Genomic DNA, 72,089 nt, shown 5'->3' with positions numbered 1-72,089 from the left:
TCTCAGGGTTCATCTCTGCACGGCTTCTCTTTTGGTAGATTCTACAGCTTTCTATTCCAATGCTTCCACTAGGTCTCCTCGATGGCTCAATGGCGTCTGTGAACACTACAAAGTCAAAGGGCATCGGAGCAGATTTGTATCGTTCCCCTCCAAAGTTGGGATTGATTAAGCCAAAGTGGTGTCCACCCCCTACGGGTTTCTTTAAAATGAATGTGGATGGGGCTGTTAATTTTGACTGGAGGTGCAGTGGTATTGGTGTGTTCTCAGGGATGCTGACAATAAGAGGTTGAGTTCATTCTCAAGATCGACCGGTCCAGGCCCTCCAATATTTGCAGAGATTTTAGCGATCCAAGCTGGATTAAATTTGTTTTTTAACTTGGTGTGGAAGGATAAGGGGAGTCTCATTTTAGAGAGTGATTCCTCTCTTGCTGTGAAGTGGATAAACAATCCGGAGACCTGCCCGGTTCGATATGTTCATTTGGTTAGAGTTATTCAGAAGATTATGTTGCAATTCAATGTTATAACTAGACTTGTTAACAGATGTACTAACGATGAAGCTGATTGTTTAGCTAAATCGGGTTTAGGATAGTATGAGGATTGGTGTTTTTGTTCTGTTATTTGGCGATTTGTTTTTGGTTTTGTATTGGGGCCTACGTACTATATCTGTTTGCTTTTGGATGTAATCCTTATTACTGGTAATAAAATCTGGGCACTCTTTTCCTTCTTCCTATGACTATTGAGTTTTTCGGAACTTGATGGTTATGAAGTGGTTTTTTAATGAGGCCATATTCTTATAAAAAAAAAAAGTTTTATCGCCTCACTGGTTTCCCTCCTGACATTAAGTTTACAAAACGAAAGGATCGCTCATCAGCTTTAATCGTTGATTCTTCCTCTTGCCAATGAGCCTGATTTGCCTTCAAACGATTTTGTCGCTACTACTACTTTCACCGAGGCTCAGTATCAGCAGATTTTGTAACTTTTACACAAACTTTCTCCTCAGGATGTTGCTGCTAATATGACGGGTATTATTTCTTGTTGTTTACCTATCAAATCTGCCTCTACTTGGATCTTGGACTCTGGTGCACTTGATCACATTTGTAGCTTGAACTATCATTTTGTGTATCTTCCTAGTGGTAAACGAGCACGAATCACCCACACTAGCTCTTTTTCCTTAAGCCCTGGTTATGTCATTAAAAATGTCTTGTATGTTCCTAAGTTTACACACAGTCTTCTCTCCATTTCACGATTACTAAAGAATTGCCTTGTATTGTATCATTTTATCTTGATTTTTTTCTTCTTCAGGATCCCTCCAATGGGAGGATGATAGGCATTGGTAAAGCTGTTGGAGGCCTTTACGTGTTTGTGTCACTTGTTTCTTGTTCGGCTTTAACCTCACATTTTTTTCTGCTGATAGTTTTGTTTCACATGCTAGTGTTTCCCGTAATTTTTTCGTTCCTCATTATATGTCTACTAAGCATGATGATATTGATATCTGGCATGCTCGTTTGGAACGTGTTGCCTTCACAAAAATGAATAAAATTTCCTTTTTGCATGGAGTGAAACATACAAACCAACATTGCTCAATTTGTCCCTTAGCAAAACAACCTAGATTACCTTTTCTTCAGTGTTTCCCAAGCCTCCACACCCTTTGAACTTATTCACATCAATTTATGGGGTTCTTATCGCATTTCTACTCATTCTTCCCATCGTATGTTTCTTATGATAGCTGAATGACTTGGGTATACCTGTTGCGATTAAAAACATATCTTGTTCTTAATCTTACCAACTTTTTTTCACTTAGTTAAAACTCAATTTTCTGCTCAAGTCAAAACCATAAGAAACGATAATGGAACTGAAATTTTCAATCCTTATTGCTCTCATTTTTCTCTCCCTTGGGCATCATTCATCAATGTAGTTGTGTCTCCTCACCTCAGCAAAATGGGATTGTTGAAAAAAAGCATAGGCACCTCTTAGATGTTGCTAGGGCTCTCCGTTTTCAGTCTAATTTACCTGTCAAATTTTGGGTAGAATGCATCTCCACTGCCTGCTACCTCATCAATCGTTTGTCATCATCTGTTTTGAACCGGAAAACTCCATTTGAATTACTTTTCAAAAAACAGTCGAATCTTTCTCACCTTCGAGTCTTCGGCTGCTTGTGCTATGCCACTACTTCTAAATATCGTGATAAATTCACACCTAAGGCAAATCCATCCATCTTTATGGGCTACTCTAGTACTCAAAAAAGCTACATTTTTTTTTCACCAGGGATGTGGTTTTCCATGAGTGTATTTTCCTTTTTAAATTTCCTCAACAATCAGTTTCTACTCTTTTCCCACCAACTTCGTATGTTTCTGATGAAGATTATTTTGGTTATACCTTCTACACCCGCGTCTTCACCCCACCTATACAGTCACCACCCTCCTATTAACCTAACAGGTACCTGAAGTCAACCTTGTTTTGATGTCAGAAATTCTACTCGTGTCACGAGGCCTCCTACTCGGTTAGGAGATTATGTTTTTCATTGCCAATCCTCTCATCCAGGTCTATTTCCAATATCTCATTCTATTTCGTGTACCTATTTACCTCCTCCTTCCCATCCTTTTATTTATTCCATATCTGACATTTCTGAACCAAAATCATACACTGAAGCCATAAAAAATCCACTTTGGGTTCAAGCTATGAGGGAAGTTCTAGCTTCGAAAAAAAAAAATAAAACTTGGTCCTTGGTACCATTGCCTTCTGGTAAGCACCCCATTGGCTGCAAATGGGTATTTCGCATCAAATTTCATGCTTCTGGAAAAATTGAATGCTTTAAAGCAAGGTTGGTTGCCAAATGGTATAACTAAGAAGAAGGGGTTGATTACTTTGACACCTTCTCCCCGGTCGCAAAGCTTGTCACTATTCAATATGTACTTGCTTTTGCTGCGATTCACAATTGGTCATTGTTTCAAATAGATGTCCACAACGTTTTTCTGCGAGGGGATCTTACTGATGAAGTCTATATGCAACTGCCTCAGAGTTTTTACAGCCAAGGGAGATCACTGTCTGTCGACTGCAAAAATCACTTTATGGCCTGAAACAGGCCTCTTAACACTGGAATTTGAAGTTAACAGAAGCCTTGTTGAGTGTTGGGTTCTGTCAAAGTAAACACGACTATTCGATGTTTACTAAGAAGGAAGGTGAAAAGCTGGTGGTTATCTTCGTATATGTAGATGAAATGCTAATTACTGGAAATAATGAGAAGTTGATTGGTGAGCTGAAGGATATGTTGAATCAAAATTTTAAAATGAAGGATTGGGGCACATTGAGATACTTCTTTGGCTTTGAAGTCACGATAACAAAGGGAGGCATCTTGGTAAATCAAAAGAAGTATGCCAAGGAACTTATTAAAGATCCAGGGTTAGGGGCTTATTAAAGATCCAGGGTTAGGGGGAGCAAAGGCTGCCATAACACCTTTGGAGCAGAATATTAACTTCATCCGTTTTTTTTAATCAAATGAAGGACCAAGGTGTTGATGATCCTTTGTTGGAGGATGTCACTGGTTATCAAAGGTTAATTGTAAGGCTAATTTACCTAAAACATACCAGGCCTGACATTGCTTATGCAGTGCAACACCTAAGCCAATTTATGCAGCAACCGAAGAAGTCACACCTTGAAGCAGCTTTACGAGTTGTTCGTTATATAAAAAAGGAACCAGTACTCGGGTTATTCTTCAAAGCTTCTAGTGAGTTCCAACTACAAGCTTATTGTAATTTGGATTGGGCCTCTTGTCCAATGTCAAGAAAATTAGTGACAGATTTTGTGTGAAGATTGGAGACTCACTTACCTCTTGGAAATAAAAAAAACAACAATGACTAGATGACAAACGTGGAATTTCCTAAATAAAAATAATTCTTAATTCTTAAATAAATAAATAAAGTAGTATAGAGAAGTAGGGTCGATCCACAAGGACTAAGGAAGTTTGATAATGTTGTTTTTCGGATTGAATCAACTGCAATAAAATAAAATAAAAAGGAATTTGAAATTAATGAAAATAAATAAATAAATACTGAATAAAAATATAATAAAGAGAAAACAAATAAAGTAGGTAAAGTAGAAGAATTTAATAAAGATGATATAGCCTCAGGTTTTGCTTAGCCTCAATTTCGATCGATCATCGAAATAAAATTTTCTCTTCGTGATGTATGTCGGTTTCAGTCAACAAGGCCTAACCCCTGCAGCTAACTCTTCTCTCTAGTTAATCGAAATTTCCATGTCGAAATTCGATCTTTGTTGGTCTAGCCACGTCTATCGCCGTTAAATCTATAATAACTTTAAATTCTAGAAAAGTCTGACTCGAATTATAGCTTCTCACCGAGAATCGAACTCGATCTTGATTCCTCCCAAAGTTTGTCCTCAAGCATACATCAATTCCAATTTCCATCATTCACCAAAGATTCACTCGAAAGTTTATGTTAAATCTCAAGTACATGTATGGATTGAAGAATTTAGACAAGATAATCTAACAAAAGTTACAAGATAATCCAATAAAAAACAATTAACCAAATGAATAAAAGGTAGATATGCAGAGCTTTTGTTATTTGTTTGTGAGACGAAATTAAACCAAGTTTAGTTTCCTCATGATAAGCGATTGGCAGAGTGAGTTTTATTTTCCTCCCCTTTTGTGTCACTCACTCTTTTTTTTCAAGTTCTTATTTTTGCTCTCTTTTTTTTTTCCATTTTTTTTGGAAATTCCTTCTCTTTTGCTCTTCTCTCTATTTTTTAACTTTGTAGTCTACACTCTTCATCAAATCTTTAAACTGGAAAAGAGATGAAAACCCAAGAACCTCGCCCCAGTTCTCCAATTTGATCACATTCAAATGATCTACCATTCACAGTTTCCTCACAAAGTTACACACCTGAAGATAACATCAATCACTAGAAAAACAAGCACAAACTCATATTTAAGCAACGCTAACAATTATACCACATGGTTAAAACTTTTATTAAACTATTTCATCAACTCAAATCAATTATTCATACATAACAAGATCAACTCAAGCTTGAAAACAAGGTATCACGACAAAACTAACAAGTCAATTAAGGCAATAAATAGTCGTAAGAATCGAGATATCCCATCAAACCAACTTGAATAAATAAGATGAAATTCTCACTCGACCCTCCACTTAAAGAGTATTGTCCCAATAAGAAATAAATAAAGTAAAGGAGAAGGGATAGAAATACTCCCCATGTCTAGCATCAGTGGGTTGTCCGGTAGTATAAGAACATTGACCTTTATTGAAATCAACATCGTGTCCATACTCGATCAGAAAAATACCTGGTGTACCTAAAAAATATAAAAAATAAATACCAAAAACGTAAAAGAATAAAAAAAATAAAAGGGGTTGTCTCCCATTAAAGCACTTGTGTTTAACGTCGTTAGCTCAATGACATGATTCAGACTACAAGTTCTATGAAATATACTCCCTCCACTTCATACGCTTTCTTCAACTAAGAAATTCGTTATGAGAAATTCTATGATCATAGAATTATTTTTCCTCTTGTTATTCTCATAGGCTTTTAGATCGTTTTCAGCTTCAGAAATTTATCCAAAATAGATAAATTATCTCTTTCATCTAAAAATGTTCTTCAAATGTTCCAAAAGTGATTTTAATTACAACTTTAATGCCTACAAAATAGATGGAAAAAATGTAGATTGAGTAGGAATCAAATTTAAATGTTTTCTCCTTGTCAGATGATCGCGAGTCCACGTTAAAAATGACATCCACTTTTGTTTCCTTTTGAGTTTCAATCTTCGAATTCCTGTACAACTCATCAAAAAATGTTCAAAAGGTTTGATTATATAGACAAAGCTAACATTAGTCACAGAGTTAGGATGCTTCATCGCCTTAGAAACATCAAATTTCACCACTTCACCGTCAAACTCCATGGTTAAAGTTTCGATTCTAAGATCAATTTTAGTGTTAGTCGTGCTTAAGAATGGTCTTTCAAGAAGAATTTTGAAAGAGTTATTGGAAAGATAATCTTCCATGTCAATTACATAAAAATCCGCCGGAAAAAATAAATTATTTAGCTTTACCAAAACATTTTTAAAAACTCCTTCAAGATACACCACGGATCTATCAGCGAGCTGGATTGTTACACATATTTCCTTTAAAGGCTCAACACTAAGTAAGTTATATATCAAAAGAGGAATAACATTTATTGAAGCACCCAAATCATAGAGAGCTCGTTTTGTACCTACCTTATCAATTTTACAAATAATAGCAAACATACATCGATCCTTGTACTTAGGTGGAATTTTATGTTGAAAGACATCAGAAATATTTTCGCCTAAGTTTACCTTTCCATTCCCAGTAAGGTTCATTTTATTTGTGCAAAGATCCTTAAAAAATCTAGTATACCGTGGAACATTTTTAATAACATCAAAGAGGGGTATATTTATATTGATCTTTTGAAATACATCAAGTATTTCATTTTCCTCAACTTCTTTATCATGCTTAACTATTCTCGATGGAAAATGAGGTGGAACAACATAGGAAGATGGCATAGAAAATGGTGTAGTAGCTTTTGACTCTTTCTTCTTCTCCTGGGTCTTTGCGTCAACTACTTTTTGTGGCTTAGTTTCAACGAAGGTGCTACTTCGAAGGTTAATGGCACTAATGTTTTGCCTTGGATTTGGCTTAGTTTGATAAGGTAAATTTCCTTGGGATTCCAATCGACTCACAGCTTGAGCTAGTTTACTCATCTACTTTTCGAGCTACTGAAAATAAGCTTCAGTCCTAAATTGAAATTTCTTCTAGATATCACCAAACATTCAATAATTGACTCTAAGGATGATTTTTGTAATTGATATTTTTGAGGTGGAGGTGGTCTCGACTGATATGCTTGATTCAATCTGGGATTCTAGCAATAGTTAAAATTCAGATGATATCGCTACACTGGATTGTAGGTATTGGTGTGAGGATTATAGGATCTTTGAGGAGGTCCCAGAAAATTTCCCACTATATCCACATAAGTCGAATTATCTTCTTAAAGCATTTGACAACAGTCTATGGGGTAATCTGACAACGTGCAGATTCCATATAGCCTTGCTGGTCTTGTTTCACCTGTAATGAGAGATTGAACATATTAGTTAACTTATCAATTTTATCCTCTAGAGAATGAGTACTTATCTCGTGAACCCATCAGAGGGTTCACTAGAAAAGCGAAACTGTTGAGAGTTGGCGGCCATAGTAAAAATTAGGTTTCTGGTCGCGAAGGGAGTTATGTTGACAAGAGCTCCTCCACTTGTTGTGTCAATCATTTTCATCACCATATGTTGGAATTTTCATAAGCTCGAATTGACAATCAGAACGATTTGCAAAGAGGGGTCGGAACGATTTTTGTGTTTAGGGAGTAAGAAGATTAAAAGATAAAGAATTGCACAGCGATTTATAGTGGTTCGACTTATAAACCAAGTCTAAATCCACTACTTTAGCTCCTCACCAAGGATTTTCCAACAAATTCACTAGTTTGTTCTGTCTTTTCAGGACTAAGAGATAACTTTACAACTCCCTAGTTTTTCCGGGCTAAACTAGAACCTTTCCCTAGCTTTTACATGGGATAAGCTAGAACCTTTCCCCTTTACAAAAGGATAAGAAATGGAAACAAGAAAACCTCTCTAAGGTAGATGTTTACAAGAATTAAGCACACAAGAACAAAATATTTACAAGAGAAAGATGAAATAAGATTGAAGAACTTTTCTCTTGTGTTTGATTGCTTGGATAGTTGTTCTCTCTTGCTTCTTCAAGTGTCCTTAGCTTGTATTTGTAGCTTGGGATGTGTTTGAAGTCGTATATAGCCGTTGGGGATGCTTCGGAGCCATTTGGAGATGATTTTTCTACAAAATAAGACTGCCCATAATGGGGGGTATCGGTACCCCTACATAGGGTATCGGTACTCCTTCGTTAAATTCAAATTAAACTAGCCGTTGCAGCCAGGGGGTATGGATACCCCTGGGGGGTATTGGTACCCTCTTTGCATTCTAGAATTTTTTCCAACTAGGGGGTAGGGATACCCCTGGGGGGTATCGGTACCCTCTTTGCATTCTGGAATTTTTGCCTTCAAGGGGGTATGGATACCCCTGGGGGTATCGGCACCTCTTAACATTTTTGCTCAAATCCTAATTTAATGGACTTTGAATTATTTTTGAAACCTTTTGAAAAACTTTGAATAAATTCAATTCAATTCCAAAAACATTTTGCCTTTAAATTTGTTATATCAAAACATATTTCAACAATCTCTCCCTTTTTGATATAACAAAACATTTGAAAAATTGTTTTTGCCAAAACTTCCCCTTAATAAAATGTTTAATGAAAAAGATACCAATTGTTAACAAAAGGATACTAATTGTTAAAAATATACCTATTGTTACCAATTGTTGGAAAATATATGAAAATGTTAAACTCTCCCTTTTTCATTAAGAAATTGAATTTTTCAAACCAAACTTCTCCCCCTTTTTGTTATATCAAAAACAATTCAATCTTTAAAGTTCTAAAATAACATTGGAGAGTAATTAGTAAATTTGACATTTAAAAATCATTTGAAAAATCAAAGCTCCCCCTTAATAATAGCTTTCCAAACAAAATTTAGCTTTAAAGATCATAGACACTTAAATAAAATTGAATTTCAACAAAGAATAACAAACATGTTAGTAGCACATGAAATTCAATGTATCCAAGTCTAAAATACTTTATGCAATACCAATTGTTGAATTTAAGATCATATGCATAAAGTTTTCCAAAAATGTTATGCATTTGAAAATTTTTGATATCAATTGTTAGAGAGATATCATTTTCATTTAAACCACATGCATAAACATTCAAATTTAGGTCAAAAATTTAAAATTTGTAAAATTAAAGTATTTGAAAAATTGATATCAATTGTTAGAGAGATATCATTTGCATTAAAACCAATTTTGACCAAAATTTTATTATGATGAACTAAAAATTCTTTAAAATTAATATAACTTTAAAATGTTCATCATAATCATCTTTTCAACATACATAAGATTAAAACAATGATGCATAATCATTTAAAACCAAAACTCATGCATGCTTAAAATTAAATGAGCAACCAAATAACAAAAATTAAAATAATTAAGCTTAGAGGTTACCCATTCCTTTTTCAAATGTGGCTAGAGAATCTTGAATATCATCATTTTTATCACCATTGCTCCCACACACCTACAAGAGACATTTAAGTAGATTTTGGTATCCAAATTGCTTTGGATCCTTGAACGTTAGTTTCAATACCCCTTGTTCCTTTCGGAACCCATACTTGCCTAATTTTAAAACGTTTTCCTTTCTTTAAAGGACAAGTATGTTTCAAATGACCATGAAAATGACAATGTGAGCATTTTTTCATTTCTAAACATAATAGGTTGTTTTTGGAAATTAATTCCTTTTCTTTTATTAAGCTTTTAAGCTTAACTCCTAACTCAAAATTTTTCTTTTCTAAATCATTTATTTTGATTTTTAAAAGCTCTAAATCATTTTTAAAAGTTTCATTTTGATTTTCAAAATCAACTCTAGCTTTCAAAATTGATTTATTTTCAATTTTGAGTTTTGAAATTAATTTTGTATATTTGGAATTCATGGTCTCAAATCCCAAATACAACATATTATAAGCATCATATAACTCATCAAAATTAAATGAATTAAATTCATTTGAGTTAGAAAATACCTCGAATTCTTCTTGAGTGCCCATGAGGCATAGGTTGACTACTTCATCTTTATCATTGGAATCATCTTCATTACTCCAAGATGCAACAAATGCCTTCTTCCCCTTTTTCTTTAGAAGAGGACATTCGTACTTGGCATACCCCTTTCTTTGACAATTGAAGCACACCGTGGGACTCTTCTTCTTGGTTGATTCATGCTTTACTTCCTTAGAAGTCATAAATCTCTTTAACTCTTTTAAGATCTTGACCATCTCATCTTCTTGTTCATCATCGTCTTCATCCACCTCATCACTTGAAACTTGATAGCTTTCATTGATGGATTTGAAATCAATGTCTACCTCCTTCTCCTCCTCCTTCTTCTTTTTCTTGTTTTTCTTCTCTTCCTTTTCTTCATATTCCTTCACCATCATCTCATGAGTGAGAAGAAAACCAATTAGCTCATCGACAGTGAGAGACTTTAGGTTTCTTGCTTCGATAATGGTCGTCTTCTTCGATTGTCACTCCTTTGGAAGAAGTAGATAATCTTCCTCACAAGCTTCTCATTAGGGATTACTTCTCTATATCCCTTGAGACTGTTGACAATCACAGAAAATTTATCTGTCATAGCTTTGATGTCTTCATCGAGTTTCATCTTGAAGTTCTCATAGCTATGGATGAGAAGACTTTTCTTTGATTCCCTCACTTCGTCGGTTCCTTCATGAGTGACTTGGAGCTTATCCCAAATCTCTTTGGCAGTAGAACAAGATGAGATTCTTCCATATTCATTTAGGCCTAAAGCACATAATAGAATATGTATAGCCTTAGAATTAAGCTAGAAATGTTTCTACTCGTCTCTACTCCAATCGTTGTACTTTCCAGGTGGAGAGAAATAACCGTCCATAATTGAGTTCCAAGCTCCTAGATTGTAGGATTGAATAAAGTACATCATCTTATTCTTCCAATATGCATAATTTTCTCCATTGAATAAGGGTGGCTTGTTGACCGGTTGTGAATCCATAATAGGATAATCTTTAAGGTAATAAGCACCGGAGGAAAAAGTCATTTCTTTTTCGATTGCGTCGGGAATTGGTAGAGCTTCTTCGAGGATCCTCTCAAGGATGTTAAGCATTCTAACAAGTTAGGCTCTGATGCCAATTGTTTGGATTTTCAGAAGCTCGGATCGACAATCGGAATGATTTGCAAAGAATGGTCGGAATAGTTTTTGTGTTTAGGGAGTAAGAAGATTAAAAGATAAAAAATTGCACAGCGATTTATAGTGTTTCGACTTATAAACCAAGTCTACATCCACTACCTTAGCTCCTCACAAGGGATTTTCCAACAAATTCACTAATTTGTTCTTTCTTTTGCGGATAAAGAGATAACCTTACAACTCCCTAGTTTTTCCGGACTAAACTAGAACCTTTCCCTAGCTTTTACACGAGATAAGCTAGAACCTTTCCACTTTACAAAAGAATAAGAAATGTAAACAAGAAAACCTCTCTAAGGTAGATGTTTACAAGAATTAAGCTCACAAGAACAAAATATTTACAAGAGAAAGATGAAATAAGATTGAAGAACTTTTCTCTTGTGTTTGATTGCTTGGATAATTGTTCTCTCTTGCTTCTTCATGTGTCCTTAGCTTGTATTTATAGCTTGGAATGTGTTTGAAGTCGTATATAGCCGTTAGGGATGTTTTGGAGCAGTTTGGAGATGATTTTTCTATAAAATAAGGCTGCCCATAATGGGAGGTATCGATACCCCTACATAGGGTATCAATACTCCATTAAATTCAAATTAAACTAGTCGTTGCAGCCAGGGGTATGGATACGCCTGGGGGTTATCAGTACCCTCTTTACATTCTGGAATTTTTGCCTTCAAAGGGGTATGGATACCCCTGGGGGGTATCGGTACCTCTTAACATTTTTGCTCAAATCTAAATTTAATAGACTTTGAATTATTTTTGAAACCTTTTGAAAAACTTTGAATAAATTCAATTCAAGTCCAAAAACATTTTTCCTTTAAATTTGTTATATCGAAACATATTTCAACACCATAGGAAATAAGCCTTTATAGAAGTACTAGAGAAGAGTTTGCTCAGTTAATCTGTGTTACGATCAACTAGTGCAGAACTTCTTGAATCGTTCCCAATAGTCATAGAGTAACTCGTTGTCTTTTTGGTGAACTCCTGAGATGCTTATCCTTAATTCACTTGTTTTCACAGCAAGAAAGAACCTGTCAAGAAAAAGTCGAGTCATATCAGTCCACATAGTGACAAAATTTGATGGTAAATAAAATAACCAATCCTTAGCCAAATCAGCTAAGAAAAATGGGAAAACGCGAAGTTTAATCTAATCCTAAGATACTCCCTATGGTTTCATGCTGGAGCAAACCATGTGAAATTCAGTGAGATGCTTATGCAGATTTCACTTGGTAATCCGTGGAAGGTGGGATGAAGATGAATTAACCCTGTCTTGAGCTCAAACAATTTTTGTCCATGAGGGAATGCGATGCATAATAGTGTTGGTTCGAAAAGTGTTGCAACTAATTATCGGATTATATGTTGATCCATTGGAATGAGTTCTTCGAAGTCTTCTTCCACATTAGAGAAGGTTTTTACAGGTATCTCCAGATTAAGTTCGGATTGTTGTGATTGTTGATTTTTTCCTTCTTTACTCGTAGTGGTCGTGCATGTATTCTTCGGGCTAGTGCTTTGATCTTAGGTACCCAATTTGCTAGTTTGCCTGGATTTTTATTGGTCAAAAATCAAAATAAGAAACAATACTAGTAAATTTGTTGAAGTTCCCAACAACGATGTCAATTTGAAAAGCTTTAAATTTTCTAAATAAAAATAATTCATAATTCTCAAATAAATAAATAAAGTAGTATAGAGAAGTAGAGTCAATCCACATAAGGAAGTTTGATAATGTTATTTCTCATATTGAATCAACTGCAATAAAATAAAAAAATGGATTTAAAATTAATGAAAATAAATGAATAAAAAAATAAATACCGAATAAAATTATAATAATGAGAAAATAAATAAAGTAGATAAAGTAGAAGAATTTAATAAAGATGATATAGCCTCAGGTTTTGCTTAGCCTCAATTTCGATTGATCATCGAAATAAAATTTTCCCTTTGTGACGTATCTCAATTACAGTCAATAGGGCCCAACCCCTGCAGCTAACTCTTCTCTCCAGTTAATCAAAATTTCCAAGTCTATCTCTGAAATCCGATCTTTGTTGGTCTAGCCATGTTTATCGCCATTAGATCTAAAATAACTTTAAATTATGGAAAAGCCCAACTCTAGTTATAGCATCTCACTGAGAATCGTACTCAATCTTGATTCTCCTTAACGGACCGTCGTTAAGTTTGTTCATAGGAAGTCGAACTACGACCAACCAATCTGACATCCAAACTTCAAGCAAAATAGTCTTCAAATCAATGTGCACCTTTTGAGTTGAAGATGTAATAACTTTTAAGAGAATGACCAATTGTCACTCCCAGTTTCTAGAGAATCAAGAATACGATATAAAGGTATGCCGATCAAGATTCATTTCTTACGAATGGAATTGAGTTTCACAAAAACCTTTGGCTAAGTAGAAGATTAGGCAAGCATGGATTGGAACATGCTTAGCATTGTGAAAAGCAAATAATGAAAAAAAAATAAAGAAAGAAAGATGAAGATAAAAGAAAAGTAGAACTTCAATAAATAACAAAGGAAAATCAATTCCAATATGAGTTTCAATTGTTGAACCTAAGGGATATTTATAACCCGAGATTTCTAAGCAAATAAAATAACTAATTCCTAAAATAATCAAACTAAAAATCCTAATAAGAGTTTTAATAAAATAACTAATTCTTAAATAAAATAATAATAGAATATTCAAACTAAAAATCCTAAATTAAAAAGGTTTGTCACAAAAGATAAATATTTATGCCTTCTAGTTGAATTCTTCTTCATCTTCTTGATAACCTTGTCTTAGGTAAATTCCAAATGAAATATTCAAGGAAGTTCTACATGTCTTCTATAAGATGTTGAATGGACCGTCGAAATCTACTAGTTTTTAGGCTAATTAATCCAATGAAGCTCATTTCCAAAATAAATTCAAATTAAAGGTAAATCAGTAATATCCAAGTGATAAATGAGAGGTAAATATTAATAAAACTATGTAATATTAAACTCTCATCACCAGATCTTCAACCAATGCAGAATATAGGAGTATGGCCATGACCACATCAGAAATTGTTTGGCTCACTGGGTTGATTATATAACTTGGAATAAAAAAATCAAAGACCTAGTTAGGCTCTTCTGTGATAACAAAGTTGTTTTACAAATCGTTGTCAATCTTGTGTTCCATGAAAGGACCAAGCACATCAAGATAGATTATCACTTTGTGCAAGAAAAGATACAAGAATAATTGATTAAAACCGAATATGTTACCTCAAAGGAACAACTTGTCGATATCATGTCTAAAGGACTTGGAATCTAACAACATTTAATTTGGTCTCCAAGTTCGGGGCTAGAAAATTTTTTGAACCCCAACTTGAGTGGAGTGTGAAAAATAATAGTAAGTTTAGTTAGTAAACTGTTATGGTTAGCTAGTTTGTTAGTAAATAGCAGTTACAATACTTTTATTATATATCTTACCACAGTTAAGTTGTATAATACATGAGGAAATATTTTTGAAGTATGTTTGCACGTTTTAACAATATTATATATTCTATTGTAAGGATTCAAACCCAAAATAGGTTAGAATCTCACATCATAACCATTTTAGTCTAGTGTACTTCTTAAGTGTTATTTTTACTAAATTTAACTCTTGTTTATACTTAAGCTGAACGCATGACCAATTTAGATACTTCTAATCCACTTTCAATAACTCGAAGATTATAATATTAATTACCAATTTCATTTCAATCAATTCTATCGTGAAACTGCTATGAAATTGTGGCCAAATGATAAAGGATGAAATGTGTTTGACTCCTATACTATGTCAATTGTGTATAAATTGTTTTCATAGTTATTTTGATTTAAATACAATAACATGTAACTTTTTTTAAAATTAACTCTGATGTGATATATTTCATTTATTGATATACTTGTATTTGTAATAATTTATTTTAATCCTAATATATTTGTATATTTATTTTATAATTAAAATTATACTTTATATTTTGTACTTTTTAAAAATTTACAGTGAATAATTCAAATAATTTATCTAATTTATCTTGAACTTATTAGTATTATTTTTAGATACACAAAGGTATAAATTTAAGCTAGTTTATTATGCTCACTGATCAGTCATTCACAATCAGGTTTTCTATATTAGTTGGCGGTTCCTCAAGATTGTGGAGTCCGAATAAGAGAGACCCACTATAACAAATTTATCAATTTATGACGAAATTTCTATATTGTTGCATATGACGTCATAAACTATATTATAATATGACGTTTTTCTTTTCTTCGTATTTAGTGATAAATGATATAGCTATTATGATAATTTCAAAAATAGTCATTGATTTTTGTCATTATATGTGTGGAGTCAAAATCTTCCCTCCAAACAAAATGAGTTGGAAATCTTTTAATAACATTTAGATAAAATAGTGACAATGTAAAATCGTCTCCAATAAAAAAAATTAGTGACGAGTTATGATAATAGCGATTCCTTTTTGGATTAGTGACATTGCACATTTGTCACTAATAAATTTTATTCGTAACTATTTAATTCGTCATATTTTATAAGAAATTAAAACTGATGTTTTATTATTGTCACTAAAATAGTTTTAGGATGACAAAATTAATTATTCATCACTCATTGTTATCTCTCTTCTTTAATATGATAATTTTGAAAGATGTGAAATTATGTCACATAATGTTTTGCGCAAGAATTTTTTATATCTTATTGTGACTAATTGAAAATATTTTTACTGATCAATTTTCAAATGCTTTAGATTTTAAGCTTAAATTCTCAATTGTTAAAATAAAACAAATAATAATCTAACAACATTAATGAACAATTCAATTTGGAGAGATTTTTTAGTGTTTTGTTTTTCGATAATGCAGACAAAACCACAAGACTAGCTCATGCACATGCAGGCTTGATCTCGACCAACTAATGGAACCACCTCAGGAGGACGGATGTTATAGATTGTCACCCCTATCGGACCACCTCTCGCCATCGTAGCAAGCTTATCAGCAACTGTGTTTGCCTCACTATTATGTGGTTAATCTTCGTTTCCCAATCTCTGTTCAGAAGCTCACGAATCAAAGTAACAACCGCACTTCCGTTGTCGAAATTAGGTGACTAGATAAGAATTTCCACCGCGCTCAGGCAAGCTGACTCCATTTCGACCTTTTTGAAGCCAAGATCCCATGCATATAACAATAAATCATGGATCGCCCAAAGTTCTGCATTCAGAATTGAGCAGACGCCTAAGCTTCGATTAAAGCCAAAAAGCCATTGTCCTCAATCATCACGTATTACACCCCCGACAGCAGCTTGCCTATTCGACCCCCCGACAGCACCGTTAGCATTGGCCTTCACCCATCCCGTATCAGGCCCTATCCATTTTACCATACTACGAGGAGTAGAAACTTGTGTAACCTGGACATTGGTGTTTTCCAAAACCTCATTCTTCAACCTTAAATTTTGCACAACAACGTCCTCCCGATCAAAGTAATCTTCTTGGAACACCACACTGCACCTTCGCTTCCATAATTTCCAGCAGAGGATGGCGAAAACACATCCCAATCTCTATCATTAAAACCAAAATGTCCTTGGTTATTAACATTCATTATAAGTCGATCGTTGTGAGGAATCGTTAGAAACTCCTGTAACTTATCATCGTGGATTGATCGACGCCAAACACCTAGGGCGAAAGGGCAATGGCGGAGCACATGAGTTAAAGATTCATCACCATTTTTACAAATAAAACACCGTGCAGAGCTAGTTATATGACGCCTATGTCGCTCCTCGTTTGTAAGCAATCTTCCATGAAGAGAGAACCAAAGAAAAACCCTTACCCGAACTTAAATCTCGAGATTACATTCCACGATTTTGCTGACATGCTTTGTGTAGGAGCAGACTGGGCTTTATATGCTGATTTAACGGAAAACACATGCTTAGCATCCCATCGCCAACCCGGAATGTCCTCACCAAATCCTAAAGCTGGTGGACAAGTAGCAACTATCTGTTGGCAAATATGGTTCGGAACGCAAGCTGACAGTCTATTCCAATCCCAATCGCCAGAAGCTGTTAACATTAAGCACATTGGCATTGGTTGTAAAGCCGTATTATCCAAGAAATGCTCAGCTAAAGGTCTAGAATCGTCAAGCCAGATATCATTCCATAAATAAGTTTTAACCTCGTTCCGAATATTCCAATAAATGCTCCGTCGGATATCTTCCCAAATACAGCACAATCCCTTCAAAAGGCGAGAGCATCTGGGCCGAAAAATAGAATTATGAACGTCCTCAAGCCACTTGTATTTGCTCTATAACACCCGGACCCGCAACTTATCAGTTCTGGTAATCAATTGCATTCTAATCTTTATAAGAAAAGCTTGGTTTTGTGTTCCCAGGTCCTTAAAACCCACACCTCCATCCTTGGCTGAAGTTTTCATTATCTCCCATTTAATTAAGGCAAGTCTTGCGGTATCTCCATTCGGCCTCCACACAAATCTATGAATATTTTTTCCCAAAGCTTCACAAATACCTTTAGGCAACCAGGTCGATTGAATTACATAGTAAGGAGTTGCTTGTAAGACTACTTTGGTGAGTATGTTTCTCCCCGCTAGCGAAAGCGATTTTGTTGCCCACCCCACCAGTTTCATCTCCACTTTTTCAATTAGTTACTTGTAAGTGGCGTTGGTCAGCCTGCCATGAAGTAAGGGCACTCCAAGATACTTGCCTAAGTTCTTGACCTCTTCAAATCCAAAATTCTGAGTTAAGCAGTACGCAAACGTGCATCACAATTTTTCGAGAAGAACACCTAAGTTTTAGCAATACTAACACAATGTCCGGAACATGCGCAAAATCCTTCCATAACCTCTTTTATTACTACCGCTTGTTCGATAGTTGCTACGGTAAATAGAACCAAGTCGTCCACAAAGAATAAATGTGAGATTCCAGGGCATTCCTTGATAAATGAATTGATTTCCAATCTCCACTAGCGATGCGTGGCTCTATTGCATGAGAAAGTCGTTTCCATACAAAGAACAAACAAATATAGGGAGAGCGGGTCTCCTTGCCGAACACCTCTGGACAATGTAAAGCTATCAGATGCATCCCCATTTCAAAGAACTTGGGTAGAGACGGATGTTACACACGACATGATCCACCGGATAAACTTACAAGGTAGTCCCACCTCAATTAAGGTTTCTTCAATGAAATCCCATTCAAGGCGATTGTAGACTTTTTCAAGGTCTACTTTAACTGTCATCCATGTCGTCTTGCCAGTTTTAATATTCATGGAGTAAATTCCTTCTTGCGCGAGGATAATGTTCTGTTATATTTCGCCCTGAAGCACAACTCAATTGATTCTGAGAGACCCAATCTGGAAAGAACTGTTTCAAATGATTCACCAACAACTTAGTAATGATTTTGTAAGGCACTGTGCAAAGGCTAATAGGCCTGAACTGAGAAATTTTTTTCTGGAACCTCTATTTTTGGAATTAACACCATGAGCGTTTTATTCATCCAATCCATAGGATTCCCATGTTCGAAGAAATCCATTATAGTGCGACCAACAATCTCCCCCACTATACTCCAATTCAAAATTGGAAGAAATCTGCTTGGTACCGTCAATCCCAGGTGCCTTCAAAGGGTTTCATCATAAACAAGGTTCGTCTCACCTCCTCCAAGCGCACAGGTCTGATTAAACTATCCATTTGAACCTCATCTAGATGTTTGAAACCACCCATAAATTCCAACCTTGACATTTTCCAAGCTTCTAAAGAAAATAAGTTACGAAAAAACTCCACCGCATGTTGTTAAAGCTTTATCGGATCCTCACATCATACGCCATCATCCAACCGAAGCATACGAATGGTGTAACATCATCTTCTATTTCCTGTTTTTGCATGGAAGAACCGTGTGTTCCAATCACCTTTCATGATCCATTGGCTTCTCATTTTTTTGTGCCATAAGGACTCCTATAGAAACTGTCATAACTTTTCTCGGGACCCGTTAGACTTAAAAATTTTAGTTTCGGGGATGGTAATGAAATGTAATTTGGAAAATAATTTGATTTTAGAATCGCCACCAACCATTAAGTTAGGTAGGTTAAGAAACCTTAAACGTCAAAAAATGGTATGCATTTTACAAAAGATTCGTTTTAAAGAGTTCGGGAGTCATTTACGTGTGGGGAAGGGTTAGCAACCCATAACGCCCAAATTTTGGTACCTAAACGATTATATGTTGTTTAAATATTGAGAATTACAAACTCGAAAATATATTTAAATTAAGATCCTTTTATTCATTTGACTTTATTCAAAATGTGCCAATTTTTTTATAATTAATGCCCTTTTGTGTGAACAATCTTCGGGAATGCACTTCTTTTGTAGTTAGGAGACTTTCCCATAGATTCTCCCCACAAAAGACGTTATTTCGCAATTTTTTGAAAAAAATAATAAAATAAAACAACAATTTTTGCGAAAAAAACAAAGAAAATTATCGAAATAAAAAAACATTTGTGTGAAAAAAAACTTAAAAAAGATACCTTCTCTTATAGTTGGGAGATGTCTTCGTATATTTCCCTTATAATGAATTTTTTTTATTTTTTTAATATTAAAATAATGATGATTGGAAACATACAAAAAAAATTAACAATAAATAGAGATAAGCATATTTATTTATATGTGATACAAATGAATACATAACATATAAAATGTACAAACACAAGGGATTGAAATAAAAACAAATGAATGTTAAAACCCAAAATATAATGATCAAAAAGTAAGTATTTATAATTACAAGGACTAGAATGGGAAAAATAGAAAACTAAAGGATCAAAATAGCTAAAATAGAAATTTAAAGGACTAAAATAGAAAAAATAGAAACTCAAAGAGTTAAAATAGCAAAAATAAAAACTTAAGGAACTAAAATAGCAAAAACAGACATTTAAAGGACTAAATATTAAAACAAAATCTAAAAGGACTAAAATAGTAATAAAAAATAAACTAGAGCCCAAATCATAAATATTAAATAATACAGTCACTAAAAATAAAAATAATCCACAAATAATATTTAGGACTAAAATGAAATAAAATAGAAACATAAAAGAACAAACAGCAATTAAACCACAAGCCAAGCAATGACTAAAATAAAATAATTACAAATGTAATGGCCAGATTAGAACATCAAAAGAAAAATATTCTAACATATAAATCAATGACTAAAATGAAATATTTATAACTAAAGTGACCAAAGTCAAACATTGACAATAATAGCAAAATAAGTAAGAACAATACTAAAATACAAATAAGGAAACATCAGTGCCCGAAATCAAATAAATAAAACTTCATTAAATGGCTAGAACATGATATTACAAAGCATGGGGGACCTAAACGTAACTTTTCCCCTTAGAAATTAAAACAAAACAAGGGGACTAAACAAGTTATTTCCCCCTAAAATCTCAAAAACACGGAGAAAGGGAGCCCAAAACGGCACCGTTTTGTGTCTAATATATATACTACCCTAGGCCAAAAAACGGTCACCCATCGGCGGAATAAATAAAGGCCACCGGCGGAGCTCACGGCGGCTCACGGTGGTCGGAGGTTGCAGGAGAAAACATAAACCCCCAAAATAATCCTCTTCTCACCTTAGACTCAAAAATTGTCAACTTGTAGCCTAAAACCGCCCCCAAATCCCTAGATATAAGAGTTTACCTCACGGAAAAACAAAATTTAGATGACTCGTGGGATTCGCAACGCTACTTCAACCAAGGTAAGGGTCCTTTTTACTCTCGATTACTCACTGATTTTATTTGTGTGTGATTGGTTATTTTTTTTGGGGGTTTGGTTTTTCCTTTCATTTTTTTCTCTCCGTTTTTTCGACTCTTTACCCGAATGGTCCTCTAATTTGTGTGTTCCTTTTCTTTAATGGTGATTCTGTTTCTAAAGCATATAGGGTTTAAGTGCCTTAAATTGATAATCCCGATTTCTTCGAGATTTCTTGTACAAATGTTTTTATGTTTTTATGATTTTCTGATTGTTGATGGACTGATGGAGTGCTTGTTATGTCACTGTTCGGTCAGATCCATTAACGGCGGTCGGTGAGGGAGAGGTTCAGCTTAAGTGGCGGTGGCTAAGCTGGTGTTGGTGGCTGAACTGATGTTGGTGGTTGATGTTAATATATTAGGGGTTAGAAAATTTTAATTCCTGGATGCTTGTGAGACGTTGGATCTCAATCAGATCCAACGGTTGAAGATTTGGGGCAGCTGGATTTGAATATGGGAACCCTAACAGGTCGGGTTCACGTGGGCTAGATCGGGTCAACTTGTTGGGTTGGTTTCTGGTACCGGGTCTGTTTATAAATGTCTAGGGCTGCTGGGTTGATGTACTGGCCTCGAGTAGGCTGAGTAGCTCGTAATTTGGGCTCTAGTGGGCCTGCCAAATGTAATATATTATTTAAATAAAAACATAATAATAATAATAAATAAATAAATAAATAAATAAAATAATAATATTTTTTTGTAGACTCGGACAAAAACGGGTGTCTACAGTTGCCCCTCTTTGCACATTCTTGTGTTAACAAGAATAGGGAAAAGATGAAAAAGACAACCAGTTTTTGTCTCGTTCTATTGTTTTTGTTTTGAAAATTGATGTGTTTGTTGTTAGGGATGACACGACTCATACGTGATGAAGAGGTTTGGTCGTCTAAGGGTGACACGGCTCCTACGTGATTAGGAGATATGGTCGGTGGATGACTCTGTTCCTACGTGATAAGGACGACTTGGCCATCTTTAAGGAATGGTGATAGCACGGTTCCTATGCGATGAGGATAGCTGGTTATCTAGAGGTGACACGGCTCTTACGTGATGAGGAGATATGGTCGGGGGATGACACGGTTTCTACGTGATGAGGACGTCATGCCATCTTTAGGGTAGATAACATGGTTCCGACGTGAGGAGTACGGCATGCCATCTCTAGGGATGATAACACGATTTATACATGATGAGGACGGCTAGTTATCTGAAGGTGACACGGCTCCTACGTGATGAGGAGGTTTGGTCGAGGGATGATACGGTTCCTACACGATGAAGATGGTAGGCCATCTTTAAAAATGATAACACGGTTCTTACGTGATGTGGATGGTTGGTTATCTATGGTTAACACAGTTCCTATGTGATGAGGAGGTCTGGTCGAGGGATGACACGGTTCCTACGTGATGAGGACGGCTGGTTATCTGAAAGTGACACGAATCTTACGTGGTGAGGAGGTCTGGCCAAGGGATGACACGGTTGCTACGCGATGAGGACGATAGACCATCTTTAGGGATAATGGTTTTAAGGGAAACCGACTCAAAAATGACGTTTAAAGGGAAACTGTCTCAAGCGATACAAAATTTGTTTTTAAGGGAAACGTTCTCAAAGATCAATATTTAATGGAAAACTGTCTCACATGAGACAAAATTCGTTTCAAGGAAAATAATCTCAAAGATATATGTTTAAATAGAAACTGTCTCAAAAGAGACTAAACTTTGATTTAAGAGAAAAAGATTCAAAGATTATCGATTTTGTTTCTAGTAAAGCAACTTTTAAATTTGTGTCTCAGATAGAAAAAAATGTCTCAAGCGAGACGAAATTTGTTTTGAGAGAAATTGTCTTAAGCGAGACAAAATTTTTTTTTTAGAGAAAGTTGTCTCAAGCGAAATAAAATTTGTTTTTAAGAAAACTGTCTCTAAAGAGATGACAATTTGTTTTTTTAAGAAGATAATCTCAAGAGCTCATAGTCTATATATCGATTCCTATATGTTGAGGATACATCTTCAGAAGATCTGATTGTTGACTTCAGGAAGTCAAATCTGTGGATGACATTGTTCTTCCAAGCTAAAGACATTTGGTCATTTTCGAACCTTTATTCCCTGAAAAATCAATGATGCATTTATGGATAATGAGCTTGATTTGATGAATTATTGAGTTTGTCCTCAAATGAAGCAAAAAATGTCTTTGATGATGAATGTTTGATGCAAAGATGCAAATTTCATGTATCATGTATATATGTGTTTATGTATGTTTTCTTGATCTGGAAGGAGAATGGTTGTGAGAGCAGTCTTCACTCTATCCTTGATTTAGTTTGTCTTTATTTCCACTAGGGTTTACTCTTGCAAACCTTGACCTGAGGCACTTTGTTCTCCTTGCCCCAAAAAATTGGCTTCTCTTGCCCCAGTTTCGATCTTGAGCTTCAGAGAGATATTCATTGAATTCCAAGATATTTCCAAATAACTTATCTTGTTTAAAAATGTTTTTCTTCCTTTAGATTTTCAAAATTTTGAAAAATATCAAAAGGAATTTTGAAAAATGTTGCCTCCTCCTAGGTTTCACAATTGAAGCAAATCATAAAACAAGAGTTCATTGAATATCAAAAGAATCAATTACTCTTTTAATCTTTGATAGTTACAAATCTTTGACAAATGTCAGGATCGACAGGTTGGTTTTGAGGTTGGCTACCTAAACTCTAAGGTTTGTTTCATTGATTCGGTCATCGTGAAGATCAAGACATGCCCCTCTTTCTGGGTTTGAAATTTTGATTGGAGGTGGACAAAATGTCGCAACTAGCATAGTTAATTGCTAGACTCTTTAAAACTCTTTTGTTTCAGTTCTCTGAAATCTTCTATTTGTTCAAGCTTCGTAGACTCATCTAGTCAAGGTAGTGCAGAAATATCTGTCTAAAAATAAGATTTCTGAGTGCTTTGTGAAGTTGACTATAACAGGTGTTCCTCAACTCCCTTAGTCCATATTCACTGAAACTTCTTATTTAGTAAATTTGATTTAATTTGCCATTTTTGGCTAGCTGAATTCAGCTTTATTGTACATCTATCTTATAAATGTCTTTGTTTGGCTAGCTGAAGGATTCATGTCATCCCATAGTCTTCGACTTGACAACCACAATGGAGCAAACACTGAATTGTCAAGTACCCAATCAATGTCGTGGTTTGAATGTAATCTATTCATAAAGCTAGGGCTTTCGAGTTTCCTCTATAACCAATTGCTTTAGCGGAATAGCACAGATTTATTGTATACTTATATATATATATATAATATTATGGGTATACGGATTCCATTTCTTAAGCTCGTTGAGGAAAACCTATTATAGTCCCGGTGTTTGCTGAAGCAAAAATTCTCATCATTAGAGTTCAATTTCCAAGCAACTAACCTAAACTAGATTCACCTACTTGACCATTTCATCTGAGAATATTATGATAATCATTGAACGATCATTAAAAGAAGTAGAAACCTATTTTCTTTGCAATTTCATGTGCTAGTTGTCCCCATTTTGTCTGCTCCTAACACATACATGAATGCCAAACCCTTGATGGACTCTTCATGAGAAGAGAAAACTAGCTAGGTCCCTGCAAGAGAAGGGTATGCACTCTGATGTATTTTAGAATAGGATCAAGGGGGTCCTTGTTTTGCTGGGGTTCAATCTTGTCATTTGTCAAAGATTTACAACCTCAATTATTTAAAGTCTTTTAATTAAAATGATATTCCAAGAATTTCCATATTGAAATTTGTTCATTATTCATTTCCTAAGAATAAAGCATTTTGTTGAAAATGTTCGAACGTTAAGTAACTTACAAACATTTAAACATAGATAGAAAAACAAGTTCAAACAAGATGACATGCATGAGAATGCAACAAAAACTCCTGATGAATGCCCCAATTGATTCCCGATCAGAATGCCCCATTACACATTGAATGTCAATGCCCCTGAATCGATTAGATCTTGGACCTTGCACTTCAATGTCCTACAATTCTCAGTGGTATACCCCGAGCTCAAATATGATAGCTACATATGGTGTTAACATCATGGTCTTCAAGATATGGGGCCTCTATTAGTTTGGATTGAATCGGAGTCACAAGATTCATCTCAACTAGTGTCGGGAGCAATTCCTCATATGTCATTGGAATTGGGTTGATATGAGTCTTTCTACGGAAGACATTATGAGATCTGGTCCCCAGATTAGCTAGATAAGATCCCACTATATTGATTTCAGCTCTATACTCAAAGCTAGTATTGTTAGTGCCTCATATCTTGCCATTCTTGAAAGCTCTTTCAATAATTTCTCCACACATTATGATGTTAGAGAAACTCTTGGTGGTAGCTCCTATCATGTAGTTGATGTGTGGAGATTTCAATGTATCGATGAATAGAGTGATGAATTCTTTTTCAATCATCGGTGGATGTACTTGATATGCGACATCACTCCATTGTTGAGCATATTGTCAGAAACTCTCATCATTATTCATCTCCTTGTTTTGCAGCATTGTTCGATCATAAACAATATCAATCATATGCTTGTATTGGCTCAGAAAGGCACTAGCCAAATTATCCCAAGAGCGGATTTGAGTATGACTCAATGGTTATACCACCTAGAAGTGAGTCAAGTCAAACTATTTTGGAAGCAGTGGATCAACATCTAATCATTGCTCGTGTACCCAGTCATCGTGAGATGTGCACTAGGATAACTATTTTCATTTTAATTTTCAAAATCGGGCATCTTGAATTTGGACGGAAGCACTAAGTCAGGAACTAGGACTAGTTTTGTTGCATCCATTTCACTGTGAGAACTCTGTCCTCTCATTCTCTAGAATGTCTCTTTGTACCATTTTTTCAAAGTATCTGAGATCTCATTGTTGGCTCTTTTCATCTTATCGGAATTTGACATGTTGTGAATAATAGAATGATCCCGAGGACCTAGCACAGTTGCATGAGTTTTAGTGGCGGAGAAGCCTGCTAGGTGGCTTGGAAACTTGTCGGGTGAAATGAGTATCGGGGAATTAGCATGTGCCATCACATATTCAGAGGTTTCCACAGTCGATGGAATTTTTTCTTTGCTTCTTTCTTGGTTGAGTCCAGTTAGTTTGGCTACAAATTGATCAACCAAGTCATTTTGGTTTTGCAAGATGTGATCTACAGTGGCTTTTTGCATCTGCTCCATTTTAACTTCCCACTATGTTTGTATCCTTTCAAATTCTCTTCCAACTCTTTCTTAAGCTTCTCAAATTTTGCTCCCATGCTCAATATTGTGTGAACAAAGTTGTACAGTTAAAAACACTTCCTCAGAGTCTTCCACGAGATAAACCATGAATCCATGATTAATGCACGCAAAAAATGCTTCAATGAATGCCATGCAAAATGCGAATATGCAAATACATATGCAAAAAATGTGAGAATATTTAAATAAATGTAATGCAGAATGTAAATGCAAAAGGTATCGATTTCCAAAAGTAATCATTTTTAGAAAGACTTACATTTATCCAAAAGAGTTTTCATATTTACAAGAGAGATTCATCTAGGAATGTTGTTTTGTGATACGTAATCCCCAGGGAAACTACAAAGCTCGGACCGCCAAATTGCGTTCTTCCTTGTTATGAAAACTTTTTTCCATTTTAATGGTCGCTCTTATATTTTGATGATTACTTGGTTAATCAACACCTTTGTTTTATTTATGATGATCATGCAATGCCAAATAATAAACAATCAAACATAAAAAATGTGTCAGTAAAAAAATCAAATATCAAGCAAATATCAAGAAAATAAAATAATGTAGGTAAGGAGAAGAGTTTTAGAGTCATTTCTCCTTTGTGTACACTTATTTTGGGTACCTACTGATGGACAAAGGTTCGAAATGAAATTTATTGGGGTGGATTACTAGGGCTCACTATATATTGTGTTGGGTTTTAAGAAAAAAAGTACTCGAATTGTCCATGTTGGTGCCTCCTTAGGCTGTCAGACCCTTAACTTTGGCCAAATAAAGGCTCGTGCTGATCGAGCTCAATTAGATAAGATACATTCCCTTATGTCCATGTGGAGAAACAATTTATCTCACGTAGACATAAGGTATATGAACCCCAAAGGTTACTAGCTAAAACCCATGAGGAGAAATAATTTATCTCACGTAGGCTAAGCTTTCACCTCAACTTAAAAAGGACAAAGCTCCTAAGTGAGCTTATGATATGTACATGTACGTATTTTGTGTAAGGAGAAACTCAAAAACCTTTAAAAACACGACAAAAACAACACTCTCACACTTTCCAAAAATCTATTCAAATCTAAAAATCACTAAAATCAAAAATCAATTAGTTAAAAAAATAATATGTTGAAACCCAAAATAAATAAAAGGATCGTAAATTAAATACAATTTAAATTTGTAATTCCCAAAAAAATTGTATAATTGTTTATGGTCTGACTCTCAAAGTCTCCAGCAGAGTCGCCAAGCTGTCATAACAATTCCCCGGGGGACCTGTTAGACTTAAAAATTTTAGTTTCGGGGATGGTAATGAAATGTAATTTGGAAAACAGTTTGATATTAGAGTCGTCACCAACCATTAAGTTAGGTAGGTTGGAAACCTTAAACGTCAAAACAATGGTCTGCATTTTACCAAAGATTCATTTTAAAGAGTTCAGGAGTCATTTACGTGTGGAGAAGGGTTAGCACCTCCACAACGCCCAAATTTTGGTACCTAAACGATTATATGTTGTTTAAATATTGGGAATTACAAACTCGAAAATATATTTAAATTAAGATCCTTTTATTCATTTGACTTTATTCAAAAAGTGTCACTTTTTGGATAATTAATGCCATTATGTGTGAACAATCTTCGAGAATGCATTTCCTTTGCAGTTATTTCACAATTTTTTGAAAAGATAAAATAAAATAAAACAAAATAACAGTTTGTGCGGAAAACAAAGAAAATTATCAAAATAAAAAAACATTTGTGCAAAAAATCTTCAAAAAGATACCTTCCCTTATAGTCGGGAGGTATTTTCGTATATTTCCCTCACAATGAATTTTTTTTTTCATTTTTTTAATATTAAAATAATGATGATTGGAAACATACAAAATAAAATATTTACAATAAATAGAGATAAGCATATTTATTTATATGTAATACAAATGAATACATAACATATAAAATGTACATACACACGGTATTGAAATAAAAACAAATGAATGTTAAAACCCAAAATATAATGATAAAAAAGTAAGTATTTATAACTGCAAGGACTAGAATGGGAAAAACAAAAAATTAAAGGACCAAAATAGCTAAAATAGAAATTTAAAGGACTAAAATAGCAAAAATAGAAACTTAAAGAGCTAAAATAGCAAAAATAAAAACTTAAGGAACTAAAATAGCAAAAATAGACATTTAAAGGACTATATTAAAAAGAGAATCTAAAAGGACTAAAATAGTAATTACAAATAAACCATAGCCCAAATAGTAAATATTAAATAATATAGGCACTAGAAATAAAAATAATCCAAAAATAATATTTATGACTAAAATGAAATAAAATAGAAACATAAAGGAACGAACAACTATTAAACCACAAGCCAAGCAGTGACTAAAATAAAATAATTACAAATGTAATGTCCATATTAGAACATCAAAAGAAAATATCCTAACATATAAATCAATGACTAAAATGAAATATTTATAATTAAAGTGACCAAAGTCAAACATTGACAATAATAGCAAAATAAGTAAGAACAAGACTAAAATACAAATAAGGAAACATTAGTGCCTGAAATCAAATAAATGAAACTTCATTAAATGGCTAGAACATAATATTACAAAGCGTGGGGGACCTAAAACATAATTTTTCCCTTAGAAATTAAAACGAAACATGGGGACTAAACAAGCTATTTCCCCCTAAAATCTCAAAAACACGGAGAAAGAGTACCCAAAACGGCACCGTTTTGTGTCTAATATATATATAATACCCTAGGCCAAAAAACAGCCACCCACCTCATTTACTTACTTTCACAACGAGAGAAGAGAGAGACATAATCAGAATTCTCTCAACTCTCTCATCGAAAGAGAGAAGAAATAACGACCACCGGTGGAGCTCACGGAGACTCACGGTGGTCGGAGAAAACATAAACCCCCCAAAATGATCCTCGCCTTACCCTAGACTCGAAATCCAACAACTTTTAGCCTAAAACCGTCCCCAAAATCCCTAGATCTAAGGGTTTACCCCACGGAAAATCAAGATTTTGACGACCCGTGGGCTTCCCAACGCTACTTCAACGAAGGTAAGGATCCTCTTTACTCTCGGTTACTCACTGATTTTATTTATGTGTGATTGGTTTTTTTTTTTGGTTTGGTTTTTCCTTTCATTTTTTTTCTCTCCATTTTTTTGACTCTTCCCTCAAATGGTCCTCTGATTTGTGTGTTCCTTTTATTTAATGGTGATGGCTTCTGTTTCCAAAGCACATAGAGTTTGAGTGCCCTAGAGTAATAGTCCCGATTTCTTCGGGATTTCTTGTACAAAAAAAATATATATTTTTATGTTTTTCAGCTTTTCTAACTGTTGATGGACTGATGGAGTGCTTGTTATGTCACTGTTCAGTTAGATTTGTTGACGGTGGCATCAAAGGCAGTCGGCGAGGGAGAGGTCCGGCTTGAGTTGCGGCGGTTGAGCTGGTGTTGATGGCTGAACTAGTGTTAGTGGCTGATGTTAATATATTAGGGTTAGAAAACCATAATTCTTGGATGCTTGTGGGACGTTGAATCTCAATTAGATCCAACGATTTAAGATTTGGGGCGGCTGGAGCTGAATATGGGAACCCTAGCGGGTCGGGTTCACATGGGCTGGATCAGGTCAACTTGTTGGGTTGGTTTCTGGAACCAGGTCTGTTTATAAATGTTTGGGGCTGCTGGGTTGATGTATTGGGCCTCGGGTAGGCTGAGTAGCTCGTAATTTGGGCTCCAGTGGGCCTGCAAAATGTAATATATGATTTAAATAAAAACATAATAATAATAATAATAAATAAAATAATAATTTTTTTGGTAGACCTGGACAAAAACGTGTGTCTACAGCTGCCCCTCTTTGCACATGCTTGTGTTAACAAGAATAGGGAAAATACATAAAAGACAATCAGTTTTTGTCTGGTTCTCTTGTTTTTGTTTTGAAAATTGATGTGTTTATTGTTGGGGACGACACGACTCATACGTGATGAAGAGGTTTGGTCGTCTAAGGGTGACACGGCTCCTACGTGATGAGGAGATCTGGTCGGTGGATGACAATGTTCCTACGTGATGAGGATGGCTTGGCCATCTTTAGGAAATGGTGATAACACGATTCCTGTGCGATGGGGACAACTGGTTATCTAGGGGTGACACGGCTCCTACGTGATGAGGAGGTCTGGTCGGGGGATGACACGGTTCTTACATGATGAGGATGATATGCCATCTTTAGGGATGATAACACGGCTCCTACGTGATGAGGACGGCTTGTTATCTGAAGGTGACACGGCTCCTACGTGATGAGGAGGTCTGGTCGGGGATGACACGGTTCCTACGCGATGAGGACGTCAGGCCATCTTTAAAAATGATAACACGCTTCCTACGTGATGTGGATGGTTGGTTATCTAGGGGTGACACGGCTCCTACGTGATGTGGAACCAGGTCTATTTGTAAATGTCTGGGGCTACTGGGTTGATGTATTGGGCCTCGAGTAGGCTGGGTAGCTCGTAATTTGAGCTCCAGTGGACCTGCAAAATGTAATATATGATTTAAATAAAAACATAATAATAATAATAATAATAATAATAATAAATAAAATAATAATAATTTTTTTGGTAGAAGCACCATGTCTAACTCCATTTTAAGGGCATCCCCTAGGTCCATAAGAAAGGGGGAATCCGAGTGTTCAAGAGCCTTTTTCATAAGAAAGGAGGAATCCGAGTGTGCAAGAGCCTTTTCAATTCCCCGAATACGAGCAGGAAGCGGTGTCTTGCATATGTCGATGTGACCGAAGACCTCGTTATTCCACTTGCACACCTTGACTTTGAAATCCATGAGGTTGTCCATTAGAGGCGCCTCACTGCTTCACAAGTTGGCCATAAAAATTGCAAAATCGGGGTGTTCTTTCCAAGCTGTCAAGAAACGGAAAGGAGGATTGATAGCTCCTAACTTTGGCTCATCAGTTCTAAGCAAAATAGGCCTATGGTCGGAACCCATCTTCTGCAAATGATAAATTTCAGATAAAGCAAAGGAACCATACCAGTGACTGGTGCAAAGACAACGATCCAAGCGTGACATGAGGTTACCCCGTTGCCAAGTATAGTGAGTGCCATTAAACCCTATATCCAATAAACCCGAGTGGAATAAGAAATCAAAGAACTTCGAACAAACCCCTGATCTTTTATTAGAGCCACCTTGATGTTCTATGGAATTAACAATTGCATTAAAATCCCCACCAAGTACCCATGGTTTGTTATCCACCGGTTCCAAATCTCGCAATTGATTCCAGACTGAACGACGAACACCACTATCAGGGCTTGCATAAACAATGGGAAAAAATGAAAAACGAATAAAATAATGAAGAACATGAGAAAAATAAAGAAGAAATGAGCGGCAGAAGTATAAAAAAGAAAGGAGTGGCGGAGCTAGAGGGGGAAACTGAAAGGAACCAAAACCCTAAATAATATATATAGGATGAAATTTTTGTAAATATTTAAATATTAATTTATATTGTGTCGGGTCGGGTCGGGTGGATTTAGGTATTTTTCACTCTAAACTTGACTCCGACCCGAACCTGATATACTCTCCCATGCAACCTGATCTGACCCAAACTAAACTTAAATTTATCATATCGAAACCCGTCGGACTTGGGTTAAGTGCAAATCCCTATGTGTGATTGCATTGATGTTGATTGATGGATATCCATAATGTTTGACTTGAATGCTATTGTGATACCGAGCTAATACTCTGCTTGAGCGAGAATTACCAAGACTGTGAAAATTAGGTTCTCTTCCATGATTTACTCGAAGGTTATGTGATGACTAGGAGATCATTTGGATGATTAATAGGAATTTTACCAAGACTTATGCGACACTCAATTCCCAATATGTGATTAGTACCTGAAGGTTATTATGATATCAGATATTATTATTATGTTTGTGTGATGATTATGTATTATATATGATGATAAATAGTTGTATGCTATTTTGGTTAGACTTAGTATATGTATACTCATGGTGAGACCCTAAGCAGTAGATTAAGGAAAGCATGAAACTCGTACTATTGTATAGAACTATTGAACCTTAAGTATGTAGCACTTGATTATGATCATGTATGTACCATTGCTTATAATAATGTCTTCTAGCATGCTTATGTCTAAGAGATTCATAATGTTACTCTACATTAGTTATACTACTGAGGTTTGTAATCCGTTTATAGGTTAGTAGCTTGAGTCGTTTGATGTGCACTATCATAGCAAAACTTTCAACATTCCTTCTAGAGTATTGTACTGATACTTTTAGCGGACATATATTTTCATAGAACCCTTATTATTGTATTTGGATTTGAAAATCTATGTATGTATTATTTTGATTTACACTGTGTTACGGAGCTTCAATTTGTAAAAATATTTTTATAACTATTATTTATGTCTATTTTGATAAACACATCATATTTTGAAATGAAAATTAAAAAAATAAATTTTAGTGATTGTTTTGGTAGTCCAATGTAACATTTTTTTAACAAAAGAGACACCGGTGTGGGAAAACCTCAACTTAAACTCCTTTGTTCATGTGAATCATGTGTTGAACTGCAGAGGGCATTTCAGGCAACAACGTGTGCCCCAAACCGTCGTTCTTTTCAAGGTACGTTTTTGGCTTATTTAGGGTATTACATAGATAACTTTGATTTTCATTTTATGTAGGTACATTTTTTCTTATAACATTAATTATATATAAAAATATTTTAGCTTTTTTATTTATATAATACGAAGTTCTTATATATTATTTATTTTCTCTCATAACATTAACTTACAATTTATTATTATTGGGTTTATATAATTATAACACATTTTTGCAATTCTAGTAAATTTTAATTTTGTTAGTAGTTGTACTTTTGAATACTTAATATTTATATATAAAAAAGTAAGGTTTAATGTTTTTATAACATTTAATATTATTTACATTTTAAACTTATATAAATGTATAATACAAATATTTATGCCAAAGTGTTGATACAAATAATTAGAATTTAAGAATTCGAATTTATAAGGTCAAGTTTGAGTTTTGCCACCGTCACTCTTGATGAGTAATATGTAAATCCACACTTGGCCTAAAATTTTAAGTACCAACATAATACACATATTTACAATAAATGATGACCTAAAAATTAAAGGGTAAACTACACGAGAGACCACCAAACTATGGTCAATAATCAATCTGACCACCAAACTTTTTAATTGATTCAATCAGACCACTCTCCGTTAAAAAAATAATGACGCATCTGACGTGGTTGTTATAAACTAACGGCGACATACACCAAAGGTTTTTATATTATTATTAATGTCAGCTGAGAAGACACATGGGTTATTTCACACAAAACCCATTCGATTTCAAACCATTTTCATTACCCTCGTTTTTTCACACAAAACCCATTCGGTTTCAAACCATTTTCATTACCCTAGTCTGAAAATCAAACTGGTTTAGAGAGATTCAGAGAGCTTTAGAGAGATTCTGAGAAATAAAGATCTTTTCTTTCTTGGGGTTTAGGGGAACCACTTGTTGTTGGTTGATCGAAAGATTCTGAAAGTAAAAAAAATTTTATTTTTTGGGTTTTTGGGTTTAGGGTAAATACTCGTTTGATCGAAAAATACTTCTGCTGAAAATTAACAATGGGTAGCATATATCATTGCGAGGAAGAAGACTCAAACGCGAGATATGGTAAGCGCTAAAAAAGTCTTTAGGGGTTTCTTCCGTTTAAAAAAATATTTTTGAAACTACTAAAAATAAATTTGAAAACTCTTATACAAAAAAATTTTACGATTTTCTTATGTTAAAAACCCTAAGTTTATATTTAGGACTTTCTTCTGCTTACTGTTTAGTGGTTTCTCATATTAAATTGCTATATATGTTAGGGAGTTTATATGGGTTTACTGTTAGTATATATGGTTTTACTGCTTACTGATTGCACGAATGAGAAATAGTATATATGAGTTTATATGGCTTTTCTTATGCTTACTGCTTACTGATTGCACGAATGGGTTTACTGTTAGTATATATGGGTTTACTGCTAAATATGTTAGGGAGATTAATATATATGTTTATTAATGATATGTTTATTGATAGAATATATGTTCCAATAGAATAATTTGTTTTATAGAATATATGTTCATTTGGATAATTTATGTTTATTGATAGAATATATGTTGTGATAGAATTATTTGTTTGCATGAATAGATATGTTTTGCATGAAGTCAATGAATATATGTACTGCATGTATATGTTCTGCATGAATATATGTGTTTAGTGAATTTTAGTATGTTGACTTTATTATGTTGGGTGTCCACATAATTAATATCACTTTTGCACTTTTGTAGTTATATTTTCACATATTATATTTTTCTATTTATATCACTTTTGCAGTGCACATGTACAAACATGTAACTTTGCAATTGTTGTGGTCCCCACATGTTATATGTTATTATTAGTATAGTATTTTGAATGTGATCCCCACATGTTATGTGTTTGAATCTATTATTTGAAAAGTTAATTTTTTGTCTCTTTTGATATATTGTTAGTATATTCAGTTGTAGTTAAATATTCATTAATTATTTGAATAATAATGAAAATTTTTCATTAACAGATTTGAATTCTGGAAAATTTAAAACTGTAGTACATCATGGGTTTTTTTTTTGTTTTGTTAAGAGACCAAGGCTGGAATACACTGGCATACTAGTGGACTACTTTGATAACTGTGATGCTGATGAAATTTCCATCTTTGCAATTATTGATATGATAACCAAATTAGGAATTAGTTATTCTCTTAAGATATTTTGGCAAGTGTCAAATAATCCACTAGAGGTTAAACCACTCTTAATTGATAGTGATATCCTTGAAATGCTTAGGGATTTACCTAGTGACCATAACATTCAAATTTATTTGGAAGGCATTGAAAGACTTAATGAACATAATCAACATTGGTCTGAACATAATGAACCTGAAATTGATGAACCAGAACCAGTTGAGCCAGAAATTAGTGAACCCGAAATTAATGAACCAGAACCAGCTGAGCCAGAAATTAATGAACCAGAACCAATTGAGCCAGAAATTAATGAACCCAAAATTGATGAACCAGAACCAGTTGAGCCAGAAATTAATGAACCTGGAATTAATGAACCAGAACCTGATGAGGTGAGGATAGATTCTAAGTATGAAGCCCCACATATAAGTAGTGATGAATCTGAGTTTTCTAGTAGTGATAATGACTTTGAAAATTCAGAAGTTGAATTATATGATTTGAATATTGGGGTGAAAAGTGATGAAATAAGGGTTGTTAGTGACTTTGAATATGGAAATTCTGACTCATTATACAGTGCAGATGAATCAGATGGTGATGGTCCACATAGGAAGCCTAGACACCTTAAATTTAATACTGCCATAGATATTTTAAACCCTAAATTAAAGGTTAGAATGATCTTTGCTAACAAGATAATATTAAGGGAGGCAATCAGAATGTATGTAATTAAAAATAGGTATAATGTGAAGTTTAGAACAAATGTGAAGTTTAGAACAAATGACAACACAAGAATCCAAATAAGATGTAAGGCATGTTGTCCTTGGGTTTTATGGGTCTCTTCAATTACCCCTAAAGATCAGTGATGGTACTTGGCAAATTAAGTCACTGAATTGTGAACATACATGTCTTAAGGGGTTTGAAAATGCTAATATAACTGCTGAGTGGATAGCAAAACAATATTTACAAGCATTCCATGTTCATCCCAATTATTCTATTAAATCCCTTAAGCAAGCTATGCATAATGATTATGGCATCATGGTCTCTACATATAAGTGTTCTAGAGCTAAGTGGATAGCCCTTGAAAAACTGCATAGTAACCACACAGAACAGTACACCAAATTGTATAATTACCTATGTGAGCTTAGGTACACAAATCCAGACACAACCACTGTTTGTCAGTTGGATGAGAGAGTTTTCAAGAGGGTTTATATTTGTATGCAAGCAATGAATGATGGGTTAAAATCAGGGTGTAGGCCGATTATATGTTTGGATGGGTTTCACTTAAAGGGATATTATGGGGGTCATCTACTAGCCGCTGTTGGAGTTGATGCATATGACTCTATTTATCCATTAGCCTTTGCAGTTGTAGAGAGTGAGAATCAATCATTATGGTTCTGGTTTTTAGAATTACTGGATAATGATTTGGAGTTGAATAATTCTCACATATTGACATTCATGACTGATAGATAGAAGGTATTTATTCCCATACTTTTAAAATTCTGTTTATTTTAAATCATGCTAATTTTAATTTCTAATCTTTTATTTTAGTGTGTGTAGGGGCTGATAGAAGATGTGGCAGAATTGTACCCCAATGCAGAACATAGAACATGCGTGAGGCACTTATATTCAAATTTTAAGACCAATGGTCATCACAAGGGGAAAATATTGAAGGACCAACTGTGGATGGTTGTTAGGGCAACATATGTTAAGAAGTTTGAATCTGCCATGGAAAGAATGAAGGTATATATATTTTTGGTAAACTTGTTATTTTACATGTGTTCATGTTGATGAAGATTATAATAAAAATAATTTTTTTCATGCAGCTTTTATCAAGGACAATACACAAGTGATTGTCAGAGAAGGATCCTAAATAGTTGTAAAAGTCACACTTCTCTTTCAGAGCCAAGTAAGACATGTTGTTAAACAATTTTTGCGAGTTTTTCAATAAGGTGAATAAGACAAACCAAGTCATACAACTTTTAAAATATTGTTATTATGTAATCTAAGATGTTTTTTTTTTCATTTTGTGATTAGTTGATAATTGAAGCTAGAGACAAACCAATTATTACATTGTTGGAGTCCATTAGAATAATGTTAATGCAAAGACTTGCAAAAAAAGGATCAAGCTAATAAGTTTGTTGGGTCTCTATGTCCTAAAATTTAGAAGAAACTATGCAATACAATATCACAAGAAAATAAGTATAACTTTTTATATTTTTGGCATTTGTTTTGATTGCATATTGGTAATGCTTATGTATGATTTGGTTAACTTGCTAATACATATTCTTCATGCATAGTGTTATTACATATTGTTACTACATAATATTATTACATATTGTTCATGCATACTGTTATTACATATTGTTCATGCCTACTGTTATTGCATATTAAAATAATTGAATATTGTTATTGCATACTGTTATCGTGTTAATGTTTATATATATTTTTCTTGTATAGTTGTTGGCCCATTCATGCTGGTGGACCAACATACCAAGTTTCATGTGATCCTTCAAATCAACATTGTGTCAACATTGAAACTAGAACTTGATCATGTAGAAAATGGGAACTAACAGGTAACTTAATGTTTTATTAATATAATGTTAATTTATTCTTTTCTTTATTTTTATAATAACTAATTGTTTTTTAATATAGGCATTCCTTATATACATGCAATTTATGTCATAGTCATGAATCATGAAAACCCAGAAAACTTTCTCAACCAATGCTACTTAGTGAAAACCCAAATAGACATATACTCATATTTTATTAACCCGGTAAGAGGTTCTAATTAGTGGAATCCTATTGAAACAATGGAGCCTATATTACCACCTACCTTGAGAAGGCCCCCGGGAAGACCACACAAGAACATAAGAAGGTAGGCTGATGAAGCACCACCTTATACTCGTACGGTGACAAAGAGGGGAGTTAAAATATTATATAGAAAGTGTGGGGGTTCTGGACATAATGTCAGAACATGCAAGGGTCAGGTTGGTCGCAATACAAGGCCCTTCCAACAAACATATGCTGCAAGAAGATCAAAACTGTCAGTAAGTTACACTTGAGACATTTGTATTGTAGTTGAATTTCTTATTGATTACATTTGTTTTTTTATTGAGTTTGCTTTTTATTGCATTTATTTTAGCTTGCATTTGTTATTGATTGTATTTGTTTTTTTATTACAGTTTAGAAGATTAAATGAAGTTGTCATACAAAATAAAACAAGCAGTTCAAGGTCACAACAACCTGCGCGGGTCCATACTGTTTGATGGATTCCCACTCCCATTGTGCCATTGAGTTAGGATGGTTGTGTCAGTCAATCTTCTCCCCATCAACAAGCTCCAACACCAAATCAAGTTGCGATGCAAAATCAAAGAACTAGTCCAAGGGAACAATCAGCTTCACAAGGCTATACTATTAGATAGATGCTCACCCCTACTATCCACATTAGGCAGCATACTTTTTCCAACCAGTCATCTCCAAAGAGGCATAAAAGTGATACTTCTGGCAGCCAGTCATCTCCACAATCATAGACCTTTTGTTTGATATTTTGAGTAGTGTATTTAACCATACACATTATAGTGTTTTGATCAGCTGACATTGTCAGGTTTTGTGTTGATAGCTGAAAAGAGCTTATGTATGTTCAAACAATTGATCTCTAGATGTTTTTTTTTTTTTTTGCTTATGTGTATTGGTCAAACATTCGATGTATGCCATTTATTGTCTTCAAAATGAATTCAATGACATTTTTTGTTTGTTTTCTTTCCTTATATTTGAAGCATTTCCTTAAGACAAATATAACTCACAAATTTAACATTTCATTTCATTAATACTTAAAGCATAACACTGAAAATAACATATTACATATATTGCATCTTCATTTTTAACACAAGTCTTGCATCTTCATTTCTAACACAAATCTATTAACACATACAATGTAGTTAACAACACATAGCATAATATTACCCTAAATCACTCCCACAAAGAAGACAAAGAAAGAAGACTTAATCAAGTGATTATAATTCCCAGTATCACTCCCACAAAGAAAACAAGAAGAGAAGTCAACATCCAAGAAATTTTACGTTTATTTTGTTCCTCCTCCATAGCTCCAATCTTTCTTAGAAGACCAACAATAATAACTTTTGACCGATAAGTTACTGGTGGATCGTACCAGCAAAAAAAACTTACAAACCCGAGTCTATTTTCTATAATTTCCACAACCCCAAAATTTCATAACAGGATTTTTATCGGTTCATCCTGTTGTTAGCGTCGAACGAACTCCACATAAGCACAATTGATTCTCATTTTCTTCATTCATGTTTCGAAACAGTCTTCTATTCTTCTTCCTTCACTCTTTGTTTCTTATATTTTCAGCACATATGTTAGGGTTTTTAGAATGAGGAAACATTTGAATTTAAGAGTTTGAGAGCCATTAAATGGTTTTTTTCTTATGTGACAGTCTGACGTGGCGTGGTATGTGTCCAACCTGGAAACAATAAGCTTATTGAGCAGCCACATCGGACGTGCCATTATTTTTTAACGGAGAGTGGTCTGATTGAATCAATTAAAAAGTTTGGTGGTCTGATTGATTCAAAAAAAGTTCGGTGGTCATATTGATTATTGACCATATTGGTGGTCTCCTGTGTAGTTTACCCAAAATTAAAATGTAATTATACCGTTCTTGTCATACATGTCTAAGTAATTATGTTATTTTTTATTTTTTTCCTAATTTTATTTTATTTAATATGCATAATCCCGCTATACAATAAAAATAACTTTAAAATATTATTTTATTTAACAATATGCATATTTTTATATTTTATATTATTAAAAGTGTTAATATATTTTTATGTTATATTTCATATTATTTATTTTTAACATAATTAATTTTTATAATTATTTTTAACTCAAAAAATTTTAACAATCTATTTTAAATTATTTATCCAAAAAATAACATACAATGCTAACATTTTAAAAATTAACCATTTAAAATACTAATATTTTTAAAAATCAAAATTTTTACTTAAAATTTTTGAAATTGAATCAACCATATATGAGTCCTAATTATAATGATTTCTACCTATTAATTGTAATTATTTAAATATAAATATTAGATTTAAAATATTTAAAAAAATAAGAAAAATAGACAAATGATCAAATAGTGAACACCTTTGAAAATAATAAGGGTAAGTACATAAATGGTTCCTCTAGTATAGGGTACTACTTTATTAAGTCACATGATTATTAAAAATTATAAAATGATCACCGTCTATTCATTATGTTTCAAACTCATTCCTTTTCGTTGAGCTAAACGTTAACCCGCTGCCCGTGATATGAAAAAAATCTGATGCAGAATCTTAAACGACTATCATATTCCAATCATCATATTAACGTTCAACTTCAACATCCGCTAATTTTTTAACAAGAAAAGATGAGTTTGGAACATAATAAATAGTCAGATGACCATTTTGTAAGTTTTAATAGTCGAATGACTTAATAAAGTAACATTTTATAGTAAAAGGATCATTTTATAATTTTTAATGGTCAGTGGACTTAATATAATAATATCTTATAGTTTGTGGATCATTTTTGTACTTTATCCAAATAATAAACCATGTTTAGGAACAGTTCTAACTTTCAGTCTCTCTCAAACAGAGTCAAATAAAATAAAGAAAAAGAAAATCATTGAAAAAAAAAACTGGTATCATCCCTTCATTACTCATCCTTTCCTCTTTTCGTTGTTGATATTTTTCCCTCTATCTAACTCCACCAAGGCTTATTCATCTTCCTTTAACTTCTCTGTAAGTACCAAATCTCTCTTTCTTTTATGCCCTTCTTTAATGCTTCTTTTTCTTTTTAAAGAAAAAACTGATAGATTTTCAGAATTGGTCTTCCATTCTTTTAATCGATTTTCTTTCTATGTAACTCTTTCTAGGGCTCCATCATGCCAGGTTTCCAGATCGCGGAAAATGTTTTGGCGTTCAGCTTCATGGTCCGCTTCCCAGACGAATGGCCAAATTCCATTAACTGAGGACAGAGATCTAGGAGAAGTCCCAAAGGTAATGATGGTACTAATAATAATGGACAAACTCGCCGGTTTCCTCCTCCTCCTTTACCTCCACGTTCCCAACAGAATTGTAAGGCCAGGTCCTGTTTGCCACCTTTGCAGCCACTGTCGATTGCACGGAGTAGTTTGTATGAGTGGCCGAAAGCTAGTTCTGATGACCTTGGTGAGTGGCCACAGCCGCCTACCCCAAGTGAGAACAAGATTGGTGAGAGGTTGAAGCTTGATTTATCACCAATTCAGTGGAATAATGAAAAGAATGGTGGGCTTCTAAAGAGGGACAAGATTGCTTTCTTCGATAAAGAATGCTCGAAAGTGCAGAGCATATTTATCTCGGCGGAGATGCCGTTGCAAAGGACAGGGAAATACTCAAAACGAATGGTATCACTCATGTTTTAAATTGTGTTGGCTTTGTTTGTCCAGAATATTTCAAGGCTGATTTTGTGTACAGAACTTTGTGGTTGCAAGATAGTCCATCAGAGGATATTACTAGCAAACTTTATGATGTTTTTGATTATTTTGAGGATGTTAAGGAACTGGGTGGAAGAACTTTTGTTCATTGCTGCCAGGGTGTATCGATGTCCACATCATTGGTGATAGCATATCTTATGTGGAGAGAGGGACAGAGTTTCGATGATGCCTTTGAGTATGTAAAAGCTGCAGGAGGAATTGCTGATCCGAATATGGGTTTTGCTTGCCAGTTGTTACAGTGCCAAAAGAGGGTCCACGCTTTCCTGTTGAGCCCTAGTTCCTTATTGAGGATGTATAGAATTGCAGCTCACTCACCTTATGATCCTTTGCACCTCGTCCCTAAAATGCTAAATGATCCGTCTCCTTTGGGTCTGGATTCTCGAGGTGCATTTATTGTTCATATACCTTCTGCAATATATATTTGGATTGGCAAAAACTGTGAATCTATCATGGAAAGGGATGCACGAGTAGCTGTTTGTCAGATTGTTAGATATGAGAGAGTGCAGGGACCGATAACAGTTATAAAGGAAGGAGAAGAACTTCTTCACACCATAAATCTAATAGCATGGAAATTGGCAGTGTCGATCGCACTTCTCAACCTTGTTCTCAATCCGCTTCATCCCCCTTGCAAAAGGTTTCACCTTCTCTTGCTGAACGCCGAGGCAGTTTGTCAAAGTCTCTCAAGCTGCTGGTGGTGAGTGATAATGTAAGAAACAGAAATGAGCAGTCATGCTTTCTAACCAAGAAATATGGGATCCAGATAAAAAAAAAATTGTTCATCATGTGAATCAGATATTGAAATTATCTTTGACTTAAAGCGTGGTGGTGGAAATGGTGTGGATATTTTGATTCAAGATTCCAGTTTGAAGATATCTCCTGGTAGACCAGCTAATGCTGCTGATTCACGTGATATGAACTCTGCTTTTGTTAAAACTTGTGAAAGTCCAGAAAATCTTCCTCGGGATGGTCTTGCGTCTCCTGTTCCAAACAGAATGGAGGAAAGTATTTTTGCTTGCCCTGGTGTACTTCAGCCTTTAGTATGCCACTGGCCCAGTATAGAGTAGATGACAAAATTTAGTAGAATTGAACTAGATTCAAAGTCCGCTTTTGCAATTTTTTCTCCGACTACAGCCATAGGCAAAAATGAAGATATGATTCTATATTTTTGGATAGGAAGGTCTTTTCAACAGGAGAAAAGCTCGATTCAGTTAGATAGCAGCAGAATGATGAGGGACAGAGAGGATATTGACTGGGACCAAGTTGGTTATGATGTTCTAACTCAAGTGGATCTGCCAAAGGATTCTGTGAAGGTGATTAACGTTTTTGAAGTTATGGACTTTATATTATTTACTTCTTTTTCATGTCCATTCACGGGTTATGGTATATATTCTATGGCATGTTTGCTTCTGATTTAAGATCTTGATTAAGATTTAAGCCCTAACAACTGTATATCAATGTTTAAAAATATGCAACCACAAGATGTTTCAGAAATATCATTGCATAATTCCTAATCCTATTTTGATAGAACTTAAGGCTATTAAGAAAGGGTTATCCTTCTTTGCTTCTATTCAGCAGAGTTTTAAGGATAGGTTATTAGTTGAATCAGACATTAAATTAGCAGTAGAATGGGTCAAGAATATCGACCGCTGTCCCTATGTGTACTTAGACATTGTGACAGCTATTGTCGATATGATTAGTGGTTTGAATGGGAGTATTAGATGGGTTGCTAGGTCAGCCAATGTTGAGGCTGATAGATTGGCTAAGGCTGGTATTGGATAGATACGATGTTTTCGTTAGGTTGGTTGGGTTATCTGTTAGGCTTTGGGTAGGTTATTTGTAAGAGAGATTGTATGGTTGTTTTTAAGTTTTGTAATTTGTGGTTATCAATGAATTATTTAGGCACTCTTTTCCCCCTTCCGCTGATTAAGGAGCACATTGTGATCCTAAATCATGAAGGAGGGTTTTAACGAGGCCTACCATTCCTATCAAAAAAAATTTAACTAAATATGCTGTGCTACTTATTAGATTATTTTCAATCAAGCATAAGACCGACGTTATGGATTCTTCTTTAGGTATCTATTCACTTTTTAAATTAAATGTTCTTGCTATGCTTATATGCTAGAGTAGAATTTTGTTTGAGAATTTCACCACCATTATAAAAACTGGCACAGAGGTTGTATTGAGATTGGACTTCTGCTTCCAGGTTGAACTGGGGGGTTTAAATTATAAAAATCATTAATAACTAAGAAAGTTGCATTTAGTTTAATGTTAATATCTTTCATAAGTTTAAATCTCATTAATTTACGAATAAAGTAAAAAAGAGAGTGTGTACCTCTATAAAAGAGATTCGTAAGATTTGTCTGTGATTTCTCTTTTGCGACATTCTATTTGATTTTTATAAGTTCCTTTGTATTCAGCCGAAGAAGAGATGTGAATCAACTCTTTTACCTTTTATCCTTCTAATGTTGACCTTGATTATTTACTATGAGCAAAGAAGATGAGGAACCAACAGAGTTTCTCATGTTGCTGAAGATGATGTAGATTTGCTTGAATCAAGGATAGATCAACAAGCTGAGACGGTTCATAGATTCTCTTTTGTTTCTTCAAATGGTTTATTTTTGTTGCGGAATTTCAGGCATCAAGTAGTTCCCATGGCAAAATAAACAAGGTCAGTAACATTTTTTTTCTGTCATTTCTCATTTGAGTGTTTTATTCAAGCAAGACATATATACCTGGGTGCCAAATTTGCCCCGACTCTTTTTATTGAAATATCTCTGTTTGACACTCTTGTCTGGATATGAGGACATGATCCTCCAAGTACTCTCCAAATACTTGGAAATCTTGGAAAATCCGACACATTGGAATTTGAGTAACATAATTAGGAACTGTAGTTGGGTAGCAGCATTTTATGGATTGGTATGGTTAAGCTATGCACCAGCCTACAACCACTGTTGCATGCAAGGATTTTTAGAGATTCAAAATCATATTTCAACTAGGTTAGATTATTTGCTGATAGGCCACAACTGATTTTCTCTGTTTTGCTACTTCCTGTTGTTGTGAGTTTTATCAAAGAGCTGAATTTTTCCACAAGCATCCCGTTTTTAACATAAAAGAATGAATGATTACCTATGCGAAACAAGTTTGATTGTGCCAGGATGGTCGTTCACATGTTTCTTTTCCGTAATTCTCATTACTTTGGATGTCATTCAGCCGGTAAAGTTCACTTCCAGTTGGTTGTTTTTAGTTCATAAGACTTCAGTTATAGAACATGAAGACAATGATTAAGATATTAGTTGAAACATGTTATCTCTGAAACCATGCTTTAGAGATTGGAGCTCAAAGGAGGGGGAATTAAAAATTAGTTGATTTGAAATCAATGGATGCAAAAGCATGTTACTTTGACCCAATTTTTCATTGATTTCAAATCAACTTTTGGAGTCAAATGCACTTTTGGTACTAAAAGCAATAGAGAACAAGGTTTAAAAATTTAACTTTCGTAATAAAAAGAACTTTTCAAACCAGTTTTTAGAAAAGCTAAAAAACAACAACTTTTGGATATAAAATTATCAAAATATTATTTAGATACCATTTAACTTATTTTTTATTTACTTTCTGATATCATGTTTAAAATGACATTTTAACTTCTCTGGGCATTTTTTCAATAGCAATGTCAAATGCTTTAATTCAACAGACTACACTTTCACATCACTTTTTTTTTCTTTTTTTCTTTGAACGTTTTAAAATCAAACGACAATGGAGAACTGATCCTTAGAACCTTAAGGACATATGCCTAGTTGTTCGTTACTTTTCAAAAGTGCTTTTGGTAACATAAGCAATGAAGAACAGAATTTTGAGATGACAAGTGCTTTACAAACTAGTTTTTTTGTCCAAACGTAAAGGTTAAAAAATGCTTTTGGATATAAAATTATTAAAACTCTCTCAACTTAGTTTAAAGTAGTCATTTGAATTTTCCACAACACCTTTTGACAGCAATGCGGAACACTTAAATTAACAAATCACACTTTTTCACATCATCTTTTCTACATGTTTTTGAATTTTTTTTAATGCAATAGCAATAAATGTTTTCCTTTGTCGAGATTTGCCTTGTGACCACCATCATTTTTGTGTTTTGGCTCAATGCAATGTTTGATAAGCATTTGCAGACTTTTCATATTTGAAAGCGGGTTCTGGACTTTTTACATTTTATGTTCTGGTTAAAATGATTACTTGCATGCAGCTACATTAGGAAATTTACGCTCGTATGTTTTCCTTGTCATCATGAATTTACAGTGTGATTCGATGTTTACAGATAACTACCATGTTGGAATTCACCAGGTTGTACAGCATCATAACAACATTGTAATCGGTAATCAATTGTTTCGATAGACAGTTATTGTATATTCAGTTTTATGAGAGTCAAATTCTGAAAATCTTAGCTATCCAGGCTCAATAGATTCACTGTAATCTCGCTTCTGCCTGCAACGATGTTTCTTTTTCGGAATTTGAGTACTCACATCTACTCTTTATGGAAAATGTTGGATTCAATCTAGTTTGCTTTATATGTATCTGCACATTGCAAGTCCAGGGAAGTTTGGTATTGATCCTTGTTCAAGATTGCAAAATGGAGCTGTGAATCTTGAAAGGAAGAGGCTATTTCAGTCAAAAAACAAATTCTTCAGTTGGCACTGACTGATATAATTACAAAACAATTCTCCGTTTTCGGTATAATGTTCCCATCGCTTCTTCACAATTCAATAACCATATTCTCATACACCTTTTTCCTCTTCCCTTTGTTTTGCTAACCTTGTTCCCTTTTTTTTTTAGTATTTTAGTTATACTAGTGTTACAATTTTTATTAAAACAAACCATGTTGGATGGAATCGTTAGTTGACTAATGAACACATTGCTTACATGTCATGTGACATGTAAATAAAACAAAACAGAAAATAAAGTGAAATATCACATTAATAATATGTGTTGATCGTTAATTAATTAACGGTTTTTATCTAATATAGAATGTTCCAATTTTTATCAAATACAGTATGTTTCAATTGTTATCTAATATAGTATGTTTCAATCAAAAATTAAAAAGCTGAAGGTTAAAATATTAAAAGAGAAGGAACAAATTAGAAATTAAAATATTAAAAGTTAAAATGTTAAAAGAAATAATAAAATGATCATCTATACAAATGTTAAGGGTAATTTTGTAATTATACCCTTTAAATTTAAGAATTACATTATGTGAAAAATACAAAACAAAAAATCACGTTGATTTTTTTTTATAAAAGCAAGAGAATCTGAAAGCTATTAAGCTTAAATTTTCAATTAACCCTTTTTTTTATAAAATTTTTAATTAATCTTAAACAATGTTTATTTATCGTATCAATATTTCAATTACTAATAAAAATGATGTCCTACGCTTTTTTAATCTAAGAAGTAAATATAAAATTTTAATTCTCCATCAAATTATTTCTCATTAATTTGTTCTATAGGATTTCCTTTTATATTTTTCATTTACTTTAAGGATTTTAAATTATTACACAGTTAACACTAATGTGGTTGGTTAAGTTTGTTGGCTGCATCAAGGGTGAATTTAGTGGATGCGGTGAGTGCTTTGAAAAAATTGAAAACTAAAATGCATTTAGGATAAATGAACATAAAATTATTGTTTAAGGACTTATTTAATGTTTTAGTAATAATTTAGGGATAAAAATAAATATTAACCTTCTTGCTAACGTTGCTATGCCATCAATTTAACAAGGATGACGGTGGAGTGACCATTTTGTTATAAATCGATAACGTTAATGATCAATTTGTTGCTTTTGAAATTTTAGTGGGAAAATAAATATGTACTCTAACATTAGTGACCATTTTGTTACAAATAGATAATGTTAGTGATTAATTTGCTACTTTTGAAACTTTAGTGGAAAAATGAAAACTTACTTAAACATTAGTGATTAATTTGTTACTTTTGAAAATGTAGTGAAAAAAAAATACTTAAAAATTAGGGATCATTTTGTTATAAATTGATAAAGTTAATGATTAATTTGTTACTTTTTCAACTTATGTACAAAAACCAAAATTTATTTAAATATTAGTGACCTGATGTGTAGTTTACTCTTTAAATTTTTATTCAGTAAAATGATATTCGAATACGAGATAGTTGATAGTCGTAATTTGCAAACGCGGGGGGGAGGGGGGGGAATGCGCGCGAATGGCATCCTTCATCATCCTCTCGCGATGGAAGATGAATCCTATAAAACATTTGATTGTCTTCATCAAGATTCAATCTTCCTTCTTCAATGGCAAGGCATGGAGTCACAACTCTTATTCCCGTTTTCATTCCGTTAGGAAATAACCTGTTTTGGTACGTCGGAGATCTTCCGCCGTCTCAAGGGACTGGAGTGTTCATCCCTAATTATCATGGAGGAGGAGCTCAGGGTGGCGGCCAAGGCAATACACAACGCATCGGCCGAGCTATAGGCACACCGGAGCAAGAAATAGACGAAGAGGAAGGAGCTTGGCTCATTGGAATTGAGCTTTACAACCACATTAATTTCAACACATGATCCATGTTTCCATTTTATGAGTGTACTCTGTAGATTAGGACTTCGATCACTTGCTTGTGTTGTTCAGTTATTTGTAGATTTCCCTGTATTTTGTTATATGTATGGAAAAAGTGTTGGTATTTTTGTTTATTTGCCTTTCTCCTACATCTCTGGTTTTGGATTCTACCTTTAAAATTCTACTTTTATTGACGGTGGGGAATTTCTTGTTTGGTTGATCAGAAAATTGAAAGGAAAAAAAAAGATGATTAAAATATGGGAGCTAATATGATATCCAAATGTAAATTTGGAAATCGAGGGCTGGCCCAATCGCGCTAATGTAGGTGCACAACTCTTTCAAGTATCGCTCGAGAATAATACCTTGACACCAAAAAGGATCAGAACAGCCTACAAACTCGAGACTAAACTAAAAGTGAATATGCATAAATAAAATGAACTGAACTCAAAGAAATATTTCAAGGCTAAACCACATCAATTGTCACTAGTGTTTGAATAAGTTTTAGTTTTCCCAGTAAAGTTTTAAAAGTAACATATTGGTCAATAACATTATCGATTTGTATAAAAATGGTCACTCAACCGTCATCCCCATTAAATTGATGACGTTGTAACACCCTAATCCAATCTAACCCGAAATCATTCTTAATATGAAACAAATTTTAAAAAATAGTATCATATTTTTATTAATTTTTTATAATAAATTAAAAAAATATAAAATAAAATAAGGTAAACTACGTATTTAGTACTTAAATTATCAGTTTTGATTCATTTTAATACCTAAACTTTTATTTTTTTTAAAATCATTCCTAATGTTTGGTTTTCATTTCATTTTAGTACTCGTCGTTAAAAACTTAATGTGTTTCATTCTTAAACTCTCGGTTTTTATTTGTTTTAACACCTAAAATTCCAATTTTTTAAAACTTAATGTTAAATTTTGAATGAGGTACTAAAATGAAACAAAAAACTAAAGTTTTTAACCGAGTGTACTAAAATGAAACAAAAATTAAACTTTAGGTTTAGTTTTGAAAAAAAATTAAAAGTTTAGATACTAAAACATATCAAAACTAATAATTTAAGTACTAAACGTATAATTTACCTAATAAAATAAAAGTGTCCATAAATTTATTAAGATGTCACTTGTCATCATTGAATTTTATGTTAACGTTAATAAACTATTATTCCCATAAAATTCTAATTAAATATTTATTTCCTAAAATTTTAAAAAAATCAATTGAATCTATTTAATTTTTTTTCCCAAGTTCCTACAATCAATTCATTAAATCTATTTCTTGATTTTTCATATCAATGAATTTTTTTATTGAAGTTAATTATTTTTTCAAAACTCAATAAGAGGAAATTTTTTTTTAAGAATAATTAATATATTTCTTTTCTCTTCCATGTTTCAAAATTCTTCTAGAAAATATTATTCTTATTTTTTTAATTTATCATATTTATCACACACACAAAGTCATAATTGTTTATCTAATTGTGGTGCTTCAATCATATTGAAGAGTGTTCTTAGAATTATAATTAGATCATGTTTTTAAATTATTTCTTTTGAATTTTATATATTGTATGTTTAAATATATTTTTTGACATTTTTTATATTTTAAAGAATATATTATTTTTTTAATTTAATAAAAATTTAAAAAAAAATTATATTATATATTTCTTAAATTATTTATATGAGGGGTCTATTTTTTTATTTTCGCCCGAGTCAAAAAATAGTCAGGACCAACTCTAATTACATAGTATAACATTATAAATAATTATATTTAAATATAAACAAAACTTAAATAAATATATTAAATTTAATTCAAATTTTATAAACTTAATTTAAATAAATTCAAATTTTATAAACTTAATTTAAATAAATTCAAATTAAATTTAAATAATAAAATAATAGTCATAAATTTATTTATTTTTTCACAATTCTATAGAATTTTATATATATATGTAACAAAACCCTAACACCCCCCCCCCAGTTGTTTCTCATGGCTCTCACTTCCATTCTCCGGAGAACAGCTACCACTCTTCCATCTTCATGGCCTTGAGCCATACCTTCCATTCCCACCAATCCACTCCAAACCGTTTTTACCCAAACACCCTTCATTTCTCAGCGTCTGTTGATTCTCGGAAAACCGCTTCTGATGAGTCTCTTCTCCAAGTTATCGAGTCGGAGATTTAGTGTGCTGAGGAGAGTGATGAATATAATCAGGTGACTAATTATTTATCTTTCCATTTAGGGATTTTATGAGAGTAACAATTTGTTGAATCTTTGGGTGTTATACTAGAAAAATATGATCAGAGTGAAAATGGTTTCTGAACATATTAATAAATGATCTATTTCACCAAAATTTGCTGTAAATTAGAATCTGAGTTTTCTTAAAAAGTTTTAGTTTTTTGTTTTTAATTCTTTTTTAAATGATGATTGGTTGAGACTTTGGATTGTTTTCCGGGGTAAAACAATAATTAGATCTCATTTTAGTCATTTGCAATTTAGGAGATCAATGACATGATAGTCATGATGTTAATTTTTCAAGCTGAAAGTAATTTTTTTCTCTTCATTTTGTATTGTTTGTGCTAATTTCTTTCATTATATGTTCACAGGTTGAAGAAACTCCAAGTGGATTCCCTTTCGAAATCGAAGACAGTCCTGGACATCAAACCATAACAGTGACAAGGGTATATGATGGTGAACTCGTCAAAGTTAATGTTTACATGCCGGATCTCGTCTCGGGTGAAGGCGAAACCGATGACCGAAACGATGATGAAGATGACTCTGAAAAGCTCAGTAGATCAAGCATCCTATTGGTTGTTAGTATCTCAAAGAGTGGTGGTCTGAATTTGGAGTTCGGTTGTACTGCATACCCCGATGAGATTGCCAATGATAGTTTGTCTGTTCGAAATCCCGACTCTGAGGACTAACTTGCCTATGAAGGCCTTGATTTCTAGTAAGCTTATTGGATAGATATCGGAATTGGTATTTTTATTGTTTCGTTTGCTATAACTTATGTTTTCGGTTGTGTTTTGCAGTGATTTGGATGAGAACTTGCAGAAGGCTTTCCACAAGTATTTGGAGATCCTGGGAATCAAACCGAGCACGACTAATTATTTGCATGAGTACATGATTAACAAAGACAGCCGGGACTATCTTATGTGGTTGAAGAACCTCAAGAAGTTTATTGAAGAATGAAGGATTTAAAGTTTTCGAAAATTGGTAAGCTCGAACTAGCACTGTGTTCAAGCAGTTGTATGACATAAATGAGGTATGAACACTCTATTTATGTGAAAAGCTTTCTCCGAAACGGTTTGAAGTTTCGGAAATTGCATATGTTTTGGTTATGTTACTTATGATCATATATTCCTCTACTCGAAGAGGATTTTATTTCTACTCTTTTAAATTCCATTCCTAATTTTATTGACAATTTGAAATTGTTGATACAAGCAATTTGCCTTGAGTTAAAAACTTTAGGTGTAGTTTGGTTCACATAATATTGCATTGCTCAACGCATTATCGGGAATGTTTATTATCTTGTTTGATTTGTTTGTTCTTTACGTTATCGATCTGTTTGGTTTAAGTCATTTAGCCTTTAAATTTTGTTGACCCATTAATGGAAGTATGAGTTTTTAATTAGAAATAAAAAGTTAACGTGTCACTTCATCTTAGGTGGTGATAAAACTGTGTTATTCGTGGTGTTTTAATCTTATAAATTTAACCTTGATATAATTATATGATATGATAAATGATTAAAATATGAGTAAGAATAATAATTTTTTATTTGAGGTATAATATTCGAGCAAGATTTTAACAAATATAAAAGGAATAAGAAAAATAACAAGGCTGAATCAAATTATAATGTTAATTTTTGAAGAAAAAGACACGTGAGCTAATGTGATTTAACGGTTAAAAGATTAAAATCATAAGCTAATATGATTTAACGGGGAGATTCAACAACTAAAAGAAAGATCGATTCTTTGGGATCCTTTCTTTCTTCAAACGGAACGAACAAAGATAGAATCAGACTGATTCTCCTAATGCCTTTCTGGATATTCCTTAATGTCCTGGTTATTCACGGAACGTGAGAAGCGTATGAATAATCATCTGCTTTCGAAAGAAATCGAAGAATTTCTTGGGAATCCTACAAGATCCCTTCGTTCTTTTTTCTCTGATAGACGACCAGAACTTCATCTGGGTAGCTTATGATTTAACGGCTGAAGGATTAAAATAGAATAAAATGATAACGTAAATGTTATTTAACGATTGAAAGACTAAAATCGAATAAAATGATAACATAAAAGATCAATCATATTCTCGAGTTTTACAACAAATTTGGTTAAAATATTAAAGATGTTTTGGGTGTTGATAAAGGTTTAAAGCGGTAAGTGAAATGTGTGGGATGGGAAGTTGTGTAAATGTACATACATGTCCCATTGTAACGTATGAGATGATGAACATGTATAGAGACCGTACCAGATTTAAATTTCATATCAAGTGGATTTATGTGATGAGTTTAAGTATATTTATTTTTCTCTTTTATCAAATATTTTTATTTTTTACAAAGATTTTTTAGATCCGAATAAATTCAATTAATCCCAGTAAATTACACGTCAATCCGTTCCTGAATATGGAATACTTATGCATAATAAAGGAACGACTAATTCTGAGTTTGATAAAACATTATAGTAATAATAATAGCAAATCAGTTAAATCCCATGTAAGCCTGAAATTACGCATTCATCTACCGACTTCAGTACCAAAAGACCATACAAAAGGTTGAATAATTTTTTTCATATTCTAATGTTTTAAAGTATGGGTTTAAGATAACATTTTATCAGTCACCATTGCTACCACGCCCTCTGCCACCTCTTCCACGACCACTTCTTGCACTTCCTCTCTGACCTCCCCTTTGACTGTCCCGATTGCCTTTCCTACCACCATAACCACGTCCACCACTGCGCCCGCGTCTGCCTCCATTATGCCAATTTCTTATGTAATTGTTTCCAGAGGCATTGCAATCTCCCTCCGCACCCTCTAGGCTGCCTTTACTTGTCTCTTCCGTGCCACCCCAACCATGCCTTCCCCTACGCCAACATCCACCTGCATAGTTTCCACTAGTATGCCAAGCTCCCTTGCTATCAAAGCTGCCACCACCACTTTGATCCTCATTGTTGCCACTCCAACAACGGCTGTGACCCCTGCCATTTCTAGGACAATGACCATGCTCATGTCTCCCACCACGCCCCCTGAATCGATCACTATTGTTTCCCCTAGCATTGTAACCTCTACCATTTCCCCCATTACCGCCCTAACTCCGACTACCACTACGTCCACTTATGTTGTTTCCACTAGCATGCCAAACTCCAACATTGTCAAGGCTATCACTGTTCTTGGTGCTGCCCCAGCCACTGACAGAATTATCCCCATTCTGACCCCATTTTCTTCTACTATGTTTGCTCCATTCATTGTTCCCGATGACATCATTTTTGTTCCAATTTCCAACACTGCTCCATCCACTAGGCAGATCTTCATTATTGGCGGCAAAATCAATACCGTTAACTCATTTCGTAGCATCACCAGATGAGACACGAGCAGGAACATTGCGTGGCCTAGGAATTCTATTGGGAAATAAACGAGTAACAAGTAATTTCCCTATAACCAGATTAGTGAGAATGCGAAATAAAAACGGAAAAATAATACCGAAAAATTGATAACGGAGTTCAGCCAATTGTGCCTACGTCTCCGGACTACTGCATATCTTTTACTAAGAGAGAAAATTTACAAGTGTTTACAAAACACTCACTACTCACAAGAAAACTCTCTAGTATTGGAGAAAGAAATGATTTTTGGGAAGATTTTGAAGCTAAATGGGTTAGAATATTTATAGTTGAAGCTTAAGGACTAATCTTGTAAATACCCTAAAGTGCAATGACTAAAATGCACTTATGCCATTTACCATTTTTTCAACAAAAATTAAATGCACCATTCGGTGCCTAACTTGCCACTTTCGGTGGCTACCCATTACTGACTTTCCAACAATCTCCCACTTGAAGACTGGTTTTAATCTTTCTTCACACCTCGATCAATGCAGTAGCATTTTTAGTCTTGTTATTCTAGCACGCCAACTGAAGCTGAACACAACTTCAGTTTGTCTGTGGTCACCGTCTTTGTCAACATGTCTGTTGGATTTTTAGCTCCACTAATCTTTTCAAGCTTCAAAATCCCATCTTCCAGAAGAGACCGAATAAAATGATATCTTAATTGTATGTGCTTCATCCTGGAATGAAAAGACTGATTCTTTGCTAGATGAATAACACTTTGACTGTCATAATACAAGACATTGTTTTCTTGTTTCTTGCCTAACTCGTCCAAGAAACTTTGGAGCCAAACCATCTCCTTGTTGGCTTCCGTAACAACGACATATTCTACTTCAGTTGTGGAGAAAACAACTATCTTCTGTAGTTGAGAAACCCAACTCACTGCGGTTCTTCCTAGAGTATAGACATACCCTGTAGTGCTCCTTCTGATGTCAACATTTCCGGCTAAGTCAGCATCTACATAGCCTGTCAGTATCGTATCTCCACCTTTGAAACAAAGTGTTTTGTTTGTGGTACCCCGCAGATATCTAAGGATCCATTTGACTGCTTCCCAGTATACCTTGCCTGGATTATTCATGTACCTGCTAACAACTCCCACTGCATGAGCAGTATCTGGTCTAGTACAAACCATGACATACATCAGACTTCCAATTGCTGAGGCATACGACACCTTCTCCATGTGTGCACGTTCTTCCTCCGTCTTTGGTGACTGTTCTTTGAAGAGTCTAAAATGAACACCTAAAGGTGTACTTACTGGTTTAGCATCTTGCATGTTGAACCTGGAGAGTACTTTGTTGATGTACTCAGCCTGTGATAACATCAAAGTCCCCGACTTTGTGTCTCTCTTAATCCTCATCCCACGAATCTGCTTCGCAGCGCCCAGATCCTTCATAGCAAACTGCTTCGACAATTTTTCCTTCAAGTTTATAATCTCTTGCATGTCTGAGCCTGCAACGAGCATGTCATCAACGTACAATAATAAAATAATGAAGCTATTGTCGAACCTCTTGATGTAACAACAATGATCTACTTGGCATCTGGTAAAACCACTGCTACTCATGAAACTATCGAACTTCTTGTACCATTGTCTATGAGCTTGTTTTAAACCATACAAGCTCTTCTTCAACCTGTATACCAGGTTTTTCTTGTCTGCCTCTATGAAGCCTTCTGGCTGCCTCATATAGATTTCTTTCTCCAAATCACCATGAAGGAAAGCTGTCTTTACATCTAACTGCTCAAGATGTAAATTCTCTGCAGCTACAATTTTCAATACCAGTCTGATTGTAGACAATTTTACGACTGGAGAGAAAATTTCATTGTAGTTAATAGTTTCTTTTTGCTGAAAACATTTAACAACCAATCTTGCTTTGTAGCATTTGCTCTTATTGTGCTCTTCTTTGATCTTGTAAATTCACTTGTTATGGAGCGCTTTCTTGCCTGGTGGTAATTCAGCTAATTCTCACGTCTGATTTGACATAAGCGAGTCCATCTCATCTTTCATGGAAGACTCTCACTTGACTGAATCATCCACTTGCTTTGCTTCATCATAGCACTCTGGTTCACCATTTTCAGTTAGCAACAAGTCGTGCAAAGAAGGAGAATACCGTTGGGTTGATTTAGGAATTCTAGAGGAGGGTCTCAGTTCTGGTGTGCCTGGTTCTTCTTGAACTGCTTCAGGATTGATCTGAACATCATTTCTAGAAATCTCCTCGAACTCAGCAAATTCTTTTATTTCAGCTTCGTTATTGGAGCTACTTGATTCTACAGTTGACCTCTCTTTGTACGTCACATTCTCATTGAAAATGACATCTCTGCTTCTAATGATCTTTCGATTTTCGTAGTCCCAAAATCGATAACCGAACTCATTACCACCATAACCAACAAAGACACATTTGTTGGACTTGACATCAAGTTTACTTCTTTCAGCAGAATCTATGTGTACATAAGAAATACAACCAAACACTCTTAAGTGTGAAATGTTTATTTCTTTCTTGCTCCAAACTTCCTCTGGTATTCTGTCATCCAAAAGAACTGAAGGCTCACAGTTGATCAGGTAAGCTGCATTGTTGATAGATTCAGCCCATAGAAATTTGGGTAATCCGGCATGTATCCTCATGCTTCTGGCACGTTCATTCAGAGTTCTATTCATGCACTCTGCTATGCCATTCTGCTGCGGTGTCATGGGAACTGTTGTCTCCATTTTGATCCCATTGTTTGCGTAGAAATCTCTGAATCTACGATTTCTGTACTCTCCTCCATTATCAGACCTCAACCACTTGACTTTCAGACCAGTCTCATTTTCCACCATGGCCTTCCATTTTCTGAAGGTATCAAAGACTTCTGATTTCTTCTTCAGAAAAAAAAACCCACACCTTCCTTGTAGAATCATCGATGAAGGTGACATAATATAATGAGCCTGTAAGAGATGGAATCAGAGATGGTCCCCATACATCAGTATGAACCAACTCTAACTTTTCAGCCTTAGGTGTCTTACCAATCTTTGCAAAGCTGACTTTCTTTTATTTGCCAAAGATGCAATCCTTGCATAGTCCGACATCTACACTCTTTAGATCCGGCAGTTTCCCTTTTGACAAAAGTGTCTTCATCCCTTTCTCGCTCATATGGCCAAGCCTTTGGTTCCATAGGTTTGATTTTCCATCAGCATCTGCTGCAGCAATGATATTCTCTAAATTTGATGTTACATAGAGAGTATCAGTCTTCTTACCACGAGCAATGACGAGTGCTCATTTGGTAATATTTCATTCACAGCCTGAAAATGTTGTGCTATATCCTTCTCCATCAAGCTGTCATACAGAAATCAAATTTCTTTTGAGGCCATGAATATGTCTCACTCCCTTCAGTGTCCAGGTGGTATGGTTTGGCAACTTTAATCGGATGTCTCCTTTTCCGACGATCTTCAAGGTTTCATCATCAGCTAGATGAACCTTTCCAAAATCACCACTGACATAGTTCTCCATGATTTCTTGGCATGGGGTGGAGTGGAAAGATGCCCCTGAATCCAAGATCCATGATTCAATCGAACTGTTGACGCTTAGAATCATGGCATCACCTGTCTCCTCTGCCATGTTGGCAGAATCCTGTGCGCTGGTATCTTTCTTCATTGCTCGGCAATCTCTTTTAAAGTGACCTTTCTTGCCACAATTATAACAGGTAAAATCTTTCTTCCTCGTTCTGGATTTTCCCCGTCTAGATTTTGATCAGCCACAATTTAAATTTCTTTCTGAAGTTCTCCATCTAGACTCCGTGTGCAAAGCTGAGGAGGTTGATGCTTCACCCGATTCTCTTCGTTGAATTTCTTCACTCAATACCAGATCCCGAACATCATCGAATTTTAATTTGATGTTTCCTGACGAGTTGCTGACTGCTGTAACAGTATCATTCCAACTGTCTGGTAGAGATGATAAGAGAATTAAAACTCGAACTTTATCATCGAATTCAATTTCCACTGAACTCAACTGGGTTGTGATTGTGTTGAGTTCATTTAGGTGTTGTGCCACCAATGCCCTTTCCGCCATCCGCAAATTGAATAATCGTCTCATCAAATGAACTTTGTTTGAGGCCGATGGCTTCTCATACATACTGGAGAGAGTCGCCATAAGATCTGCCGTGGTCTTTTCCTTTGCTATGTTGAAAGCAACATTTCGGGACAACGTCAGTCGGATAACTCTGAGGGCTTGTCTGTCGAGAAGAGCCCATTCTTCATTCTTCATTCTTCATTCTCCATGCCCTCTGGTTGCTTTCTTGAGAGGGGTTGATATAGATTTTTCTGGTACAAAAAATCTTCAATTTGTATCTTCCAAAAGCCAAAGTCTGCATCATCGAACTTTTCAATTTTCACCTTCCATTCGTCTGCAGTCATCGCTACCACTCGAATATGGCTTCGTTTGGATCGTTTCTGACAATTCTTGCAAACCACCGTGTATTAAAACACCTCTGTCGATAAATTCGTATCGCCAACAAAATTTTACTATTCATGAAATTCACTATTCATGTGACTGATAATAAATAGTAACCTCGCAAAAAAATGACAAAATTCACAACCAAAAGCTATGATACCAGTTGTTGGGAAATAAACGAGTAACAAATAATTTCCCTATAACCAGATTAGTAAGAATGCAAAATAAAAATGAAAAAATAATACCCGAAAAATTGATAACGGAGTTCAGCCAATTGTGCCTACGTCTCCGGACTGCTACAGATCTTTTACTAAGAGAAAATTTACAGGTGTTTGCAAAACACTCACTACTCACAAGAAAGCTCTCTAGTATTAGGAGAAAGAAATAATTTTTGAGATAATTTTAAAGCTAAATGGGTTAGAGTATTTTATAGTTGAAGCTTAAGGACTAATCTTGCAAATACCCTAAAGTGTAATGACTAAAATGCACTTATGCCATTTAACATTTTTTCAACAAAAAATTAAATACACCATTCGGTGCCTAACTTGCCACTTTCGGTGGCCACCCATTGCTGACTTTCCAACAAATTCCACTTGGATGCTTTTTCCCTGCATCTTCTTCTCCCTTGCCATCTCTATGATTCCTTTCTGTCAATGGACACAGAACATACAATGAAAACAAACAAAATTCAACACCATACGTTAATGACATGAAATTATTTTTATATCATGATGACATCTGCTAATCCTATGTTTTAATCATCACTTATTTGGAATCCTGAACTGTTCTCGTCAACATGAGTATAACCTATGTTGCTCCGGCACCCTATTTTTCTTTAAGTACCATAGTCCGACACATAACCAGACAAGGGAGGGTATAGAGAGATGACCATCCAAAATCATGGAAAAACTGAATATACCCACATCTGCCCACCCAAATCCAAGTAACATACCGTACACTTCTTAATACAACTTGTACTAATAAAGGTTCTAAAATTTTTTCTCTTAATGCAAATTACTGTTGTTTTCATCAGAATTCTCAATATCAGACAGAATATGGAACAGGGAAAAAGTGACGCATGATTCTGCAGGTCAGCTTATCCCTTGGAAGAGAGGGTTTCCTTTTCAGTTTATTCACTTTACCTTTTGAAACAGCTCTGAAAAATCTATAATTGAACTGGCCTTGTCTACCATCACCGGTGCATGGTCCTGAAGAATTCCCGGTTTACCGACTTTCAAGTGCAGTTGACTTCTGCTGCAAAGCATCAATGTTTTTCTGAAAATATCCCACAAGATGTTCAATCTTCTCAAATGTTCGTTTCCTGAATCTGAATCCATTTGGAAGCAATCCAATATACTCATGGTGTAGGTTTATACTTCTTATATATGACAGAATGAAAGTGCCTGGATGCTCAAAAGAAACCCCGAAACAATAAACAATCCTCAAAGGGTATTCTGCTTTCTCAACTCTCAAGGCTTATCAACCTCAACCTTCGAACCGCTCTTTAATTTCTGGAAACCTAGCATTTCTTTCAAGTGCTTTACCAATGGGACAACATAACGATCCATAACCTGTTTTTGACACAAAGGCTCTTAATATATGAATGTAAACGTTATGATATTAAATGTTCTTGTCAAAATAGAACCCCGGTGTAAATATGCACAACATATATTATTTCAAGAAAAGAAAAAGGGAACTTTAAAATCATTCGTCAATAGTAAACAAGTTACCAACCTCGTCTAAATTATCAAAAGCTTTATCCCCAATCTTCAATGGTTTTCCAAGTTGGAGCAAGCTAATGATATCATTGTGGTCTTTTCCACTTTCAGCAATGTCTTTGTTAACATAAAGTTCATTAAAGACTTTTAAAGTTAGAGTCAGAAAGGATGTGCCTCTTGAACTCGGACGAAACATACTTTCACCAGCAGCCTTATCTGATAGAAACTGTTCATGGAAAGACAAAAAACATGTACTTTATGAGCCACTTCAATTGTTCAAAAATAACATTAACAAGAAAAGACTTGGCTTTATAGAGCATACCTCCATTGCTTCATCCATTGTCATGTTCCTAAAGCAAGGATGAGTAATTGTTCGTGATATGAAACGCCTTTTTCCGAGCTTCTCCTCAACACAACTTTTCTGCCGCTGGTTTAAGGAAACTTTCCCACCTTCATGATAGAAAGGATCAATTTCATTGATAGCTTCATATCTGGTCCTCTTCATTTCACCTTCTCTGCAAGTCAGAATTGCCTGGCATTTCATCTTGTCAATCTGCTTGATCTTACACAATACATTGTCCTCCTCATGCAGCTTATTTTGCAAAGAACAATCGCCACTCTCATCCGCAATTTATTCCTTCATTATTATCCCCGTCAAGCCAGAATCAAGCACACAAAAAACTTGTAGTGGTCCAACATGCCGGACAATGGCTTGAACAAATCTTCCTTCAGCAACAGCAGTCCCATTTTTTCCACATATCATATTGAATTCTTCATCAAGGGATGGTGCTTTATAAGGCTTGCGAGGGTCCCGAAATCCGTGGAGCAATTCCACCTTAATATGATAAAAGGTCTCTCTTCTATTTTCACTATTCTCGTTTTCATAATTATCTGAAAAATTATTAACATCAAACATACTCAGCACCTGTGGTTCCTTCTTAACATACTCAATAGGTTCCTTTGTAATATTATTACATGCAGACTTAGCTAGTCTCTCTGCAAGATTATATGACTCGGGGTGAATTCTTGTCCCATCTAAGCTGGTACATGGCAGCCAACTGCCACGGACACACAAGAAACCAACTGCATTATGGAAAACCTTTTCTGCCTTGAGTCCCAAACTAGCCAATTCCTTTCTATTATTAACTGCTTGATACTGAACAACTTCCCTTTGTAAGATGGAAGCTTTTCGTGGTCCAAGTCCAGAAACAAACTGAAGCAAAGGAAAATACCAATCATGCCTCAACGCAAAATTTATGTCAACACCGACCTGATTTGTCACATCAACCATCACCTGTTCAATCATTTCATACTTCTCATCTGGTGTTAAAAATTCATCTAAAGAGCTAAGCTTCCATGACACTATCTCTCTATTAGCTCCACAAAGCGTGGCAACCATAGCCATAGGATTTTGGAGGTAACGACCAAGAGCAATGGCTCGCTTGACAATGCCTAAAAAAATTCAGCCCAAAACAGAAGAGAGGATTAGTGAAGAAATATATATAAGCAATTAAATTATTAAAAACATGAAGAAACAAATGTAATCACCTGGCTGTTCTGGAAACTGATCTGCTGAAATTGGAGACTGCTCATAAAGCTGAGGCAAAGATTCATCACCAAAAACAACACTAATTTCATTCGTAGCTTGACCAAGGTCTCTATGACTTTCCTCCAATTTAGAAATGATCTGGTTGAGGACAAAGAAATGACGCCGGTAATATTTTGATGACAAATGCAATAAATGTTAATCCTGCATCTATGAAATATTTCACTCCTGGCTCCTACGATGTGATCCTCAAGTTCATTCATAACAGCATAACATGCAAGCTTTCATATAAACTTGAGATACACGTTACAAGTTATGCTTACTCTAAAAAAATAAGTGTTAACAAGTTTCCTATTGCAATGGCTTCAGATTTAAAAGAAATGCGCCAATCATTTGTTATAGATCAAGAGACTTCAGACAAGTTGTTAAACAAAATTTGTTCTTTCACTAAAGATATATGTGTGTGCAGATAAAATTTGTTTAATTTTCACAAAAAGGATATAACAAATTTGATTAAAGTAAAAGACAATTTTTCAAATGGAAGACAAGGATCTAAATCTGAAATTTGATATATTGTGGCGAGTGTATATACATCCCTCTTTCACATCATCTTTCAATCGCACACAAGATGCACTAGCTGCACCAATAACAATGACAAGTGGCTGGTGAGTTTTCATGAACTTAAGGACACGTTCCCAATCATATTTCTTGCGCTGCTGGTCATCAATTGTTTGTGGCCGTAAGGAGAAGGACCTGGCTTCCAACATATCCAATAATTCTCCGGATGAATCCAACATCACAAAAGTTGTAGCAGGCTTCCCAAACCCCCAACAGCAAGCCATTACTTTCGGTGCAGTTTTTTCCACTGACCTGTGAATGTTTACATTACATGAATAAGGACCAACAGAAACCATCTTCCATAATTCCTTCCCGCATTCCATAAGCAACCAGTGTTTTGCTCTGGTGGTCAAAAGGTTCCGAGCTTCCTTCTCCATAGAATGAAGTAGAAAGTTGAAGAAAGCATCATGTAGAATTAACTTGTGCTGTTCTTTCCAAAGCTGGGCAGGTCTTGCAGGTCCATCGATTAAGTAGACATCATTAAAGTCGGTGATCAATTTATTCAGCATACTATCTGGCAACTTTATAGAAACTTGAAGGAGCTCCTCTTCTTCAGCCTTTTGAATAAGAAGCCATTGACCATCATTGAATTCGGAAAGTGGCTTGTTGTGTATCCACTTGATGCTCGAAAATTGATGAAAGCAATCTATTGCTACATTTCCTTGAGGAGTAGGGTTTGTGGAGACTACAGATTTGTCTCTGAAAAAGCTACGAATATGTTTCTTGATATATGGTTCACAACTCAACTCCAACGCAGCCTTAAAAAACAGTGAGTTAAAAGAAACATAGAGAATTAACACCCCTGAAAAAGAGCAATGTTATACATGAATATTGAAAGTTACCATGTGCCTGGAACCTTTAAGCACTAGTTCTGGAGTTTCAAACATAACACATGTAAAACTTAATGCTATCTCCTCAGGTGATTCATCTGGATAATCTCGAAACTCCATGTCCTATAGTTGTGTGATGAAAATGTTTAGACCCCTACTCGATCCTCGAGGAATATTTACATCAATAAATACATATTCGCACATGCATCTTCAGAAACAAGTCTACTAGAGTGCACCCAGATTTTTTTTTTCTTAAGCGATTTGCAACTATCTTACTCAGACTCTAGTGTAATTCTCAGATATGGGACCGTGTTCCTCACAAATATGTTCATTTTTTTTTCTAAGTTTTTCCATGTATTAAAAGATCCTTGGAGAATCATATCTCTATATTCACATTAGGATGTGGGTTAGACTTGGATACTTAAGAAAAATAAAAAGTCAGAGCGACGTAGATTTGCAAACTAACTTGCTCAAGGGTATACATGGAAAAAAAATCAAGCCCTTAAGCAGGGAAGTATTTGCGCGTATGCTTACTTGAATATAATTACACAAGCACCCCACAAAAATAAAACAGGGTACTTACCATTTTCTTTAAAGAAATTTGCAAACTGAGCTGCTCGGAGGCATACCAGAACTAGCTGGCTAGCTTCCACAGGCCAGCCTTCATGCAGTTACCATAATGTGATTTCCTAATCGGCCTCTTAAATTTTCCACCCGTCTTCTCTACAGCAGAAAGAAAATGCAAGGTGAACTTTGCATCGACATCATCGAACTCTTCCTTTGTTTCAGCTTCATTAAGAGACTTTGAGATTGATTCAAATAACTGCTTATTCAAAGCAAATCTTTCACTATTATCAATCTTCAGACATTCTTCATCATGGATTCTCCTTTGGTGGATCTGAAGAACACTCTTACGGTTCTGAAGAAGCAACCACATCTTGTCTAATTCTTTTATAACCCAAAGTACCTGCAAATAATGTAAGAAATGAAACTTTATTCTGGGAAGTCACTCTTTTAGTTCACCATCACGGTATGGAAACCAGTGATTATGGCATCTATGCCATTCTTGACTCTAGGGAAGTAACTTGTAAGAATACATTTAACAAAACACTACCTTATGCCACTTTAATTTGCCTACTTGTACAAAAGCATCATCATCTTCGTTCTCAGCCTCATTTTGCACTAAATCATCCAGCAGACTCAGACATTGCTCCTTCCGATACATGGCAGTAAATGGAACCTAGCATAGAGAGAAAAGATGCATGAACGATTGCATTTTAATTTCAAACTTAAGAGGAAAAGTTAGTATCTAAAGCTATTGCTACTCACATCAAACTTCTTCACATGATGCAATTCCAAGAACTTCATAACATTTTCCTTCTTAATTTTGTTGAGAAGAATAGATACTTCTTCATATCTTTCTGCAGTTCTTTTGTTGCAAAATAAAATATATGAATTCATTACAATTTGATTAAGTATCCAAGAAGCTTCCTCTTCTATGCTCCTTGCATCAAGCGGAGGAGGCCCCGTGATTTCTTCAATCATCTACGGAAAAGAAATCGAGAAATTATTACAAGCCCTTGTGTCCTGAGGGATCAAATGCAACGAAATATACCTGCATCCTCTCTGGTATGTCTGTCTCCCCAACATGATCATCCCTCTCAATTGTATACTTGTTGGCTAGAAAAAAAGGTTCAAACGCAGTAGAATCATCCAGGTTCACTTTTGAAGCTTGAACTTGCTTCAGATGATTCTGGGTCTGATAGGCACCATCCTTCATATGAACCTCGTTGTCTAAACCAGTTGAACAATTGGTTACAACTTGCTTCGACTTCTTTTGGTTGATCTTGAACCACCTATGGAGATAGTTTGCATGAATCACAGATAACATAAGGCAAGATATTTAATAATCAACTAATATTTCATATACTTAATGTTTGTCAAAGCTTCATAAAAAAGTGATTTTACAATGAGTAATTTGTACCTTGTAGATGACCCCCTCCAAATGAAGCTCCCTCTTCTCCGCATAAATCATCAAATAGCAGACCTACAATATTCAACTGCATTAGAAAACAATTTATTCCTTTCTTTCTTTCTTGGTAGGGAATGCAGAGGCAAGTTGAAACATCCGAGCAAATATCGACAATAAGATGCGAGCATCGAATAGGAAATTACCCTCATCATCAGAAAAACCAGACAGATCAACCACCTCAGTGCCTTTTCCAGCCTTTTTGAGCCGCTTAAGCCTTTCAGTTTCCTGAGTAAAATTTCATCCAGCCAAATCGTAAGGGAAATTCGAGTAGGAAATTTCATCCGAGCAAAGAAACAGAATGATAGAACTATCTTAACCATGAATAGTAATATAAATGCTATCAAGGCAATAAATTTTTAGGGATGGAGTTCGATGCTTACTTTAGAAGATTGATAAATGCCTGAAATTCTGTTTTCGTGAAGCAATTCAATACCATCATCATTAAGAACGAGATTCTTCACTGATCTCCTGGAGAATTAAAAATGGAAACAGTCATGAGATTAAAATAAATTCAACACTACAGATTAGGACATAAGGTTTACCTTTTCCTCTTTTTCGTTTTCGTCTTCTTGCCCTTCAAAACTCCGTCATCTTCATCTTCATCTTCATCATCCAGTACAATAAACCCATCAGTTTCAAACTGGTCCAAATGATCTACTCATCGCGAGAAACACAGATTCCGGCATGAAGTTGAAACCAAACAATAATCATATTAAGTTAAAAAGATGATTTGAATTTGATAATACAGACGTTAAAAACACATGTTACTCTTAGGTGTGAACATCATTCATGGTTAATTTTTCCCCTATAACATTTGTTATGAATTGGTGAGCCGAATAATAACAAAATAAGATTATATATACAAGAGGCGAATTATGTACCTATTGTTTTGGAATACTACAGTTTAGCTCAGTAAGCAGATGAAAAAAAATAGGAAATTAAAATTATTTGTATTAGATCTTAATAAAAATATAATAGTTAGAAATACAAATATCTCATGTTTGATCAACATTGAACATATTTTTATCACACCATTAACAATCATTCCCTTAAAAAGAACAAATTTCTAAAATTAAGATCATTTAAAATAACAACATTTACTTTTATCATCAGAATAAGGTATCGATAAACAGAACAGAAAAATAAAACTTAGGGTCTGTTTGTTTAGCTGTAATTGGTTTTCCAGAAAATGAATTACTGGAATTTGAATTACTGGAATTTGAATTACTGGAAAATGAATTACTGGAATTTGAATTCTGGAAAATGAATTACATTTCTGTAAAATTAATTACATTTCTGGAAAATGAATTACATTTCTGGAAAACATCTGGAAAACGTTTTATGATGTTTGGAAGATGTTATTTAAACATTTTTTCGGTATATTTTAGTGAAATAAAATTTTATAAATTATATTAATTATTTATTAAAGTAATAGTATTATATTATATTTTAAAAATATTAATTAGTATATTTTAATATCTTTACTAAAATATTATTGAAATATATAAAATAATATTATTCATTATTAAATATATATAAAAAATTTATTATATATTATTAAAATAAAAATATAATATCTTATATTATTATAATATAATTGATTATTTTATATAATATTAAAAATATAATATTATATTATTATTATAAATATTAATAAATATATTTTAAATATTTTAATAATTAATATTTTGATGAAAATGATATTAAAATATTTTATTAATATTAAATTCATAAAATAAAATTATTTTGAGTATTTTTGCTTTGAAGTGAAAAGTTCGGAAAATGACTTACGAAAAATGACTTACGAAAAATGAATCCGTAAGTCATTTTACAGAAAACACAAAGGAAATTCTGTTACTAGGAAAATGAATTACATTCCGGAAAACGAATTACGTGAAACAAACACGGGAAAACGTTTTCCGGAAAATGAATTACGTTAAACAAACACGGGAAAACATTTTCCGGAAAACGAATTACGTGAAACAAACACGTGAATTCAAGGAAAACTAATTCCGTAATTGGGAATTCAAGGAAAACTAATTCCGTAATTCCAATTACGGAAAACAAACATACCCTTACATGTGTCCTTTAGAAGACAAACATTTTATTTATCTTTTTTCTTTTCTTTTTTTTCCAGAAAAAGGAAGTCAAGCTACGTCCGACAAACAATGGAAACAGATGGAGAAGAAAAAACCCAGATGGAGTAGCCGAAAACAACTGTAAAAAAGGCTTTCATTAACATTGAAAAACGACAGAAATGAGGCATCTTTAGCATCATTCACGTTCAGAAAAAAGGAGTCTTTTACCATTACCACTGTCTTCTTCATCATCAAATGCTTCCATGATTTCTTCCCCTCCTAGTAACCAAAATCAAGTTAAACAACTTACCAGAAAACTAATAACTCAAAAACAAAAAAAAAAACCATTCTAGTTATGAACCTTCTTCATAGTTTGTAGTTAACTCCTTTCTCTTCATTTTCAATCTTAAATGTTGAAAAAAAAAGCTTCAATCTTTACTGAACTGTGATGGACGTACAAATGGTAGCTTTTGGCAATTATTTACGAAAATGACATTCCCATGCTAGTTTTGTGTGCAACGTGTTTTATTTGCCTTATTAGCTGATTTCTGCCTCTACTTTAGCTTTCCGTTTTTGTACTATTTTTCTGAGTTTACTCTTCTGCTATTATTATATCTAGGATAAATTTTGTATTAAGTCATCTAATTATTTACGAGGTTCTGTTTTGGTTATTTAATTATTTTTTTAAAATCATGTTTAACTTTATATTTTAGTTTCATTTTAGTCATTTATCGTTAAAAAATTAATAAAATTATTTATGTATATTTTTGTCTTTTTATTGATGACGTAACATTATCTTATGGTAACAGCCCAAACACATTTATTTTTTAATTACTAGCGACTAAAATGAATCCGAAACATGATGTTAAATATGATTTTAAAAAATAAATAAGTGATCAAAACAAATCACACAAATGATTGAGTGACCAAATACATAATTTATTATATCCACCATTCTCTTTAAATATTGTTATCGATAAAGTTTAAAGAAAAAGCAATGTGGATTAATAAGACATCATATTTAATAAAAGTTCAAAGTTTCTTAAATTGTATAATATTAGAAAACTCATAAAATTTTAAATATATATATTTTGAAATATTTCTAATCTTCAGACTTCATGTTTTGAACTATATTTTCTTTCAAAATTATAATTATAATTAATTACTTTTAAAAATTAATATCTATAAAATCATAAAAATGTTTTTTAAATCAGATAATTTTATGATTTTATGTAAATTTTTAATACTTTTATTGTTTTTATATTTCTATGTTAAATGCAACATGATTTGATTCAATCGTATAATTTTTATATTAATGTTAATAAAATAACATTATAAACATGATGATAAAACATGAATTCACTAACAAAAATAATAAATTGAGATTTAAAATAAATGGAAAAATTAACATTTATACCACTGGAGGCATTTTGATAAATTATAGTTTGTGCTTTTTATGATAATAAGGGACATTCACATACTCTTGTCTTTCTTGTGCAACAAACCTAAAGTTCTTTGATTACTTTTGGATAAATTAGACTGATGATCACTTATATTTTTGGTTCGTCCAATTTTGATCAACGATTCAAAAAAATTGATTTTAATCTCTTATATTATCAATTCGATTTGATTCCCCGACCGTTAATTTATGTTAAGTCATTAACAGAAATCTAAATTAACAAGTCAAAATAATAAAAAAAAAACTAAGTGTTGTCCTTCTCCTCCTCTCAAAAAAACATGTACACCATAAGGATCTACGAAGAATGAAAGATTTTATCTCCATCCATGACAGTTCCCCCATTCTTAACTCCCCAATACCACCCAATCTCCGTCACTGCTATCATTCTTCATTTAACAAAATGAACTTTTATCTTGCTATTGTCGGAATGGTCCTTAAACTTTATTGTTCAGACGGGGAGCGATCCAACTTAATTTAAAAGATCATAATTTAGAAAAACAAATTTGGAGTTGCCATTGACCTTTGGATTAGTTTACATTTTAAATAATTTTAAGAAAAATCAATTTAAAAGTTCAACCTAAAAACAACATATGTTTAACTAGAAACTCATTTTGAAAAGAGTTCGAAAGTCGAATACGCGTGGAGAATGATGAGCACCCACACATCATCTAACATCGATACCTAAGTATTATATGCCATCCAAACCACGAAACTTGCAATCAGAAATTGGTACCTAAGCATTGGTGAGTTCAAAATCGTTACACTCACTGTAGGGTGTAACACCATGGTCACGAGAATATTGCCACCAAAGTTAAAGGATTTAGGGAGATTTACTATTCTTTGTACTATTGGTAATCAATTCATTGCTAGAGCATTATGTGATTTAGGTTCCATCATTAACTTAATGCCTTTGTCTATTTTCATGAAATTTGAGACTAAAGCAACACCCACCACTGTTACATTACAATTTGATTACCAATTTATTGCCCATCCTTACGACAAAATAGACAATGTTCTAGTATAAGTAGACAAATTCATCTTTCCAACAAAATTCATTGTTTTGAACTGTGTAGCCGACAAGGATGTGCCAAAAATATTGGGTAGATCTTTCCTTGCTACAACACGAATATTGGTTGATGTCCACAAGGAATAACTCACAATGTGTTTAAATGACAGGTAGATTACATTCAATATTTTGCAATGCGATGACATTACTCAATGTTATGTTGTTGGCATTATCGAGGGAACAAAGCAAGCACATTTGTATGAACATTGGAGCATTTGTAATGGGCATATGATGAAACACTATGGTGATAATATACCTAACATATTGCTTCAAGTTAGTTCTATGAACTCAAGCCTGACTAGTTTATATTTTTGTTTTAATTTATTTTACTTATATTATATTTTATTTTGTTATTTTATTAGTTTTATTTTCTTTTCAGGTCATGTTTCCACATTGATCATCACACCATGAACCAACACATGTTATCTTTGGTTCACATCATCAGCTAGAGTTACAGACAGTAATTGGCGCATTATCATCTTCCAGCAAGAAGAAAAATGCAATTGAAAGAGAAGGCATCGATAAAGAAGACCCATACAATGTTTTCCAGCCCAAGAAAGACTCGCTATGCAACACATATTTCTCGTATACGTCCCCGTACACAATTCATAGATGTCACATCAAATAATTAAAACATTTCTTACCTCAAAATAGGTAAAATCTTGTTTCTTTCATAAATTCCATATTTGTACATTTATTATAAAATAAATAATCAAAGGAATTCAAAATATAATATTTCAAGTTCTAATTCAAATCTAATCTCAAGTAGTAACAAGAAGTTATGCTTTGTTCATATAATAAATAAAATTGTTTGATTTAAAAATCCAATTTAATTAATAATTAAAATATAATTTAATATAGTAATATTTACTTATACCATAAATTTATTTAATATTAACTATAATAAAAATTTGCATACATTTCATTCTCGTATACATGCTAGCTAGAAACTTTAGAACAACATATGATGTCATTATTGTTACCTAAAAATATTTCTTGGTGATTAATGTCAAACTCAACTCCTTACTTATTTTGCTTTCTTTTACATACGCATGAAAATCATCACATGCTAAGTATACACTTAGTGAGGCAATCATATAAATATTCAAGCCAATGCAACACATAAATTTAAATGAATAACAATATTCAATGCAATATGATCACTTTACCTGTATTCCTACCATGTTATCATATTAACATGATATAACCTGATATAAAGTTTCTTACCAATATACTTGTCATTTTCTCCCATAAGCTCGTAAACTTATTTTTCCGTTTATCATTTATTAAACGATAAACTATAGCCCAAAATATAAACCTATGAGGACCTCGATATTCGAGTTAAATATGCACCGTAGTGCTTGCACATATGATTGTGCCCACCATATACACTAAGTGTCTTGAGTATACACTCTAGCGCTTGCACTATGTGTCTTGGCTATACACTCTAGTGCCTACACTAAGTGTCTTGGGGTTACACTCTAATGCTAATATAAACTTGCAGTTGTTGGACTCTATGGCATGCCATTAATACATACTTGGGCATATAGTATATATTTATTTAATTCATCAAAGTATATTAATATAATTTAACATTGGGCATTTCATACCCGAAATAGCATTCGTAATAAATATCATATATATCATGATAAACATCATATATAATAAACAATGATCAATACATTCTATATCCAACCTTTGACATATATAGAATTTGTTAATTATATGATAAATGACATAAATATAATGCCAATATAAATAAAGTAGACTTATTGCAAGTCCTACCCAATGATGTATAAAACATCTATGTTGTTGGAAATATTCATTTATGGGGACAAAATAAATAGTTATTGGAAATTACACTTTTGGTCCCTAAACTTTTGGAAAATTACCATTTTCTTTTATTCACATTTTTAATGTTTTCTTGTTGCATGCATTGAGGAAAATGCACATCTTAGGTTTGAGGGTGTGTTGTCCATTTGTGTTGTTTATACTATGTCATTCATTTATGTTGTTAATATTTGCATTTGTCATATTAAATTTGTTTGTTTGATGTGTGTACTGTTGTTCATATTGTTTAGAGCATTTAAGATATTGCAAATATAATGTTGCTAGATTAATGATTTTTTTATTAACTTTTTATGATGCTTGATGATGAACAATTAGCTGTGAAATATCTTGAGAATGTTTTAGATACTTGTTAGGATTAAGATCCATATAAGCACTTTTACACAATAGGTGTATGTTCTTAATACTTAAAGACATTAGAAATTTTTAATCTTTAAATCTCACATTTTTAGTAGATGCTATAGCAACCATAAAAATTGTTAAGAATAGAACTAGAGGTCCCCGAAACTGGCTCTAATAAAAAATGTATATATCGAATAAGTTGGAATTTCCAACATTAGTTTCATGAGGGTTGCTATAACATTGAAATCCAATAAGTGAGTATGGAATTTTTTTTCTAATTTAGCTGAGTGTTGATTGGATACACTTTACTTGCACACTATTGCACATTGTGGATTCTAATTTTTGATAAGTTGACATTACATTCCCTAATTAGATATCATTTAATGATATCACTTCTTGGCAGCAATAAAAAGTTTAAGAGCTGAAAAAAAAGAACATTAAAAATCTTATTGGGTTTGGTGGCATTATTCTATAGCATTAATGTTTAGAATAGTTGCATTTCATGCATGTTTTTGCTTGAGGGCAAACAAACACTTAGGTTTGGGGGTGTGATAACTCTACAAAAAAGTTATCTTTTAGGATATTTTTATTTAGGTTAAGCTTGAACTTTGGCATCAGTAGGATCATATTAGGATTATTTTAGGTTTATTTTATCATATTTTACATCATTTACATATTGGGAGTGAGTTTATATCTTTTGAGTTATTTTATGATATTTTATTGTAATTTGGTATGATGATGTTGTAACATT

At 33.9% G+C, this 72,089-nt stretch overlaps 2 protein-coding genes, 1 long non-coding RNA gene and 2 pseudogenes across 3 annotated transcripts; 2 read left to right on the top strand and 3 right to left on the bottom strand.

Annotated features, from left to right (window-relative positions):
* Positions 1–37,500: 37,500 nt before the first annotated feature.
* On the top strand, positions 37,501–45,885 carry LOC120175713 (protein-tyrosine-phosphatase MKP1-like). Its single transcript, XM_039182284.1, is given in 6 exon segments — positions 37,501–37,565; positions 40,623–40,729; positions 40,732–41,064; positions 41,067–42,532; positions 43,640–43,890; positions 45,532–45,885. Coding segments are annotated over 4 exon segments (1,359 nt in total). The 3' UTR covers positions 41,921–42,532; positions 43,640–43,890; positions 45,532–45,885.
* A 3,886-nt stretch (positions 45,886–49,771) lies between these two features.
* LOC120175749 lies at positions 49,772–51,048 on the top strand (annotated as a pseudogene).
* An 8,497-nt stretch (positions 51,049–59,545) lies between these two features.
* Positions 59,546–63,747, bottom strand: LOC120175712 (annotated as a pseudogene).
* Positions 63,748–63,815: 68 nt separating this feature from the next.
* Positions 63,816–64,404, bottom strand: LOC120175711 (transcription elongation factor SPT6 homolog). Its single transcript, XM_039182283.1, has 2 exons — positions 64,129–64,404; positions 63,816–64,058 (listed from the first exon to the last, which is right to left on the bottom strand). The coding sequence occupies exons 1-2, from the start codon at positions 64,402–64,404 to the stop codon at positions 63,816–63,818; spliced, it is 519 nt and encodes a 172-aa protein (XP_039038214.1).
* A 110-nt stretch (positions 64,405–64,514) lies between these two features.
* On the bottom strand, positions 64,515–65,014 carry LOC120175767. The gene is made up of 3 exons (XR_005521270.1): positions 64,926–65,014; positions 64,689–64,770; positions 64,515–64,560 (listed from the first exon to the last, which is right to left on the bottom strand). It is a non-coding gene; the product is annotated as an uncharacterized LOC120175767 (long non-coding RNA).
* Between the last annotated feature and the right edge of the window lie 7,075 nt (positions 65,015–72,089).

This window comes from Hibiscus syriacus, unplaced genomic scaffold (assembly GCF_006381635.1).
Source record: "Hibiscus syriacus cultivar Baekdansim isolate YM2019G1 unplaced genomic scaffold, ASM638163v2 tig00112215_pilon, whole genome shotgun sequence".
In the NCBI taxonomy this organism is placed as follows: Eukaryota; Viridiplantae; Streptophyta; class Magnoliopsida; order Malvales; family Malvaceae; genus Hibiscus; species Hibiscus syriacus.
Note: the sequence above shows the minus strand (reverse complement) of the source record. Positions and strands in the feature narration are given on the sequence as shown.

Bases quoted from the DNA above. Each gene is read 5' to 3' on its own strand.
- LOC120175711 (XM_039182283.1), bottom strand. From the start codon at position 64,404: ATGTTATCTGTGATTCATGCAAACTATCTCCATAGGTGGTTCAAGATC. The intron at 64,059-64,128 runs GTATATTTCGTT...TCTTTTCCGTAG, and splicing joins ACATACCAGAGAGGATGCAG to ATGATTGAAGAAATCACGGG.